At 39.3% G+C, this 71,782-nt stretch overlaps 3 protein-coding genes, 1 long non-coding RNA gene and 1 other non-coding gene across 8 annotated transcripts; 2 read left to right on the plus strand and 3 right to left on the minus strand.

Annotated features, from left to right (window-relative positions):
• Positions 1 to 2,116: 2,116 nt before the first annotated feature.
• TNFSF13B (TNF superfamily member 13b) lies at positions 2,117 to 30,604 on the minus strand. 2 transcript variants are annotated; one of them, XM_061472793.1, is made up of 7 exons: positions 30,509 to 30,604; positions 13,271 to 13,689; positions 13,082 to 13,187; positions 5,347 to 5,403; positions 4,950 to 5,062; positions 4,701 to 4,851; positions 2,117 to 3,001 (listed from the first exon to the last, which is right to left on the minus strand). In XM_061472793.1, the coding sequence occupies exons 2-7, from the start codon at positions 13,589 to 13,591 to the stop codon at positions 2,889 to 2,891; spliced, it is 861 nt and encodes a 286-aa protein (XP_061328777.1). In that variant the 5' UTR covers positions 13,592 to 13,689; positions 30,509 to 30,604; the 3' UTR covers positions 2,117 to 2,888. The 2 variants fall into 2 exon arrangements, with proteins under 2 accessions (XP_061328777.1, XP_061328776.1); XM_061472792.1 differs by lacking the exon at positions 30,509 to 30,604 and adding an exon at positions 18,823 to 20,139.
• Positions 24,711 to 30,818, minus strand: ABHD13 (abhydrolase domain containing 13). 3 transcript variants are annotated; one of them, XM_061472788.1, is made up of 3 exons: positions 30,509 to 30,818; positions 28,824 to 28,855; positions 24,711 to 26,073 (listed from the first exon to the last, which is right to left on the minus strand). In XM_061472788.1, exons 1-3 carry the CDS (start codon positions 30,727 to 30,729, stop codon positions 25,025 to 25,027), a joined length of 1,302 nt encoding a protein of 433 aa, XP_061328772.1. In that variant the 5' UTR covers positions 30,730 to 30,818; the 3' UTR covers positions 24,711 to 25,024. The 3 variants fall into 3 exon arrangements, with proteins under 3 accessions (XP_061328772.1, XP_061328773.1, XP_061328774.1); XM_061472789.1 differs by having other exon boundaries at positions 28,824 to 28,859; positions 30,509 to 30,638; XM_061472790.1 differs by lacking the exon at positions 28,824 to 28,855 and having other exon boundaries at positions 30,509 to 30,641.
• Positions 30,819 to 31,427: 609 nt separating this feature from the next.
• On the plus strand, positions 31,428 to 35,074 carry LIG4 (DNA ligase 4). The gene has a single exon (XM_061472794.1). The coding sequence runs from the start codon at positions 31,484 to 31,486 to the stop codon at positions 34,217 to 34,219; it is 2,736 nt and encodes a 911-aa protein (XP_061328778.1). The 5' UTR covers positions 31,428 to 31,483; the 3' UTR covers positions 34,220 to 35,074.
• A 5,869-nt stretch (positions 35,075 to 40,943) lies between these two features.
• On the plus strand, positions 40,944 to 49,847 carry LOC133279188 (uncharacterized). The gene is made up of 3 exons (XR_009746799.1): positions 40,944 to 41,181; positions 44,380 to 44,624; positions 49,492 to 49,847. It is a non-coding gene; the product is annotated as an uncharacterized LOC133279188 (long non-coding RNA).
• Positions 49,848 to 55,925: 6,078 nt separating this feature from the next.
• Positions 55,926 to 56,044, minus strand: LOC133279286 (5S ribosomal RNA). Its single transcript, XR_009746834.1, has one exon. It is a non-coding gene; the product is annotated as a 5S ribosomal RNA (ribosomal RNA).
• Between the last annotated feature and the right edge of the window lie 15,738 nt (positions 56,045 to 71,782).

Consider the following 71,782-nt stretch of genomic DNA (forward strand, 5'->3'; position numbering starts at 1 on the left):
AAAACGTACTGGAAACAAAATGCTCAAGTCCCTTTCGTTTGCCAAGATGCTGCTTAACTCAACATGAAAAAGAACAAGAGTACTGGCACAGATTGTTGCATTTGCAAAAACATATCTTAAATGCTTGATACCCTTGATAAGAGTGTGAAATATGTTATGAACCAACTTGATACTACTTTTTAGCTATCACACATTTAAATAACATCTATCAAATGCAGAAAGTTTTAGTAACTCCCGCTAACACAAGCACAAGCATCATTGTGGTCTGGATGCACTTTGCTATCTCATGCATCACCAGTTTGTTAGCAGAATTATCAAGAATGAGGTATTCGCCTTTTCTTCCTGCTTTGGTTAGAAACTGCTGATCTGTTAAAAACTCAACTTTGTGCAGAAGCAGATTAATTTTGAGAAGACAAGTTTTCTCAAAAGCCACCAGAAAACTAATCCAGCAACAACAAAATTACCAGCTTTGTCAGTAGAAATATCTGAAGTCTGTTGGCTTCCACTCTCTGCACACTGATGGAGGTTCTCGCAGTTCACATTTTTTGTGAAGAAACTTGAGGTTCAGATTTTCCCTACTAAAGGAAAGGAACGCTTATTGAAATCCTTTGTGCTCCAATGAGAAATGTTTCCTCCAAGCAATACCATACCCCAAACACTTCCCAAACTTCTGCTCTGTCCACATTCACCAGCAGTAGAAGGAAGAAACATGGTGAAGAAGAGGGCAGTGATGACAATTGATTTAGCTTCACATCATTTTTGCTGTGTTCTGTGTGTTTAAAATGTTACACTGTGTCAAAGCTGCACCTAAGAACACAAGCACCTTCAGAACTGCCTTAAGCTAAGCACACACAATTTCACTGAAACCACTGGGGAAAGTTACATAGCAAAAGTAAAATTTGTAAGTTTAGCCATCAAGTCTCTGGGAAACTTCTATTTTCTAATCAGACAACACTAAAATCAACAGGCTTCTGTTAGAGATTCTGGGCATCTCTTTAATGTATGTCAGTAATGACAGACAACTCAAAAATAATTATTTTATCTACATGTAGTGTCACACAACCTTTGGCTAAACTGAGGGTTCCTGTAGAGGATTTTAAATGGGTTTTTTTTGCAAACTTAGCACATCAAAGTTAAATAATAACAATAATAATGATCATCATTAGTAGCAGCAGCTTCAGCTCCAGAACACATAAATAAATGAATTTGTATAAGGAAGACTTGCAGAGATTTTGAAGCTGTAGTTAAGTTACATAAACATCACAGTGTGGTAATCAAATGCACGTATGCTTATTGCTGAAATGTCTTCTTGAAGCCCAGAGAAGCTGAATTAATTGTTTCATTAGTTTACCATGGTCTGTAATTCATAGTTCCAAATCTCTTACTTGCTGTCTATCACTTTGAGAACTCAATCAAATCAGCATGATTTATGAAAACAGACAAGGGGATTGCAATACAGAAAGCTTATTTCTTTACTAAATGAGCTTATATGACATAAGTCTCAACCCCTAAAAATATTTTCAAATTAATTACAGTTCATTACCGTGAGTTTTATTATTTTATCTATTCCAACAGCACTTCAATACTTCTTTGAAGATCAGTGGAATAAGTATCCTATGTTTGCCTTGCAATAGTTCCTAGACCACCGCACTATTACCATGCTATTACCTTGACCATGCAATACACATGAATTATTGGGATAAAAATAGACATAAATCTTACCTACTAAACTAAGCATACAGATAAAAAAAACCAAACACCACTATTTATAGTCTTTCTACAGGTCTGATTTTTTTATAAAACAGAGTTAATCTATTCAAAACTGCAGAAAAAAGCCTATAGTTAACCTAAGGATTAAGCCCAGACTTCTGCATACAACAGTATTTTCTCAGTTACAAGACTGGTTCCAGGTTTATTGGATTTTTCTTTTTAGTATATTGCATAGAATGGATCATATGAAAAAGCAAGAGAAATACAAAAATTTGTATGTAGGATAAGCTATTCAAAAGTATGTGTGCACATACTTTCATATATATACATATATATACACATCTATATATGACTGCAGAAATTGTGAAGCCAGAAATCAAGTTCCACCTACTAATCTCACTGTTTCTATCCTTGCCTTGCTTATGTAAGTTTACGCATACACCTTGATGAGTAGCAATGCTTTGAAGAGTGAACTGTTGAAGCATGTCATGTGTCCTTTTTCCAGTAAAATTAATTCTAATTACTAACTACTAATAGATTTTAGTAATTTATACCCCTTTTGTTCACAGGAAAGCAAGCCATCCAGTGGCTACTATTCCGTATATTTCTGAAGTGTTTGTTTCCATTATCCCATACATTAAGACTTTCCTTACCCAAATCACGGTGTCAAAGAAAAAATGAAGAACCCAGAACCCACTTGACACCTCCATTTTATGATAAGGAATCAACTGTTCGATGTTTCACATACTTCATACTTCAGATATTTTATTAATGAAACAAAGCAAAACTACGATGTACTTGTTTTCCTTTTCAGTTACAGATAATAGTTTAATAGTTAGTGGTCCTGTTTATGCTATACTTTTTGGTCAGCTCCTTCTTTGGTTTGCCTTATGGACAAGATATTGTTTCAAAGCCCAAGACCCACTGTTTTAATTGTTTTTTAGAGTCTCCCATTGCCTAAAATAAATTTTCTTTCTGGTAATCACATGATGGTTATATCTCACAACTGTCTGGTGTGTTTCCTGTTTTGGGTTCTCTTATTAAACCGAAGAAAAGTTCTCAGAAGCTGGTGGTGGATGGGAAGAGTCTGAACTGGCAGCTTTACTACAATATTTCTCTGATAAAGGCATAGGAAAAGAAGAAAACTGCATTAAGCATAATAACAAAACTGAAGGGCTTCAGAGGAGTCTAACTGCACCAAAAAAAGTACCATCTCCATCCAAGGATATTTTGGCCCTTCTCCGTGGTATTGTAAGTTGAAGTTCATCCCCTTCTTCTAATTTTGCAATGCCTGGCAAAAGATTTGGAATATTTTTAAGTTAATATTTCAAATACATTCTTTTCATAAACCATATTCAAAAAGTCATTACACATAATTTAAAAAATATAAACATCTTACTTGTGCCAAGTGCTTTTTCATCTTCTAGGCACAATCTTAGAAACTGTGCCTGTCAGCTACCCAAAACTGACACTTAACATCCTCTGTAGATCTAGACCTGCTTTCCACTCTGCACTCAGCATACCAAAGTTCACTTATGCAGCCACTGCAAAAATTCATAATAGTGGTGTACCCAGATCCCTCACTTTATGTGACGGTCAAGGTCAGCATTGGGTGTTGCTGGTCCTAGACCACTCTGTTCCCACACTTCTGGAGGAGGTCTTATGAGCTTTACCAACCAAATGAAGTTACCAGACATCAGCTGATTGATGCAACTGCAGAGCACAAAAGTTCGCTTCCAGCCAGCTGCACATCAGCTGATGCGATAACTGAAAGCACCTCACCTTCAAGTTGCAGTGACTGAGCTGAAAGCACATCTAACATCTGCTGCGACACATGATTAGCAGCATGAGATATTGCAGTGGGATTTGGTTTTCCAGCTGAAAGCAGAAGGGTGGGAATTTGGGAAGCAGGAACTGTGAAGTGGCAGGATGGAGTAGATATAGTTAAGGTATAGAGAAGTAATACAAGGGTATGATGACAGATGCAATTGAAGATGGTTACGGTTCCAGAATGTGTGGGTAGAGGGATAGGAAATTAAAGAAAATGACTGGACAGCCTCAACTGCCAGGAGGAAGTAGCTAATTTATGTTTATTTGTAAAAAAAAAAAGCTTCCTTCCCGATCCCATTTGTTTAATGCCACTACTTGCCAACAGTCAACTCACCCATTCAATGTCACCCATTTTTTAATAAAGCATTGAAAGAAAAGATTTTTATTTTCCAGCAAGATCTGTGTAAATTGAAAGAGAAAACCCTCAAATCCACCATTAAGGGAGAAAGACAGATGAATAGGAGCAACCAAACAAGGTTTAATAGGCTTTGACAATAATTCCTAAATGCTACTGCAGGAATATACTTATATAGTGAGCACTGAGCTTACTGGACTTGCATTAAATATTTTAATTGGTGTTTCTTGTGGTGTTTCTAATTTGTGCAGTCAGAAAGAGCTCCTTATGGGAATTAACTATTTTTCACCTAACCAAAGAGTAAAACAGCAGCAGCCATTGTAAGGAGAACTAAGCTGATTAGAAATATCTTTTGAAATCCTGGAGTAAGGTAGACAAAAATTGGGTGGCTAAAAGTAATATATGATGTTTTAAGGTAGAACATCACTCCTAAATATTTTATTGATATAACTAAATGTGGGATTCAACATCTAAGTTAAACTTTTCTTCATTAAGGATAGTATGTACTTTTAGATACTTTAGTTAGATGCCTGAAGTAGACAACACTAAAGTATCTAACTACATTATACAGTTAATGGAGAGAGGGGAATTGTTCAGATCACTTAAGTTAGATGCATACCCTCCAACTGCCAATACTTTATATAAAAAGTATTTTTGAAAATAATCTGTAATTTTACAATTAATCAGATCTACAAATGCAGTCTATTTTCTTTACAACTACCACAACACTTAATCACCCAACACTGCAGATTCTATCTGATACAGTTTATTTGCAAACATAGAAAAGGAAAACTTAGATGTTTACCAGCAGTATAGCAAGAATTATTTGGATAAGACTGTGGCATATTTTGGATGCAACGAAACAATGTCACCAAGCTGAGATCATCACCGAACACATGGGCCTTCTTCCTCTGTATAAGGTGTCCCATAGCAAATGTTGTATCCGTATATAAAACCTACAAAATGAAAATATGCAGACTTCAAACATACTGTATGGAGACATAAAAAAATCTTTTAAAAAGTCAAGATGCTGAGGGGAATTGAACTTTCTCACCTGGCCATAAATGAAAAAATATCCTGTTTCTTTGATCACTATTTTATTTCCTTGTTCTTCCAGAGCTGTTCCACGTTTAAAGCTCAGAAGCCAAGGGACAATGCTTGAATCATCTAAAAGAAACAGTAATTTTTGGGTAATCAGAAAGAAAAGTCACTTTCTTCATTTTCATCTGCCAAAAATTAACAAAGCTGACTTCTAGTCAAGGCTTCCAGTCCCACTAACTGGATTTCCCCACTGAAAAGAGGATATTTGCAAGAGCTATCCAGATGGAGGGACTTTTTAATTATTTTTAATTAGGTGACATAACTCAGTCACTGCTTTGAAGTTAGACAAGATCAGATGGAAGAGTTAATACATGGAATAGTTAGCTATGAATCACGGAACATATTCTTACCTTTCTGTTGAATATCACTTTTGCTGTCAGCGATCAGTTGCAAGCAAGCCTGCAGCACTGTGAAGTGAAAGTATTTTGAAATCAAATAAATAGAAACCAGTAGTAGAATAGAATGAGCTTTCGAAACAACTTTAAAAAAAAAAAAAAGCATTAAAAAAATTTCTCATGGTCTCACCACTGATTTGAAAACACAACCTGTTGATTTTAATGCAAATCTTACTCAAATGTACAAAAACAAAATTCATACCACAACATGTATTAGATAACCTTCAGAGACCATGCAGCTAAGTAGGAGTCTTCAGGTAATGACACAAGTAATACTTGCTTGTTTTAATCTCTGGTCCTAATATAATTGAAATATGAAACAATAACTCAAATGAGCTAGGATCATTGCCTTGTGCAAGCAAAAGCTAAAAAAAAAAAACCAAACCCACAACCCAACCCTGACAACTATGACACATATCAGATTTACAAATGATGTTTAGTATATGCTTTAAAGAAATTAGTTTCCAGTCATAGTTGCTGTAAAATATTAGTCATATATACTGGTTACGTGATACTTGCAAAATAAATTCTCATGTCGGTGTACTTCCAGTATGTTTTCAGACACCGACACTCAGTCAACTTGTACTGAGGCTAAGAGGGAAGATACTGAGATGACTGTTAGCTAATTAACGCACACATAACAAATAGCTTAGTATCTGTCAAAACTAATGTGTTGCTCAAAACTATAGAAACCAGTGACGCTAATGAGAAACTAGGAGTTTTATCAAAGAAAAATATGCAGTATGTTAAAACATAGGCTCCAAGTGAAACAAAGACCTTGTGAAAAAAAATCTGCTAAAAGGATAAAAATAATAAAAGGATAGTTGCATTTGCTTAGATCAGATTTTAATAAAAAACATCTGGTTCTAGTGCTACTTTGAAGGGTGAAAAACAGAGTAGGAACACTTACTGCACTTGATAGAGATCAAATGCATTTATCAAGAGTCAAGAGCTATGGACTGCTGAATCCCTCTTTTTGTCTACCTCCCTTTGGGTAAGAAGGCTGTGGGTCAGATTTGGCCACTCTTGCTATAATGGGCAGTGCCCTAACTCGATGTTGTTTCTACATGTACCAGCAGCATTCACATGTGCAAGCAAGTGCTCAGCAGCACAAACCTCTCACTGCACAGCAGGTGGTGAGAGAATTTGACTAGAAAGCAGTCTATCTCTAAGTCTCCTTTCCACAGGGGCCTGCCTGAAATTACCAGAAGGGGGCTGGATGCTCAGCAACACTCAGTGGTACCAGCTGGCATCTGGGAATGCTCCAATGTCACAATAATCACACAACCTGTGAGCCTTCTTACAGTAAGAGGAACCCTATCCTGCAAGCTCCCATCATCTACACTAGAACATTTCCTTGAGTTCTGCCACTTCTCATAAAAAAAATGTGCCAAAATCTATAGATTTTCAAACCAAGAATTTAAAGGCATCTGAATTCCCTGCCTTCTGATAAGGAATAAAAAAACCAAGCCAACACAAAATCAAAAAAGGTATTATACTTCAGACATTTTTCTGTCACACTTGTGAGCAACAGATTTTTCTGAAAAAGAAACTACCAAATAAAATTAAAATGTGGATTTCTGGAATCACACAACAAAGCTCATCAGGTGATTTATTTCACAAGGTACTAATGCACTCTTTTTTGGAGTGAAGTGTCTTCCTACTGAATGGAATTTGCTGATTCCTGGGTATTTCAGTAAGCTAAATAAAAGTTTTGATTCCTGCTTTTAAAAGAACTTACTAATGTGGCCGCTGGATTTTCCACTAACCAAACAAGAGAGGATTGGTTGTGATTCACACCAACCAGCTGCTATCCAGCGGGGTACAAATGAGTAGTGTCTACAGACAGTGAAAGTTATGGCTACTTTAGCAACTCTTGTTAAACCTGCTCTGCAAACTCGATTGACATTATTGAAAGTACCCTCATTTACAGACTGCAAGTCTGGATTCATGTTTCAGTTGTTTGCAGCATTGAAATACTAGTCATCATTGCTGCAAACAGCTACACAGTAATTAAAATCAGCAAGTTCGTACCATCGAAGATATTTTCTGTATTTTTAAAACACATATCAACTCTGCTTTATTCTACAGATAGCAAATCTACGCATATCCTCTAAAAAAAAAAATCTCACTAGCTGTTTTTTTAGTGTATGCAGATAGAAATAAGATCCTATGGAATATAGTAAGCTAGTTTTTCATGGAAAAATATGGACACAACAGTGTCATTTATGCCAATAAAGAGAACAGAAATTGGCACAGTGTCCATTTTATCTAAAGACACAAAGGCCAAATAATATCTAAAGAAGAGTTTGACAAATTGTACAACATGCTTCAAAACTATATTCAGAAGTCAAGACAGACACATAACTATTTCCAGTATATACAAGTACTTCATTTTTACCTCAGTGAAACTACATACATGCTTAAAATTAAGTAATTATTTGAAACAAATTCAAAGTAAACAACACTACTATTAAGGAGAAAATACGCATATACAGAGTATATTTTCTGGATAATTAACATGGATTTCCAGTAAAAAGTTAACATTGAAATGTTAGCAATTCTACTCCAAGAAGAACCCATATCTTACCTGAAGTACAGTATCAAGAATATATGCATTACAAAATATGGGTTGAATAGTTACTATCAGTACTGAGCAGAATAAATCAAAAGCTCAACCTGAATGCCCTTCAGTGCAGTGTAAATCAAACCTGAGCATCAGTTTTGTAGTCTAAAGAATTTGTTAATAATTAATAATGCAAGCAGAAGGCAAGGTTCATAAAATATATTCTTAAAATGCGTAAAAATATCAAGACTGTCACCATAAGGTCTAGCTGTACAAAACTGTGTCAAGAATGATGAAATATGCCCCATCCTCTTTTGACTTTACAGCTTTGCTTTGACGAGCACTTTTTCTTTTCTTGATTTTAACCGCTCTGCAGGCTGTGAGTGGGAAGAACATTTCAGAATCTGTCTTCTTCCATGAACAGAACAGCCAATTCTGAAGAAGTCAGTGACTCTAGATGCCTTTATAAACCACAGACAGCACATGAAGGGATGTGTTCTCTATGTGTTGAGCAATGAAACCACCAGTTAAAAAAAAGGAAAAGTTAGCCTTTACAGCAGGGTAAGAATGCAGCCTTCAGCACATCTGCATGGTATCCGTAAAATCAGATTCATCCTCCCATGCAAGTTTTTGTATTACTTAACTTGCATAATCATTTCAATACTTTGCAATCTAACTTCACAATCCAAACAAACAAAATTTCAAGTTTATTATCTGTGAACTCATGCATAAATTTTAAAGTTTTGCTACCTGAGGCCCATGTTACCTGTCTCAATTTCTGCCAAAATTAAACCAGGCAAAACCTCTGAACTTTAAAATAAAAAAAAACCCTACATGTTTAGGTTCTTTCTTTGGTCTATAACTGTTCTCTGTAGACTTCTGAAAAGATACTTAAACACTAGATAATTCGATGTATAAATGATGTGCATGTTCTTGAACGATTTGCAATTGTTCTTCCCTTAACTTCTTCCTTACCACAAGAGATCTTTTATTTTTTGCTTGGGCATTTTTATAAACTGTTTAATTTGGTGCTTTTTAATAAAAAGTCTTTATATGGCATTAATCATGGATTAAGCCAATCTCTGCACTCAAATGGTTTGGTCATAGCTAAAGGTATGACTCAGATCTAACAAATACCTGCAAAATACTAGTAGCATTATTTTGACCTTAACAGAATTACAAGTAACGTTACAATTAGAATAATAAAATATTTTAACAACAAGAATAATTTTTGTAGCTTCTGTTATACAGTATAAAGCAGAATATTGTTCTTAAAAATCAGAGCCTATTTTGTGTATTTTTGATTGCACAGTTTTCTGCATAATACACAGCACCAATTCATTCATTCAGTAAATGGAATTATCCGTGTAAAATTGCACGCATTTTATCAAGTAATTTTCTATCCTTTGACATAGAAGGGCATAATTCCTTTTGAGTAAGACTGTTGTGAGTAGAAACAAAAAAGAATAACATATATTTTCAAGAAGTAGGCCTTTTTTAAAGTAAGAGAACTCGTATTTCCCCTCTTCAAACAATAAAATAAGAGGTATTTTGAATATTTGGTGAGGGAATTTTATGTGTCGTTTAGACTAGCAACAAAAAGTTAGGTTTCTTGATTTTATGATCACTAAAATCAAATTCTATTTGTGAAAAGTCTTGCTATCTCTCTGTCACAGTGACCTAAACCAATAACCTACAGAGTCAAAACACTTCTAACCAACGAATGTACCAATCTGACAAAGCAAATGTCACCTGATTGGAGTTTAGAGAAGACTTGATGCTCACCTCACTAGTTGGCCACGGGGATCAGAATCCCACAATAATTACCAGAACGAGGCACAAAGAGAGCATGTAAATGTAACCTGATATTCATACACTGAACTGGCTTACATTAATTGAACTGGCTTAGGTAATTGAACCTACATCTTGTTTCTGGACTAAAGTGCACATACAGCTTAGAGACAAACACGCAGACAAGGAAATCAGTAATTGTGAACAGGGTACAAAATTCAGAAGAGGATTTTGTTGTGCAGCAGTTTTCGTCTACAGGCAAAATCTATTTAAAAAAAAAGACAAGTAAGGCTGATTACATCTATTCTTATGTGTCTTGATATGACATTTGCCAGAAGTGGTTAGATCATATATCTGCCTGCATATCAATAATGTGTACCTTTCAAAATCACTCATTAACTCCTACTCATTGCATCAAGAACTCTGGTTCTGACAGCTTTATTTGGAATTGATGTTTGTAACCCATCTCTTCAACTTACTTGAGCTGGAAATTTTCTCAAGACACAAAATGTGCAGCAACTGGTGACTAATAATTGTGTGCATGAACACAGTCAAATATATAGCCTATAAATATATGAAAGAACAACATTATGTTAGATCCAATTTCATTCACTTCACGTTTTAATTAAAATTATTATTTGTGGCCTCTTTGATGTCCACAACATCAAACAAATAAAAAAAAATAAAATATGGGAACTCCATATGTTCAAGAAGCACTCTGCTGGACTTAAAAAGAATCATGAGGCATCTATTTCCGGAATTTAATGATTAAAATTTAAAAGACCCTAACAGAATCAAACCACAACTTTACTTATAATTAAAATAATGGTTCTGTATTTTACTTCTGCTCTCTGTTGAAGCACAAGAGAAGCAATTGTGTATCAATGACACTTTCAAGTATTCACTTTCTAAGGAATCGTCTGTGTTAAAGTGAAATTATGGGTCAACGATTAATTATCAGGCCAAACTCTGAGAGCTTGTTGAAGCAAACAGAAATAGGACAAGAACAAAGCGCCTCACTCAACATCCTAACTTATCTTCCACTGTACCAGAATGAGTGCAGCACATCTGCAGGATTATTTGGAGGCTGCCAGGATTCTGGTACTGAGAAATGCATGCGAGAAGATCAAAATGCAGGGCCAGTAATTCTGCATACCTGACCAAGTAACAGACAGGATTCAGCACCATGAACACCACCATGCTCTCCTATTTCACTCACTCTGATGAAACAAAATTTAACATTGACTAGTAGGTTCATGGTCATCGGTGGAATCTGATCTGAGAAAATGTAACATCTTACTGAACTCTGACAAACTTAATCTGCTGTAATTAGAGCAAGCAGAAAGTTAACACTAACACATGACCTTTCATATCAATACATGACTTTTAACTTTTTTCCTTTTTATATACAAAAATATGATTGCTATGTTAGAAAACAGTTCTGTAGTAGTATGTAGCTTTTCCTCTTTTAAATAAATGTCCACATTCTGTGCTTTCTGTCACCCAATCTGAACAATTTTTAAGCCAGCTGTGTTGTTTGTTTGGTTTTGGGGGTTTTGTTTGGTTGGTTGGGTTTGGTTGTTTTTTTTTTTTTTAGGAAAAAATAAAAACCAGAAAAAACCCTTTACAGAAATAAGTAGCTTATGTAGAATTTTATGTGAATAAAGGTAAATAGGAATAATTAACGGTGGCTACTTCATGAGAAGAATTTTAAGCCTGCCAGAAGCACAGCTAAGGAGCCCATAACCCTCTCCCCCATACACCCTCAAACAGGAATAAGAATAAAGATGAAAGCTGCTGTGAAAGAAATTGGATAACTTGCAGAGTACTGATACTATAACATTAATTTTAAAAAAGACATGCCTCCTTATTTTTGATGATGCTTGTGCTTTAGATCACTATTTTTTATTTGGGAGTTGCTGGAGTGGGGAGAGCAGGGAACCTTCCCATGATAAAAAGCAAGAAATACAATTTAAGCTATCTTGTCCTCAGTCCTGTTTGTGAAATCACTCTTAGCAAGACCCTGAGCCAAAGACTACTTATAGAATAGAATAAAACCCATTTAAACCGATGCATTTTGGGTAATGTCTTAAATGAATATTGTCTTTTGAGAATATTGGAGGTAAGTAGAGTGATTATACACTAGAACTTAAATTTCGTTTAGCTTGCTGAAGATTAAGCAAAATATATTTCACATTGATTAGTCCCTCAAAAACATATTTTAAGCAAAGTTTGGTTTAGTCTTTACCTATAAATGAGTCCATTTCAACTTCATCTATTAATAATTTAACAGCTTTTATCCGTTAAAACAATCTGAAACTATCTGTAAAAGTTCTGAACTGATTTAGCAATACAAGAACATTTTTGATTACTCAGTGCAATTAGAATATGCATGCAAACTGTTTTAATTAAATTCTGTATTTCATCCTATCAGGCCTCATTGTGTTGGGAAAGGAAAAAAAAATTAAAAAAAAATGTAGGCATTTTATCTCCAAAGAAAAATATATTTCATTAATATTCCAACAGAATTAAGACCAACAGAGGTCTTCTATGAAGCACAGTCTTCAATGTTCTCTGCAGCACCTTTTAGAAAGGCCATGACAGAAAAAATCTTACTGGATAGGCATGCCTTTATTAACTTTCTAATTACATTAATAGATTGATTTAATGTAGAAATGATGCTAAACTTCTGATTTTCTTGTAGTCTGCCTTTTTTGACAGGTACAAGTCAGCCTTTCTCTTTGAAAGCTCCTACTTCCCTAAATTAAGGATATTTCTTGTTACTTCTCTCTTTCAAGATGAGCGTGTTTTCCCAGAAAAATGACTTGGCATTTTTAATAATAGCCTTCCCTCCTTATTATTGATCAGAGAGAAACAAGTTAGGCATTACCCTGAGTTGAGACTGATGGACTTAGAACTGAACAATTTACAATCTGAACGATTTGAAGTAGCTTTACTCAACTTTACCACATCATCAAGAAATACCTCCATTACAAAAAGCAGGTTTAGGATTTAATATTCAAAGTTCAACCTGCAGATAGTATGAATATCTGATACCTTAAATAGTTATGTCCCTGCTCATTGCAGGGAACTTGGACTAAATGGCCTTCAAAGGTCCCTTCTAACCCAAACCATTCTGTGATTCTGTATGGAGACCATTAAGAGAATATGCCTACAGTTAACACCATTCATTCAGCAGTAACTGTAGAGACTGTAATGGGTTCTGGGAGCACAGATGGGCTGACAGGAGAAGACACAAGTCAAGCACTGCTGCTTTTCTCAAGACAGAATCAAACTGCGTCATCCCATCCCACTCCACTGGATGCTATTTACCTGTTTCTTCTGCGTGGACAACAGACCTTCTCCACCTGTTTCTGCTCCCAGTCCAGATTTCCTTTTGGAAGCTTTCAGCTGGTCCAGGACCAGGAAGCCTCATCTCCTAATGGGGAGAAGAGACAGGCAGTGAAAGCAGCCTCACATTTGCCCACCCCCTGCAAGCTGAAAACCACCCCTCCAGCTTACCTGCCTGGTGCCAGTTGCAGACACTTGCGGGAAGGAAGAAACAGGGGTACTCGTTTTATTTTCAGCAGGGGACATGGGTGGCAAGTCTAGCGGAGACCTTGCCTCGACCCTGTAGATCAGCTCACTGCGCAGAGCTTCTAGTTCTGTTTTCAGGGTGACAACATGGTAAAGAGACACTGCTGCAAGGCAAGAGGACAGGAGCATTGCAAACCACAGGAATGTGACAGAAAAAAGTACTGTAGTGCCTGAAGCAGCGCCGGGGAGGGCAGAGGAGGCGGTATCCTTCTGTTGGGTGACATGCACACAGTCCATGGATTTCATCGCTGCTCTTTCTCTCACTAAAGCCAGAGGGAGAGTTCAGCTGTCCCCTTCCGAGGTGCATTCCATGTTACCAGTTGCTCTCTGAAACTAAGGGCATCCTGAATAAGTGAACAAAACGCCCAGATCATTTCCTGTCATATGAAGCCGCTGATACAACGATTAAACTTAATGTACAGAGTGAACATCTAAGATTCAGTCTCTGTTTAGTTCTCTTCTTTCTGAGCTGCATTTTGGAAGCGAATACTTTCTCATGAGTTGCTTGTTCAAGCTACCTTCCTCCTTTCACTTTCAACTATTTATGTGGCAGCTTGATATTACCATTTCCCATTATCTTTAAATTTAGGCACAGCCAGGACCACTGGTGATACCTAGAAGTGCAGAAGCAATGTAAAGTTTCCTGGCAGCATATCATCCAGTGTACTTAAGACACACATCTGACAACATGTGTGCCTCTGTGTGTGTGTAGTTATATAGATGTTCATAGTTTATATCATATATATTTTAATATATATTCATATCTAAAGTGCCTGTGTGCCTACAGAGGGGACAACCTATTAAAACTAAAATACTTGTGGTTTCCTAAGCACACAGTGAAAAATATTCACAGGTATGAGTAACAAATTACTGGTCTCTCAGCTGTGTAAAGCTGCAGATTCTGCAGCTCAGTTCATCATGTTAACCTGAAAAGGGATGATTTTTTATTAAACTTATCTAATATATATAGTTTCTCTACAGGATTTGAGGACCTAGGTTAATGCAGATGGGGACACAGAGAAATGGGGAGAGGAAACTTGGGGAAGGGGGGCTCAAAGGGGTGAAAACTAGAGGATGAGAAAGAATAGGAGAGGGGGAAATAAGAAGAGGGGCAGAGGGGTATTGAAGGAAAACAACATTTAGAGAATAAAAAAAAATCCAAACAAAATAAAAAACAGAATCCAAACAACCTTTACACATGCATGCTTTAATTTTTCAGGTGAATCCTAAGTGTGACTTAAGCTCATCTTTTTAATATATTCCTAGTTCCTTCATCTTAAACCTCTGCATTAGGAATGCTTTGCTTTTCTGCAGCAGCAAGGCTACCTAAAGATCCTAAACACGCTCATATGCTTTTTGCATTGTCTTCTCACAGAAAATGAAAGTTTTACTCCTTTTTAAAAAGTTTCAGTGGTCTGGGATGAAAAAAGATCTAAAGCATCATAATTAGGGCTAAAATGAACAGACCAGCCCCCTCCCCCCACTGAAATCAAGATGTTTTGCACCATGTAAGTAAACTTTATGTTTGTAAGAGAGAATTTTACAGGTCAGTCTGAATGCTGTGTAATGAATCCTGATGGCAACACCGATCAGAGTAGTTCAGATCAAGCTGATTCTGTTGGGAAGACAGAGCAACCACAGGCCAACAACTTTCATAGCCTTTCCAACTTCTATCTCTTAAGACTATGAGAAATTGAGAGTTATTATAAAAGCTTTATCATCTTTCACTATGATACAAACTACTCTTTTCCTTACTTTGATGCTTCTAGCAACTGCCCAATATCCTGCACAGACAAGTGACTTCTTGCCTAAATGTAGAGGAAAAAAAAATATACTGCTTATCTTAAGATGCCCCTAGAAGGCACATACATAACTGTGAGAAATGATGCAGAAATCAGTGCAGACTACCATACTGCTTCTTCACCTATTTTCAAGGCTAATTTAAGGTGTAAATGGGGTTGCACTTTGAAGGAAATTTAAAATTAACTTAGGTAAGGGTTTTTTTGGAACAGAATGAGCAATTATTAGAACTAAGCAGACATGACCTGGAGACATGCCATCACTAGATATTAGGACATTACCAGCCCAGTACTGACTGCGTTCCAAAAATAAAATAATATGACATTTGGAAAAAAAGTGCTATTTAAGAAAATGAAGCCAAGTGAGAAAATGAAAGTTGTAACTAGCCATCCAGGAATACTGAGAAACAATTGGCTCATGAGGTCTTTGTGGTCATTAACATATAATAACAGACAGGTATATAATTAGCATCGCTTTAGTCACTTCTGAAGAAAACAGGCTCTTCCCATCCGCTACACCTTCTTTAAATGGGGTTATTATTTGGGCTGACAAAACACTTGTGGTGACACAGAGGACTTCTGTAAGATGCCTGGTTTTATCTTATCATTCTTGCCCTGGTTTTGCTGGGATAGAGTTTTCCTCCTAGTAGCTGGTACAGTGCTACTTTAGTCCGAGAATAAACGCTGGTAACATGCTGATAAAAAAACACCAAAAAAACCCCATACAATTCTGATAAATGAGAATTTCAAAGGGAAAATCAGAACAGCCCACACATGGCAAATTGTTAAATCCAACAGGTATTTCTAGTTGAATATCAAAACGGGATCACTCTGTTTGCAACTTTGTTTTGTTGTATAGTTTCCTAAGTAGTTAAATGAGTTGAAAGAAAATATAATTTCAGTCAATTTTTGTGATGACAAAAACCATAATGAAACAATAACCAATAACAGTGAGAGATCAATCATGAAAAACCACATGAATTGCCCAGAAATATACATAGTTGAATAACTTTCATTTTAACACATTCAAATGAAGCTTTAGTAAATTGCAGGCTATTAATTGCATTAAAATAAAAACTCAGAAAAATTACTTGAACTAATTAAAAACAAAACAAAAAAAACCTTCTGCAAAGCCTAGAGCCAGTGCCTCGATGCTTGCCACTACGTCTTTTCACAACATACTGCCCATATGATTCCTCTTGTCAGCAAAGCTGCAAAGTAGTCCTTAACCTGCTTACAGCAAAATCAGTAAGAGTAACACACAAGCAGGTATCTTTTTTTTTTTGCATTTTAAACTAATGTATGACTCAAGAGGACTAGACAGTGCTCAAATTAGCCTCCTGTTAGCAGACATGGGAAAATGTTGACTCCAAATGAACACAAGCTCTCAGTGTAACATTCTTGTTGAAAACGAAGTGTAACATTTGGATATATACACTGGAGCAGAATATAAAGTAAAAATAAGGGGTAGCAGTAATTGTGCTTTTGTATCGTCAAAACTGTTTACATATAGTTATGGCTGTTTGAACCAAACGGTGAAAAGGGCTCAGAATAAAAAATCCAGAATGAATATAAGAGGCCTGAAGAACTTATCACAAACAAGGTATTCAGATTGTAGTTAGCAGTCTCCTTCTACTGGCCAGCTTCTCTGAAAACTCTTTTGCAAAAGTTTGTACCATGTTAACTGGTTTTGGCTCAAGATGCACATGCTGTGCTACACATGCATGCATGCAGTAAAACCTTAGGGCAACAAGTGGCCACCTTGAGCCCAGTTGAAAGCAGTGTTTTCCAAACTATTTCTAGAAAAGAAAATGCTACTGCATGAAACTGCAGTAAACACCTAGTCCTGGTATCTAACTCTGGAAGCAAATATGTGTAAACCCTAAAGTTTAATAAATACCTAAAGGTGTTCTGAAAATGTGGTCCCATTTTGTATGGACAGCACAGTTGATGTATGCACACACAGTGAATCCAACCATTTAGCAGCTCCTTAACACAAAGTATAACTTATGTTGAACATTCAAGGTGACTGGCTAAGAGACCTCTTTAGTTTAGCCAAGAAAAACTATTAAGACATGCTTTGGCTAGTCTAAGAATGTTACTTAATCATATTTATTTCCATTACCACAAAGACTCTTAATGGTGAGAGTGTTTTGCTAGGGGAAATGGATTCCTGAACAAAATCAAGGCTGGCTAACCTTCCAGGATGTTAGAGCAGAAACAAATCCTGTAATTTTTGAAAGCAAGTAATTGTTTTAATTTCTGTTTGCAGAGTATCAGATTACATGACCACGATGGGCCCTGGTAACTCGTAAATTTATAAGACAGCATCTCTACATCTGTGGGGAACCAAGGCAGAGATAGTAAGCAATCACACAGGAAATTTGTGGTTGAACCAGAAACTGAACTCTTGATTTCCTGAAATCCAGTACTGTCTTTAAACCACAAAAGCATCCTCTTTGAGGGGGAGGAAAATTCCATAATGAAGTTTAATGTACAAAAGAGAAGCAGATGATTCAAATATGAAGACTTGTGTAAAAACCCAAAGTGTAAAGTTTACTTAAGAACAAATGTTCTGTTTTCAAAAGGGAGGTTGTGCAGATGCTACAACCCAGAGATCCACGCAAACAGCCATACTGAAAGTACGCCTCCAGTGGCAAAGGTCCAACTTCACATACTTCTGAAGTAGCCACAAAATCGAACTGGTCCCTGTGGTTATTAGAGACACAAAAAGGCCACAGTAACTTGCCTTAGCACACGAGACAGTGAAGAACAGATAGAGAATCAAAGAATAAATGAAGGCTCCATTTTAAACACACTGAATTTCAAGTCCTTTCTGAAGATGGACAACATGGATGGATGATTACCCTGTATGACAATTTTCTGCTATTACATACATCTGTATTAGAAGTATTCATAGATGTCCCTCTGAAACAGTACACACTCCCCTCAAGGACACTTAATTAGATCTTTCAGCCATTAACTGCAATTTACAAAGTAGCAAAACCAGGTAAGTTCCTGCCTTCCACACGGATCCAAAAATCATTCGATTTGTGGATACTGTGTTCCTGTGGCTGTATATCTTACCATAACCTTAAATTTAAAGCTGTCAAATACTTTGCAAGTAAAGGATGTGTTATACGAACAGTTAAAGCCTTATTTGATATATTACCTTATTAAAAGGAAGAAAAAACAATCCTTCAGATTTTTCTGAAGCAAAAAAAGTATTCTTTTCTCTTTGCCTCCCAATTTCAAAATTGCCTAGGATAACAAAAGTGTCTCTGCACACTGTAGATACACCATGCTTGATTTACTCCTTGCCTAAGACTTTATTTCTCTAGACATCCAGACAACTTTGGACCAAAATTGGCATGTATACTATGCAAAGTAAACATGCAGCTGACTTGCAGTCATCATTACTTTTTATATGATTATTACAGTGCTTTCAAAGAGAATAGAAAATGGCAGAGGAAGGAAAAGCAATTATTATAGGTGTCACTTAAAGTATGCAGCAGGAATATAAAAATACACAGAATATAAAAGAAATACAATTTCAGAAACAAAAATACAAAAAACCACAAGATTTATGTACTACAGCAGTTTAATGCCAGCCTCCTCCCTTTGCCCCCTCTTCCCTCCCCCCACCATGATGTTACACTAGAAGCCATTCCTTCTTACTGCACAGAGGAAAAGGAGCTCTGTCATACAGCTGTAGCTCACTTCTAGTAACAGTCCAGCTACACGGAGTATTCCGCTTTTCCACCTCTTCCACACTATGCAACTTGACAGATTTTGCACAGATGGGCTAAAAGTGTATTTGTATGGTAGCAAAATAAACAAGGAGACATGGCCCTTCGTGGGAGGGGCTACTCTGCTGTTGCTACAGTCTGTGGACCGCAGAGGGCACAGCACAGGGATCCAAGTCTTTTCATATCATAGCATTATTTCTTCATAGCTGTATCTAATTGCTACACTATTAGAAGGGAACAGCCTCTGCCTGATTTTTCCCTTTGAACTTTTATAAATAATTAGCATAACACAAAACAGCTGTAGAACTTCCTTTCTTTCTGTCTTCAAGCAGCAAATCTGTTGCTTAGTTGCTCATCAAAACTAGCAGCAACATCTCTCTGATGACACTTGACATCAGCAACCTTGCAGTTTTGAGTTATTCAGCTCATTGCTTAAGATTATTAAAGATGTACTTTCAACAATTATGAGTGGAACTGTGTTCTGTAACGCATTAAAACCAGGTCTACTCTTAAGCTGTACTGCCTCTTCCAGAGAAAGAAAAATTTCCGCTTTCTCAAGGCATAGGAGAATTATTCTGCCCCCGCCCCAGCTGAAGCATAACAAATTAATCACATTAACATTTTCAAAACATTTCTAGAAAATATTCAGTGTCTGTTCCTTAACTACTTACAGAGACAGAACTAAGACCCTGAATAGGGTCCAACAAAGGATTTTAAGTTCAGAGCAAGTAATTACTGTTTAGCTAATGGTTCAGTATTTTCGCAAAACCTTATCTACCTATACTTGATATTTCTAAAAAGACAGTGAGTCCCCTGCTTTTGGTTTAAGTTTCATTTATATCATTTTAATGTAGATGCTTATATACCCTTATGAATCTACTATGTTTAAGCAGCACTCACTCAGAAATTCAAATACTGTATTTTGTCTACCGAAGGCCTGCACATATCTACTAACAAACTGCATACATCACAAGACATTACAGAACACAATTCCTCTGTAGCCCACAGTTCCTTCATAGCTCAGCTGCTTATCAATTTCCAAACAAGAAAAGGCACATACAAGACTTGTATTCTTCAGTATAGCACTGCACAAGTAAGTTTTTTAGTGACATAATTCACAAGACAGCAAACTGCTTTTCATTCAAGGGCAGTATTCACATGAGGTATCAAATCTGAGCTGCTCCTTTCATGGCTTCCTTTTCACAAATTAGAAATTATTCTTTTTTTCTATTAAAATAATAGAGATGTTGAATAAAGTTATTAAAATGTACCACTCACCCCCTACCTCATTTTCATAGGTACTGGGTTAAAATTGAACTGATAGTTCTATTTTAAAGTAATCCAGGAGAGGACACACATTTTACAGCTTTAGAAAAGCCAGCAGCAAATCGTTATTTTCTGTGTACTGCACATTAACCATGCAGGATGGGAGCAGAGGTGCCTTAAGCTTAGCTATGCATTTTTGTAAAGAAAGTATGAGTTGCTCCAGCTCAAGTAGCCTGCTGCAGCTACATGTCTTAACTATAAACCTGCTAGAGTATCATTACAGCATTTAAAACTGATACTTAAAGTATTACCAGCAATAGATGGCAAAACCAGTCAGAAACACTTAAAAATATTTCCTAATTGACATAATATTTAGGCTATCTCTCAGTCCCCCAGATAACAGAGAAATTTTGAAAAGCAGATTGTGTTCAAAGGGATGGAGAATTACCACATATCAGTCTTATTTATTAAGACTTCCAGAAAGTGAGGATATGTGGTAAAACTCAAAACAGGTATTTGCAATAAAGTTGTTCCCTGCTGTAACAACTTTCCACAAACACTGCACTGAACAATGCAGATGTCTTAATTCACATGCTTTGGTTTTATTAAGTAACTGAAAATGGTACTTTGAGGTTAATCAGTTACCACACACACAAAAATACCCCTGTACATGCACTGAAGACAGGCCACAAACTAGAACAAGGCATTAACAGCAGTTTCAATTTATCAATTTATTGCATATGTCAGTACATAAAAATAGAAAAGTGTTTTTGTAAAATTAATGTTATTGTAAAAACCAGACTCGAATGAGAATGTAAAACTTTGCCACAATTAGCACATATACAGTAACATTGATGCTTTGTCTGCAAAACTTAAGAATAAGACTTTTTTGCTTTACCTATATATTAAAGAAAAAAAACAAACAAATATCTGCATCATATTTTCAATGACTGTTTCTGAATTCAAAACACAAGTGTTATTTAGAACTTCAATATGTTATTGCTATTTACACTTCTGTAGCATTCTACTCTAAATTATACAAGCAGGATGGCATTGTAAATTATTCTGAATGGGATACATCAGGCTGATCCCACTACATGACATGCAAGAGGCACTGATTTTATATTTGGCAGAAGTGCCCCTAGCAAAATCACCTGTCATTAACAAAAATAAAAATGCATTTCAAATTTGAATTATGAAATACAAACAGAGGTATGTCTGCATCTTTTAACCAAGAGACCATACCTTGGACTCTCAATTCAGCCTTGCATTCTTCACTGTGAACATCTGACATGATGCAAATGATTAGTTTAAGAGATGCCGATATGCATATTTTGTGTAAGTACTTAATCCATCTGCCCTTCAACTGAGATTGTCCGTAGCCTACCAAACGTATTTGTGCTCTATTTCTAATTTTACCTGAGAAATGGACATGAGGGCAGCTATACCAGTTAACATTTTTTTGGATGAAAGCATCACTTATCTCTCTGCATTTCACAAACAAGTATTGGGAATGTAAACTTGAGAAGCTGCAAGTATTTCCACTAATTAAAACCACACACATAAACGTGTGCTGGATGCTTCCTTACAAGGACTCTACTGCTACAGCTGTTCAAATCCTGACCCCTATTTCCCCACCCACCTTTTTTTTCTTTAACTTGAATTTCCTCTTATAAAAGAGACAATGCCTTTAATGAGCATATTTAAACCAAGAGGCTTTCTCACAAACACATGAAAATAACTTAACTTCCTCTACCCAAACTAGAAATTTATATATACATGACAAATACTTGGGAAACATCTATACACAAATGGAGAACTGTTAAGAGAAAACAGTATTAAGTGGAATAAATGTAACAGTATCATAATACAGTTTTTGGCAATTTTAAAGTTACTAGTAATAAACTGTTTGCAGTTCACTTTTTAGCAGCAGATAATTGTGGGTTTCCATCACACAGACTATAAAAGAAAAACAAGTCTTCACTTGTCAGAACAAGTTTCTTCCCCCTTATCTCTCCCTTAAAAGAGAGTACATAGAGCAGTAGAATATTTGCATTAGCCATTTGCTTCCTATTTTCTTTCCATGGATTTAATAGCCAATGCAATGAAAACCAGCATGATAACAGACATTCATTCATAAGTGTATGCAGCCAACCCGTTACATGAGAAGTAAAAATGTGCATGTGGAAGGCGGAAGAAACCAGATTAAGTGTAAAGGATACATATATGACAATTGTGTCTTCGCGTACCAAACACCTGCAAAATCCAACAAAGGTTCATCTTTACATTCTCCAGACAACAGAGTGAAAAGATCTGGCTTGATAATCAAAAGTAACATTTAGAAACACTCCACTTTGAACAGCTCCATATTGCCATAATGTAATGCCACACATTTGACTGACTTAGCCAACTGTGTGCCCAAATTAGAATACTTCATTTGTATCTAAGTGCCACATTTCCTTCAATTGGCACAAAGTAGTGTAAAAAATCGTGTTACTTTAGAAATCCGCATTTAATGAAAACAAGGTATTTAATGGCAAATTATGACAACTTCTGAAACCTTTATTTACTTTTTCATTCTATTGCCAACAAGTAATCTAATTATTTTGGCTTTATCAACTTATTCTTAGAAAAGCGGTATTTGCCCACTTATTTTCCTTGACTCCCTCCATCAAAATTCTAAAGCAATGTAGACCAGCTGAAACAACCTATGCAAGCAGCTTACATTTAGACCACATCGGGGAAAGGGACTGCTATGTCCATTAACTCCCTTCTGCTATATAAACACACACACGCACACACACAGCCAAACTTCACCAATAACCTTTCCCACCCTCCTACCCCCCTCAAAAAAAATGCCACCACTGGAAGGCTGAGGAGATAGTTTTGGTTTCACTCAGACTTAAAACTGTGCTTGTCTATGACTGTAGGTCTGTATATCCAAAAAGATCTATACCCTTTTCAACTGACCCTAAGAAAACTTTAATAATAGTATGACAAAATATACTTACCAGAGAAAGCAACAACTTCTGGTATGTGTAAGTTTATATTAAAAAAAAATAAATAAATCAGTTACTTAAAGATGCATCACCCTATCTATAAATTGCTGACAACTCTTACCCACATGTACGTAAGACTTGTAATTTCATGTAACAAATTTTAGGAGGCATAACCATTAAGGCACCAGCTCAGGAAAGCAGTTTTATTCAACCAGAAAACTTAAGCACAAGCTTAAAATACCATCAGGAAACACATTTTAAGTGTGTGCTGAGATGCTTTTCTGAATCAAGACAACCTGCAGAAAAGTTTCCTTAAAATTTTCAATCAGAAGGGGAATTGTACAAATTGTGTCTCCACAACTTGAGTCTCCACAGTTCATTCTTCCCATGAGAAATTTTTTTTGAAGGGGCAAACTATCAGCTGCAGCAAATAACAAACCTGCGGAAGATGTTCAAACAGCCTGATTCCCATACAGATTAAGTTAACAATACAACTTTCATGACTACCTAGGAGGACTCCTAAAAAACAACCAAAACTCCCAACATTGTCAGAATCAAACTCTCTCAAATTAAGTAATGCTGGCTCTGAAATGATGGTATTAGCTCCAAAAGTCCCAGCAGAGCCAAAGAAAACTCACTTCTGGTGATGCTCAGGATACTTACACATGGTATCACAGAACTCTAAGAAATTTTCTGGAAGCAAATGGGTGCAAGTGTCAAAATAAAAGTCATCTCTTTCAGACTAGCTAAGTGTAGGTCTACTAAATTTAATGCACAGCTAACTTTTATTATCTTTACTGTAACAACTGGTATACATTAATCTCTACTCAAGTGATCACTGGTAATTATTTGGATTTGTTTCTTTTGGAGGTATAAATAAAGGGCACAGACATGTGACTACACCAGCAAAAAAAAACAAAACCAAACAAAAAAAACCCACACACTAATAAAGACCCAAACACAAAACCATACTTTTACCTTGTATGACACTCTATCACACCACACACTCTGCCTTGGGAAATCCCACCTGAGTTGCACACCAGACTAAGACCAAGTAGTTTGCCTGTATGTTAGTGAGGAGAGCATGGGTTAGAAAGAAACTTAGATTGCACTGCTCTCTTTTTGAAAGTTACTTCTGTTTCCTATGAAGAAGTTACCTTGGCAAAATCCTGAAGCCATGATGTTTAGGCACATACAACTTTCCGGGCACTATTATAATACAAATAGTAAAATGAAAACAAGGAAAAGTTGTCTTTTCCTTTTCATCTACAGTTTGAAATATTTATGTATGCATAACCATAAAAAACAGTAATAACCCAGGACAGCATACCTGCAAGTATACTCTACCATTAATGTTATATTATTTAGCACAATAAAGACTTCCCACTTTGCATAATAGAAAATCTCAAGCAATAGAACACTAATCTCATGCATAGCACACTTTAAATCAACTCTAAGAGAAGCAACAAATCATTGTGCTGACCATGACTGTCCAAAAAGGTCACACATACAGCAGTGAATACTGAAGAACCTCCCGTTGACCTAAACTAACACATCCCATACTACTTTTGTAGCAAGTTCCTTTAATAGCGTCTGTTGTACATATCAAACAAATGGAATATATGGATAGAGATACCAAAAAAGTATGAGAAAGACATAAAATGGTTCATTTACAATGCTGCAAGTGTAAAAGTTACCTGGAACACCTTAATAAAGCATCATATCTTTCCAAGATTAATTTCACTCTTTAGGCAAGTATAGACATGACATACATTTAAAAATGGACATTTTTTTACCACTTTTCACAAATCAAGGTACAGTGCAGATACTCCCCCCCCCCGCCCCAAACCCACCAAAGAATAGCAGTTATATTATTGTTACATTAGATGATGGTTTCACCATTTCTTCAGGGGAGTGACTCTTTATTACTTCTTTGATGAACTGTTCAAGTGCAGTGAAATAACCCTGGCACTGCCAAGTGTCATTATGAGTTCCATCAGGAAATATTGCCAATCTCTTAGTCCGAGCTGGGGATAATTCATAAAGTTGCTTCATCATAACTGGTGGAATTAACTGATCAGACAACCCAGAGATGAAGAGAGAAGGCATTCTACACTGAGAGATTTTTCTGTAGGACAGAAATTTATTTTTGTAGCACCATAAAGGAAGATACCTCATTGGAAAGAAAGAAAACAAAGTGCTGGCCATGTATGGGATACTAAGAAAGGTGTTCTCCACCACGATAGCAGAAATCCTATGGGAATTTTCAGAAGCTAAGTGAATAGCTACTGCTCCCCCCAAGGAACGGCCAAAAAGAAAAATTTTTGTTTTGTCAAGATCAGATCGAGTCATCACATAGTCTAAAACAGCCTCAGAATCTAAGTACAAACCTTCTTCACTTGCTTCTCCTTCACTTTTTCCATACCCTCTATAATCAACAAGAATTAAGTTTACTTTCAGGTTTACCAGCATCAACAAAGCATTGGGCAACCTGTGGCCAATGTTGCCTGCATTCCCATGGAAGTAAATGATGGTTGGAGAATAAGCTGCATTGTCCCCTGTGTACCTCAGTAGAATAAGATTAAGAAGAACTCCATCTTTGGTTTTGATGAAGATATTTTCATGTGGTATACCAGTAGGCATAGGAACGTAAAGGCGTGATGAAGAGGGCTGTTCAGGAAAGTAAAGCAGCACATCCTGGAATTTATATAATATACCTGCTATTGATACAAATATTAATATAAGCAGTATAATGCCTCCATATAAGTGAAAAGTTACTATCAAGGGTAAGAGACAAATACGGCAGAGACTCCAAGACCAGGAAGCCAAAGCTAGCAGCCATCTTTTAACAAAGGTCCAGAACATCCATGACTTTTCCATTGTAGAAGTCAGTGATCTTTTACTCCAAGTAAATCCTGAAAAAACAAAACCCCAAACATATATGCGTAAATACAGGGGAAAGAAAAAGGAAGCGATTTAAGCATTCATGCTTGCACAAGATAAATGGCAAGTCAATATATTGAAGTATAAACATCAAATTTGGTGGCAAACTCTGAGATTTTGGAAAGCATTCAACTTTAAATAAAGCAGAAAACCAGTTATAATGAAAAAGCCTTTAGAAATCTTCAAAATACCATTTACATTACTTCAGTGAGCAAGTTCCATCAGGAGCACTAGAAAATTGGTTGACTGGGACCATAATAACTTACACTTTCCACCAGTCTTCCCTACCAACCAACAGAACATCCATATAGACTGTATCACCAGTTTCTCAAAGCTTCTCATATAAGTAATTCTAGAATCCAGAAAACACAAACAAAAATACCCCTTTTTTCTAAGTTGCTCGCCAAGAAGAACATTAAATACACCCATGCACTTGACTCTACAAACAGTAGAGGCTCATACTGTGTATCAGGTCTGCTATCGTTTCGTGTCTGCCTTTCAGAATCTAGATCAACTAATGACAAAGGAACAACTGGTCAGAAGAAAGAGATTCCTTTATAGTAAGATACCACATTACAGTTACATTTATGCCAGTTGTTTTGCTAATTTGGATTGGTTCTGATTTATAATGACAGTGTTCCACTATCAGATCAGTAATCCGTACTAAAACTTCAGCTGAAAGATTATATCATCATACAAGACCACTGGAAAGAGTCAGCTATCTACATTATTCTCTGAAAAATGAAAGCACAACTGCTGAAAGTCCAAACACGAGAACAAACTCATGACAAAAACATACACACAGCATAAAATGAGGGTAATGTTAATGACAGTGGATTAAATCTTCTTTCCAGCCATAAGAGGTAAGTTACATCTCACAGCATACACATAATCTCTTCACATTATTCACTGCTGGTTTCAAGTGTAATACGGAAATAGACAAAAACTGCCAAACATATGTGAGAACTAATCACTATATCACTGACTTAAATAAGCACACTGTCTGGAAGTGACAACACAGGTTCACTTGTTTCAGAACACTCTAAGTTATATAGCAGATAATGATTACAGTTTAGGCACACTCGAAGTTGTAACTTCCTAAAATAACAGTGCAGTAAGAAGCTGAATTAAATCTAAAGGAGCCTGACATGCAGAGATGCATCTAAGCATTCAATTAAGTCACAGACCCACACCAAAATAAGCTCTACAGTCTAATGCTACTGGGGAGGGTTGCAACTGCACCAGCCATCTTTGTAGGATCAAGTGATAGAGGGTCACAGCCTCCACACTCCATAAATATGACCAGGGAAAACTGCCATCTCTATTTCACGCAACAATTAGATATAAATTAGAAATAAAACTATTACATCTTAAGATTCATATATTAACCAAAGGCAATGTGAATTTATACAGTGCATCTACTTCAAATACATAAAATTGGTGAAATATAGTCTAAAAAAAGCTTTTTTTCTTTTTTCTTATATTATTTATGAGCTAATATTCAATATCCACATCCAAGTATGCACAAATATTTTCTATATGAAAATTTAATTCCTGTATCCATTTCTTTAGTAAAGAAGTCACGGTAACCAGGAGGCCCATAAAGTCTAATTTGTATACAAAGTCTGTATTAGGAGACCCATAGTCTAATTACTCTAATTTGTAAGAGAATTTCCTAATGAAGTTGACAAACATTTCCTGCATAGAAAAATTTATAACAAAACAATAAAAACACTCTCATTATCTATGCTATTCAAAATTTTGCTGTTTTGCAAAATGAAAAGACTCCAAAACTTCTTTCTCAACAAGACATTTACAAAAAGGAGACTCCCTCATTAAAAAGAAATACTGAAAGGCAAAGCAGTAATAAAAATCTTACTTAAGGTGATTAAGCTTTGCAGATGGCTATTCCATATATGCTAAAGATTGCTATTTGAAGACTAATGCAGCTGATTTTATAAGCCATGCTAGTTTCATTTGTGCACTGCTTTTATTTTAATTTCACAGAATCCTAGAATAGTTTGGGTTGAAAAGGAACTTAAAGATCATTTAGTTCTAATCCCCATGCTGTGACAGGGACACCTCCCAATAAACCAGGTTGCTCAAAGCCCTGTCCAACCAGGGCTTAAACACTTTCCAGGGATGGGGCATTCACAGCTTCTCTGGGCAACCTGCTCCACAGCCTCACAGTAAAGAGCTTCTTGCTTGTATCTAATCTAAATCCACCCTCTTCCACTTTAAACCCATTCCCCCTTGTCCTGTCACTACATGCCCTTCTCAAAAGCCCTTCTCCAGATTTCTTGTAAGCCCCCTTTAGGTACTGGAAGGCTGCTCTAAAGTCTCCCCAAAACCTTCTCTTCTCCAGGCTGAACAAGCCCACCTCTCTCAGCCTATCTTCACAAAGTTGCGCCAGTCCTCCGATCATCTTCATGGCCCTCCTCTGGACTCACTCAAGCAGCTCCACATCCCTCTTGTGTGGGGGGGATAGATAAGCTACAAAACCCATAATTTTAATAGCAGTGTCCTAATGCTAGTCTTAAATGGTAAATGGCATTATCAACTAAAGATCACAAACTCAAGTGCATACTTACAGCACTTGGGATAATTTTTCTTTCTTTTTGAATGGCAGTTGCCACAAATTCTGTTGTATTTTTTGTCTGCCTGTATTTTTAATAATTAGAAGTGCTATTTCCATACACTAATCACAATATAAAACATTTACCTTTGGATGTGATGATTTCCCAGGCTTCATCTCTGCCTGAAAGACAATTCCATTTATGAACTTTGAGTAAAATTACTTTTGAATTACACACATAATTACTGTTTGTCTTCAGTTACCTGACAGAAAATTAAGAAGTGCAAACAGCCAATAATCCTAGAAGCTACATTTGCTTTATGAATGAAACCATGCATATCATGTTCATGCTCCTGTCAAGCTCAGCTCTTGTCTGGAACATCTGATAAACTTGAAAACAACATCTTATAATGAATTTACAGAATCACGTCAAAGTGGTCTGGACGATACATACAACATACAGTATAAAACATTCATAGTGCATAACAACAAAGTTATACTAGATTTACATTGCCTCCTCAAAGCTAACTCTTAGAGTATGAGCACCATCAAAATTAGCCCTAAGAGGAGCGTTCAGGTGTTTACAGCAGCCTTCTCATTAAAGAACTGAAAAAAAAAAGTAGTTAGCTTTAACACTCCTTACAATCCTTTCCACTTCAAGGTTTCAAAACAAAGGTATTCCTTAAGAACATAGCAATATCTGAGGACATCCATTTCTTTCTACTGTACACCCCTCCCCTACACTCCGCCTCATCCACACACAGACAAGACTTACACAAGCTTCATCTTTACTCATATTTATTCATAAGACTCCCGTAAGTAGAAATATTAAGTCATTGTAAGTAGAAACATAAGTAGCCTGGAAGAAAATACAGTTTCTTAGTACTAAAATCATTAAAATCTTACAAATTCACATTGAAAAAAAAAACCAAAACAATCAAAACCCACTTAAACCAGCAGAGTAGCTACTCCTAACCAAGGAATAAGCACAGAAAGAACAACTAAGTATCAGACATTTAAGGGCTCTGGCTTTTAAAACTGGCAAGCCACCTCTCCTACTTAATTCAAACAGAAAACTTCCACAGCTCGGCATCAAGTGGTACACATTTATAACTGAAAGTGGTTTTCCCTTAACTCTTTAATAACTTTCCCTCCCAACTGTCAGATCTTGATTAACCTTACTTGATTTATGCTGGTACTGTGTAAAAAAAAAGCCCCAAATAACAACAAGCCACGGACAGTTACCATATTAGAGCCTTAGTTTTCTAGTGAGTGTGGGCTCCTGAAACATATTACTTCTCCAATCACGTTAAATTATTTCCGATTTTACCTAAAAGAAATATTCCCCTCAGGCTTTTCAACATATTCACTTAGCAACATTTAAGTTTTCACCATTTACCCCATCTTCGACAAGCACCCCGTTTGCACAGGCCGCTCCACATGGGCAAACGCAACACCAGAGTAAGACCATGCTGCGAGGATGCAACAGGTCTCCCGAGGCTCCACAGGAAAGCACCTGAAGGAACTTCTAATGGCGTTGTCAACGCAGCAGCTCCCCAGGAGACACGTCCCGGAAGGCCGGCGCCACGGCACGGCACCCCACCCGCCACACACTCCGGCCCGGTGAGGAGCAGCATTTAGTCACGGCGAGACCCCAGACATCACACCAAAACCACACTAAAACCATCCCGGCCGCTGCCCTCCTCCCCCCCACCGACACCGGCTCACTTCAGTTCCCGCCCGCCCCACCACGGCCAGACGGGAACAGGCCGGGCCCATCACCCCACCTCCTGCCAGGGGAGCGACCTGAAGCAGGACGAAATAAGACCCACCCGCCGCATCCTTCCGCGCTGCCTCTGGCAGTGCCCCAGGCCGGTACAGATCCGACGCACAACTTCCACCACCACTCCTTACGATACGGGAAATCGCACCCCCAAGACTTCCGCTTCCGGGCCCAGGCTCCTCCGCTCGCCTTTCTCTTCCCGCCCCGAGCTCCGCCAACGTTTCCCCGCCGCAGCTGTAACTGCGCAGGCGCGGCCGCTGCCACCGCCATAGCCGGAACCACTGCGCCCGGGGGAGGAGCACAAGCGGGGCGCTTCTCGTCTTCCGGGGCGAAGGGCGGTCGGTGTGACCCGGGTTATGCAACTACCCCTGGCTTCGTGCGTATCCCCGGTTCCGCGTAAGTCTTGGGGGTGGCTGTTCCTCCACCGTCCCGATAGTCCGCCCCGGGGAGGAGGTGGCGAGAGGAGGGTGTCCCCGGGGTGGTGTCCGTTCTTCCCCTCCCCGTGGCTATGGCAACGTCGTAGCAGTGAGGGGCGGGGCGTGAGCGCCGCCGCCGCCGCTGCTTCCAGCGAGAACTGCATCCGCCCTTTCAGGACTCCGCTACCTCAGGGCGGGCCCGGCGAGTCCCCTCAGCCCCCTGGCTGCGGAGCTGAGGGCGGGCGGTGTCAGGGATGCGCTGCGAGGAGGGAGAGTAGCGAAGGGAACGGGTCTCAGCGGTGAAGGCTGCCGCTGCAGCGGGAAGGGGGCGCGGTGCTTTCTCCAGACGTGCGGTCCTGTTATCTGGGTGATGCCATGTGCAGCGCCGTAGCTTAGCTGCTGAGTTTCACCCGTGAGGACGGACAGCGGTACCCGCTGATGAGCTCTATGTAAAGATACTGTTAAATCCTAATTAGCAAAATGAGAAAATCGGTAAATCCTAACTATACATATATACCTATATTTTATTCAAGACAGAATAACACTCTGGCTCTTCCTCTACAAATATATTTTTGTTGTAGCTGTTCTTAGTGAAAAACAGTCTCTTGATGGCTTCTGCGACTGCTTCACAGCCCTCTCGTAAAAGAACGGTGGCCTCTCACGTGCCTTTCGCAGATCTGTGTTCTACTCTGGAGCGGATACAGACATGTAAATCTCGTCCAGACAAAACCAAGTATTTCAAGGAGTTTCTGGATTCCTGGAGGAAATTCCACAATGCTCTTCATCAAAAAGAGAAAGATGTCACAGATTCTTTTTATCCAGCTATGCGACTTATTCTTCCACAGTTGGAAAGAGAGAGGATGGCTTATGGAATTAAAGAAACTATGCTTGCAAAGCTGTATATTGAACTGCTTCATTTACCAAAAGATGGAAAAGATGCTGCAAAGCTTTTAAATTACAGAACACCTGCTGGCTCACGTGGGGATGCTGGAGATTTTGCAATGATAGCATACTTCGTGTTAAAACCCAGAAGCCCAAAACGGGGCAGACTGACAATAGAGCAAGTCAATGAACACTTAGATGCAATAGCTAACAATAATGTTGCTAAAAACAAGGGTCTCTTAAAGAAAAGTCTACTTCAGTTAATTACCCAGAGCACAGCACTGGAACAAAAGTGGCTTATCCGGATGATTATAAAGGATCTAAAGCTTGGTGTCAGTCAACAAACCATATTTTCCATTTTTCATCCTGATGCTGTTGAACTGCACAATGTCACAACTGATTTGGAAAAAGTTTGCAGACAGTTGCATGATCCCTCTGTCTCACTTAGCGATGTTTCTATCATGTTGTTTTCTGCCTTTAAGCCAATGCTTGCTGCTATTGCTGATGTCCAGCAAATTGAGAAACAAATGAATAACCAGACATTCTACATAGAAACTAAGCTGGACGGTGAACGTATGCAGATGCACAAAGATGGAGATGTATATAAATATTTTTCCCGAAATGGGTTTGACTATACTCAGCAGTTTGGTGCTTCTCCCCTTGATGGTTCATTAACACCATTTATTCATAATGCATTTCAGAGCAATATACAAAATTGCATTCTCGATGGCGAAATGATGGCTTACAATCCTGAGACGCAAACCTTTATGCAAAAAGGAAACAGGTTTGACATAAAAAGAATGATGGAGGACTCTGATCTGCAGACTTGCTTCTGTGTATTCGATGTGTTGATGGTTAATGATCAGAAGTTGGGGCATGAAGTACTAAGCAAAAGGTATGAAATCTTAAGTAGTGTATTTACGCCAGTAACAGGCAGGATACATGTTGTCCACAAAAGAAATGCCAGAACAAGAAAGGAAGTAATTCATGCTTTGAACGAAGCAATAGATGACAGAGAGGAAGGGATTATGGTGAAAGATCCCATGTCCACCTACAAGCCTGACAAACGTGGGGAAGGCTGGTTAAAAATCAAGCCAGAATATGTCGATGGGCTGATGGATGAACTGGACCTGTTAATTGTTGGTGGCTACTGGGGGAAGGGGTCACGTGGTGGGATGATGTCTCATTTTCTGTGTGCTATTGCAGAGACGCCCCGTCCGAATGAAAAACCTACTGTTTTCCACTCTATTTGTCGTGTTGGCTCTGGCTACACTATGAAGGAATTGTATGACCTAGGTTTGAAGCTGGCTAAACACTGGAAGCCCTACCATAGGAAGGACCCTCCCTGTAACATTTTGTGTGGAACTGAAAAACCTGAAATGTACATTGAACCTTGCAACTCTGTCATAGTTCAAATCAAGGCAGCTGAGATTGTTAACAGTGATATGTACAAAACTGACTGTACTTTGAGATTCCCTCGAATTGAGAAGATAAGAGAGGATAAAGAATGGTATGAGTGCATGACTTCAGACATGTTAGAGGATCTCAGGAGCAAAGCAGAAGGGAAGCTGGCATCCAAGCACCTTTATATAGATGATTATGAGCCACAAGAGAAAAAAAGGAAAACTGTATCAAAGGTGAAAAAGATAATCGGAATAGCTGAGCAATTTAAAGCTCCTGATCTTTCTAGTGTAAACAAGATTTCAAATGTATTTGAAGATGTTGAGTTTTGTGTTATGACTGGAACAGAAAGCCACTCAAAGCCTAAACTGGAAAGCAGAATAGCTGAATGGGGTGGCAGCGTGGTACAGAACCCAGGGCCAGAGACTTACTGTGTCATTGTAGGAGCTGAGAATGTCAGAGTGAAAAACATCATTGCTTCCAACAAATACGATGTGGTGAGGGCAGAGTGGCTTCTGCAGTGTTTTCAAGCCAAAATGCTGGTGCCTTGGCAGCCAGCGGTTATGATTCACATGTCACCTGACACAAAAGAACACTTTGCTCGTGAGTATGATTGTTATGGAGACAGCTACACAGCAGACACAGATGTTACACAACTCAAGGAAGTGTTCTCACGAATGAAAGACAATAAGATTATTCCTTTAGACATGATTGCAGAGTTAGAAGAACGTTACTCATGGAACAGCTGTCAGCTCAGTATTTTCAGGGGAAGCATTATTTATGTGGATTGCTACGCTGTTGTTAATGAGCCCAGAACCAAAATCCATGGAACACCACTATCAGTTAGAGCTCTGGAGCTGCGTTTCTATGGTGCAACAGTAGTCTCTCACCTTGAAGAGGGTGTCTCTCATGTTGTTATAGGAGAAGATCATTCCCGGGTAAAAGAAATTAAGACACTCAGGAGAAGATTTAGGAAAAAATTTAAAATTGTATCTGAGCTGTGGGTAACAGAGTCAGTGGAGGAGGAAGTCCCAAAGAATGAAAGTCAGTACTTAATATAAAGCAGTTTTTAACCTTGGAGCAAAAGCATTCTTGCTGGCATGACTGGATTCTAATATTATGATGTTGTCTTAAATCTGTTGTGTATTTTCATGCCTGTTTAGAGTTGGCCCTGGCTAAATAATGACACTGTATTGTTGAAACCAGAGGAAGGCTTTTAATTAAACTGTTGCAGAAGCAAAAGAATGCCAAGCTATGCTGGAGGAGAAAAAAATGACCACAAGATAAATAATGTAAGCCTTTTACTTCACAAACTGGTCTCAGAAGAGATCTAGTATTTTATATAAGAGAATTCTTAGGTATTAATAGTGCTTGCCTCCGTTATTCAAAATGGAGACAATCATTTACTATTTTATGGATTTCTACTATTTAACATACTGTTTATTTATCAGTTTACAGTAACATTCATGTTTTTGTGGAGTTTTGTGTGTTATATATGCTATAGAATTCATTAATTTATAAACCTTGTCTGTACTTATTTTAATTTGTTTACATTGGTTTTAGCATTGAGTCTCATACAAGCCTTTAGTTTTAAGCTATTGCATTGATCCCATGTTTCTTTGTGTAAATAACCACTGTTAAATAGAACATGAACTTTTGACTGAGGTGCTAATTAATAATAATCTATATGTTTATAAAGTGCAAATCAATTACATAAAACTGTAGTGACTTATGCTCATTACAGGTAAAGTTTAACCCTGAAGTGTGGCAGAGCTAGGCTTTTATACTTAATTATAAATTTATTTTTCAAATAATGTTTCATAAGCTATTTTAGTAATGGGGGATTAATTTCCAAATATCCTGTTCAATGTATTGGCTTTTTTTCAACTATTAAATAAAAATCTATTTTAAAGTCTGCCTGGTATTAAACAAAACTGCTCTTAGGCTGATTACACAGAACCAGTTTCAGTGGGGTTTTTTTGGTTCTAGTCATATAAAAAAGTACTGTAAAAAGAATTGGGAAATGGTATATGAAAGGCTAACTGGAAGGAAGTTTAATCTCATTTTCTTACAGTTAGTGCAAACATTAGGGGAGTCATTGTTTTAAATATACTAAACACTTAAGTTTTAATAACCACTTAACCACTCAAGTTATAATACAGTTAAAAAGCAGAATATCTTTTGTATATATGAAATAGTATATGCTGAAAGGCAGTGCATTATTTTTTCTCAGATAATTCAAGTTAGAAAATGGTATATGTGAAGTATAGTACTTCAGTGTTAACTTACTGGGCTGCTTCTGTGTAATGTCATATATTCTGATTTATAATGACAAGAGAGTTAGTCTTCATACCCACACAGATTTCTCTTAAATGGGTTTTAGTAAAATATGTATTTTAGGTGATCTTGGTTAGGAAAGTTAAGAGAAACAAAGACAAATATGAATTATAGCTGACTCTTGAGACATTGTCAAATATCTTGCATTGAGATCTAAATGCTATTTATGGAGAAGTATTTTAAAAGTATTGATTCCACGTTGTCTTTGTGTTCTCTCAAAGATATGTCAGGCTGGGGAATCTAGAACTATTAACTTACCAGCAAAATTGTTACTGTTTTTACTGGCTCCTCAGTACACAGTGTACTTAAGGGTTTTTTTTTATATTTATTTAAACTGAAGGTTTACTTTTTCACAAAAAAAAAAACAACAAACAAAAAACCACCAGAAAACCCAAACCCTTGCAGACGCAGTATGCTGGCTTAGCTTGTTTTATTTTGTATTTTGCCTCAGTTCTATTTAGAATTATAATTTAATTGTTAATCATGCATATTTGTACGTGACATTATAATTAGCATACTGGAGAATGTCAAGCAACTTAGGTGTGTATTTATTCTTTGGTTACTGTTTGGCAAATTTCCATTTACTTTAAAATGTTGAATAGGAAATGCTGTACTTGATAACATTAGCATAAAAAGAGAATCTTGCTACAACACTGTGAAAATACAGGCATTATAGGTCGGGTTTTCTTTTGAAATGTTTCTTTTACATGGTGACTTGGATGGATTGAATGTTTCTATGGATGAAACTGGACCCAGCTGTTATTAAAGTAAGTATCTAGAATGGAAGCCATGGGACAGGAGAATCCCTGGATCCTCTAAGAAAAGATAGTCTCATGGAAGAAAGCAGTGATGGAAAAATAGGAGAAGTGGGGAAGAAGTTTGTGGAAATTTTGATTTGTACTGAAGGAACAAAATTATTTCAAAAGTAAGAATATGTTGTCCAGACACAAAAGTTTTTCTTAAAAAGCCAAATTAATTAGTGAGGTGTGCAGAGAATTTCAGGCATGATGTCTGAAGATGAATGTAAGACTTGACTTGTAGGTAGCAGTAAAAGCAGATGTGGACCAAGGAAGTGAGAACAAAAAGTTGCCTTTGTTTTGGTCAGTCTAATGAAAAAAAAAATAAAACTAGCTTTTATTATTAGTCAGTCATCATCCATTAAAACAGTGTTTGAGAAAGAGGAAAAGCTGGAGTCAAAATGCTGAATTATTCACCTCATGTTTTAACTTCAAGAGGACCTCCTCTGATGACAGTATCAGCTTATTGTATTTTTTATTGCTGTAAATACTCCTGTTTATTATGTTTAGAACTTTGACAGTAAGTGTTTTGTTGAAGATTTCTTAGGTTATTCACATTTTGTGCAAAGCTGTCTTGGGGTTTTTTGTGTGGTTTTTAATAGGCATTTGGCTTGAGAGCAAGCCTTTCAATTTCCATTTTAATATAAAGTTTTACATTTATTTAAAGATTATGTTCCTGAAGAAGTGGGAAATGAAGAGAAAAAGGGACTGTAGGCCTTGCAGTTTTGGGGAAATAGAGAAAAGTTTTGATAGTGTTCCTACTGACTAGCTTTTAAGTGGCACTTTTCAAGAATGCTGCCAGTGATGGAGAAGAGTGCAACTGTCAGGACCTGCTGCAGCAGGACATCTAGGGAAGTCACAGTTTCTTGATCCTTTCCTTCTAGAGGCCACCCTTCCCTTTTGGTACCAACTCAAGACACTAGTTTCTTGATCCTTTCCTTCTAGAGGCCACCCTTCCCTTTTGGTACCAACTCAAGACACTCTTGGATTGGAATCAAGCTGACCCTTCACAGCTTCTCCTGTTTCCAGCCTTCAGTTATGACAGCTTTTGCAACAGCATTGCTGCTGCAGTTCCCTCCAGCTTGTCTCCCTTTGCCTTGGCTGCAGCTCTGATGTTTCAAACTGGTGTCCTCAGCATGCACCCTCCATTGCACTTACCAGTACTGCTGTGCTGTGAGGATTTATTTGCACTAACCAGGGAAGACAGAGACAGAGAGAGAGATGTAGATAGAGATGTAGAGACATAGAGATGATATAGCTATAGATACAGAAGAGTGCGTTTCTGTTTGTATGTGTTGTTTTTAACTTCTCGTTTCCAAGAGATGATTGTGCTCACTTTCTACCTGATCTGGGCAGAGGCAGTAGCATTTTCTACTTTTGTATGTGAAAAACAGATGTTTTGCCTGAAATAAGTTTGTTCAGACAGCCACAAAACTTTCTCATTTCAGACAGGAATGCAGCTGGGGCTGTCTTCTGCAGCGTACAGCAACATCTCCAGTAACAAACTCGGTGACTTTCCCCTTCCCCCCCTCAATAGACACCTCAGGAAATAAGCCCATGGCAGAGAGACCAGCAGTCATTCTGCATTTCAAGGATTTGAACAAATGTGCTGGGGGGATTTATTGCCAATCTCTAAATCTCTGTCCTCTCTACAGTACCCTTACGTGATACTTAGCTGAGGTTTTTTAAGCTGTTCTACACAACTAAGTCAGTTACTTGTTTTTCCTGAGTTTTGCAGGGAAAAGCTGCTCACTCCACGCGGTTAAACTGAACTGGGATTAAAACACTTGAGCTATCGAGAACATGGAACTAGGCAGCAGTCAGTGAAGTGTTGCATTCAAGTAGTACTACAAGAGGTAAATCCCCAAAGTAGACACATGAATGTTAATAAACACAAGCAAATATCTAAACACCCTGTGTAACAAATGCAGAAGAGATTTCTGAAATAATTCTTTCCAAGAAGACTTCACCATAAGCAGCGTAGCAGCAAATGCCACTTGGTGTATTGATAAGGAATGGTGAGGAAATCCTGCTGTCTACGTTTCTGCAAAGTTCATGTAGAGGGAACCAAAACCCATTTCTTTCACCTCTGGGATCACCACACTCAAGTGACTGTACGTGATATAAACACCTTTATTGATACAGCCTGAACACACAAATTAATTTACAGGGACACCCAGCAGAGGTGCCAAGTGTGTGGCCTCCATGGGCAGACACATCCCCCTGGGCACAGGCACTGCCTCAGGGCCAGCACCCCAAAGGCCTTTCTCCAAGGGATGCTGGGCAAAGGGGCAGCAGCAGGGCTGCAGAGGGCAGGGCTGTGGGGGCCCTGTCACCCCTGTGTCATAGTGCCACCATTCACCAACGCAGCATCACAGTGCTCTGGGGCAGTATAAGGCAGCGTCCTCCTGTGCCGGAGTGCCCAGCTTTGCCACCAGGGCAGAGCTGGCAGCCTGAAGGCCCCCGATAGGAATTCCTCGAGGTACCAGTGGAATTACTTGGAGGGGCAGAGGGGGGAAGACTGCCCGAAGCTGCTGGAGGTGCTCTGCAATTCCAGCCCCTGGAGGGGCCACACACACAGCTCATTGGACAGGTGGAAATTCTGCTTCAGTCTTTGGGGAACTCGCCATCCTCATCTTCTCGGGTGATAGTGGCAGCAGCCATAAGAAATAGGATCGACAGATGGCCCAGTGCCCTCCCCCGGTGCTTTGGAGCTCCCGCTGCCAGGCACAGGAAAGATTCTTGCCCCTAGGGTTGATCAGGGCAAGGGCATTTTGCTGTTGCTGGAAGCCCCTGAGATGGCTCCAGGTGGAGGCAGAAAAGGCAGTGCCAATGTCCCCTTAGAGGCATAACCAGCCCATGGTTATGCTGCAGGCTATGCATGTGCATCGTGTTAATGCTTGTGGGCATCAGCTCTGAGAGTTTTAATCTAAACTAGATTAAATATTAAATTTAGATAAAATAGAATCTAAACTAGACTAACTAAACTAAGATAAATAACTTTATTTATAAATAAATAATGTACTCTTTCCTCCTGTAACCTGTCCGATTTGTGTCTTTGAGTGTTTTTGGTGCTGAAAACCCCTTGGCATTTCAGTTAAATAATGGTCTCATCATTACACAACTCATTGTGAGTGCAGGGAATGGAATGGAGCAGAATAGAACAGCTATGTTATGTTACGCACACAGTCCTGGCATGACAAGCTCTGACGCAGGTCAGAGAGGCTATCTGCAGTGCAGGTCCCAAGGGACGCCGGTCCCAGGCATTGAGGCCTATGAACACCCTCTGGACCCTGACAGAAATAGAAGCTTGTGACCCGTTGCACAGTTTGGGCCTGGAGCAAGCAGTGCTGCGCCCTCTCTTCTGACATCTTTTCGCTACTGACAGCGTCCGGCAGCTCAGCCCCTGCTGCAGGAGCACCTCCACCAGGGAGCACCGAGTGCAGCCCTGCCCGTTGTGTACGCTCGCCTCAGGAGACCAGTGCAGGCACTTTCTATACCTCGAGCTCTGCGCGGCAGCCTCGCCTCTCATCAGCTCTGTCTGGTGCCAACGTGGCCACCGCCGGGGCAGCCAGAACAGAGCTCCCACACTGGGCCCTGGCCCTGAGACGAGTCCCGCAGCCCGCAGCCCGCAGCCCGCAGCCCGCAGCCCGCAGCCCGCAGCCCGCAGCCCGCAGCCCGCAGCCCGCAGCCCGCAGCCCGCAGCCCGCAGCCCGCAGCCCGCAGCCCGCAGCCCGCAGCCAACCCCAACTGCCGCCCAATCCCACGCGCTGCTCCCGCTCTCCCCCGGGGCGGGTTTTCCCCGCTCAGGGCGGGACCGTCCCTCCTGGCTCCACCCCCCTGTGAGTCCTTGCTCGCCTCCGCGGAGCTCCAGGCTCCTGGGCAAGGGGCGGCGAGGCGTCGAGGTTCTCTCGGTGGCTCTCGCCGCTCAGAACTGAGGCTCCTGGACGGGGGGTTTCCCCTCGCTCCTAGGTTGAAGGCTCGTCTCTGGGGTTGCTCACCTTGGCAAATCGTTTAGGAAATTTAGGTTAGATACAAGGAAGAAATTCTTTACTGTAAAGGTGGTGAGGCACTGGAACAATTTGTCCAGAGAAGTTGTGGCTGTTCCATCTCTGAAAGTGTTCCAGGTTGGATGAGGCTTTGAGCAACCTGGTATAGTGGTAGGTTGCTTATGGTAGGGGTTTGGAACTATGTGATCTTAAGGTCCTTCCAGCCAACTATGCTATGATTCTATGTTGCATCTATGAAGCGCAGTTTTCAGAGCTGAAGTTGCCAGAAATAAGATACCAGGGAAGAAAGGATTGTTACATACAGAATGAGTGTATGGTATAATGGGTTGTGTATTCCACTCCCTTCCTCAGACTTGCTCGGGATAGAACAAATATACATAGTCCATTTCAGTGGAGAATTGTCCTATTTGGAAAGGTTAACTACGATAGTACAATCAGTGTTTAGAAAGTTCAAATTAGCCTTTTGAGGTAGATTTAGGTAGAAGGGATTTGGTATTGGTGGGGTTTTTTTTGTTTGGTTTTTGTTTGTTCTTCTGTGTGTGTGTGTTGGTTTGTTTTTTTCGTTTTTTTTTTGTTTGTTTGTTTGGTTTGTTTTTTGATAGAAGCACTTGTGATTCTGATTTATTTCCTTTGGTTTTGTTTTTTTTTTTTTGTCCAGCATTATGATTTCTTGTAGGTTATATAATGTAGTTTCTTACAGGGCTAGCTTGGTGGACAAGGGGAGAACACTAGATATGGTTTATCTCAACTTTAGGAAGGCTTTTGACACTGTCTACTCTAATATTCTCATAGCTGATGACGTATGGGCTAGAAAATTGAACAAGGAGGTGGACTGAAAACTGAACTGCCAGGCTTGAAGAGCTGCCATCAGCAGCCCAGGTACAGGACAAGAGGCAATGGGCACAAAATGAAATGGGGGAAATTTTGTTTAGGAAAACATTTAACCTTCCTTCATCCAGAGGTGCTTAAGAAACAGCTTCTTTCTTGCAGTGGTAGACTTTGCAAACATAAACGCTACTCCAGAACAGTCTGAATCTCTGTGGGCAAGGGGTCTCTAAAGAGGAGGTAGGATTTCTCCGCACTCTTGCACATGGCAGCTTCCTCGTGCAGCCCATACATTACAGCCTGCCTTTCCTCTGCAGGCTTTGCTACAGCAGCAACCAGGGGAACATGTTCTTTCAAATACATGTTCTCAGCCTTCGCAGCTTATACTGCAGTTAATGAGCCAACAGTCTGGTCACAGGCAGGTGTATAAATGGGTCGTGTGTGTGTGTGTGTGTGCGTCTGTGCATAGATACATGTATTCAAGTAAAAGTAACAGATGTGTAACGGGTAGTTTCGGTTTACTTTTTGTGGTTGTTTTTTTTCCTCCCTGTGCTCCCGCAGCTTCTCCCCAGCCTCAGCTTCTTTTGAGTAGTGTATTATAGATTTTGAGTACCAGATCTTGTGCTGCCAAAGCAGAATGATTTTATTCATCCAGTTTAAAGCTGGTTTGTGTACCTCTGTTATGCTTCAGTCTATTCTATGAACATGCTCATATATGATTATACCACACATAATTATGTCTTTTTTTAATAATAATGAAATAATAAGAAATTAAATATTATCCAAGACAAAAATTAATATGAAGGTGACAGGTGTCACATTGTTCAAGTCTCTAAACATGGTTGTATGAACAAAATAGTAATAAACAGGATAGCCAGTTTTGCTGATTCCATCTAGCTGTAACTGAAATATAGCAGGTGCTGTGGATAGACTGCCTGACACAGCAACCAGGGCAGAGCAGTGGGATCACATGCGTTAACAGCATCAACAAAGTTAATAAATAAAAGACAGATAAGAGAAAGAAAAAATAAAATTTTACTCCTTTTTTTTTTTTCTGACTTACGTGGTAACTCTAGAAGCTTTTTTTTTTTTTCTGTGTTGATATATCTAAATTCTTATGCTTGATGAAGAGCTTTTGAAGCACACTAACTACTGTATGCAGATCTCATATGAATTCCTGGCAGATACTCCATAAATGCCGTATGAGGTGTGGTACAGGTAATAGTAAAAAATTTAACACCAAAATATTTAACTTTTTTTTTTTTTTAGTGATTGGGGGATATAAAGGAACATGTTGTCACTAGGAAGAGACCTGAGTCTTAATAAATAATCGGAAAAATATTCTGCTGTGCATGTTTTGGATTACTTGCCTTCCTGATCTGTATTTTTGGCAGACACAGCCAATTCAACCTTTCCAAAATCATGATTACATTTTCTCCCATAGTGCACTATCTTTTAGTGTAAAGTGCATTTAGGTTTACATGGTATTTGTCTCTACATGCATGAATGCACATGCTTTACGGTGGGTCATCTTTGTTTACTAATTCTGGTCGGACTTACACAATTCCATGGTTATGTTGGGGTGCTGAATGCCTGAGCTACTGCCCAGGCATGGACTGTGGCTCCTTATGAGTTGTTCACTTCCACTTCCATCTTCTTCCTTTAAGTTTTTTTTTTTCTTTTCCACATTGGTGGCTTTTCCTCCTGAATCCTTGAGCAGCCACAGTTTCAATAATCCTACCTCTGTGGGAAATTTTACTTTCCTTATATCTCATGGCTCCACTCTATGGATATTGTCACAGCTCTTTCTCACACCTTAGCAATTTCCTGAGAAGTCTGAGCCAGGTTTCCCTACCAGAGCTAAGCCTTGGATTCTTGAAACACAGGCATCAGTAATCCTACAAGGAGGGAGCAGAAGCTGTAAGAAGAAGATAAAAAGTGGCTACATTCATAAAGCATATATATATATATATATTTTATATATATATTTAACGGCACTTGAAAGGCAACAATTTTTTTTTTTTTATTCAGGGAAAAGCTACATGCATTAAGTGCTGTGTGTAGTAAAATCAGTTTACTGGAGATTTCCTTTTTTCCTTCAGTAGAAGAATATTAAGTTAAAGGGAGAAATCAGGTGGAAATTGAACGGAGCTGCAACTTATTAAGAGTCAAACCTTTTCACACAGAAAGCAGGTTATTCACTTGCTGCCTCTGCCTCCCTTCACATTTTTAATCAAGTTGCCTGAAAAGAATGAGCATTGAGCAATCAAAGTGTGAATGTCTGTGTCTGTGTCTATTCATATCTAATAATTTATGAACCAACCATCCAGGTCTAAACAAATTTCACAAAGGAATAGTGATATCCCTCTCTCTCCCCACTCATCTGCCCAAGCTCCAGTATGGTAGGGTCTGAGCAGAAGAGAAGGCATTAATGACCTCTGTGAGAGAAACGGCTTGTTAACCCATCCTGGAAAGAAATGATACAGATTTTTCAGATGCTGAAAGAACTCCCCCCTGTTTTTTCGTTTTCTCATGAAGGCGGTCCACCCAAGGCTCAGCAATACAGAAACAAGTTTCTTTGGTTGTGACACTGACTCCCCTGCTCCAGTCTGCTGCTAAGTGTTCACATGAAGAAAGAACTACGAATGCCCAGCCACAGGAAAAATCTCATACTTCATTAAGCATCAAAGTATCTAATCAGTAATCCACAAAACTCTTTGAAATCACTTTTATCTGGTCCTGTTGCTTAGAGAACTATGTGTGCTCAGCATTGCTGCAGTGTGTGATGCATCCTGATGCGCACCGCTCTCACAAATGCTATAATTCTTATTTACTCTGTTTATGCAGGGTCTCAGAACCTGGCAGACTCCTTCTAGGTAATGATCTGCTGTAACCTGGTGCTGTTTGTCATTTTTATTTAGTAAGAAAGATACTAAAAATGCAGTGCTCTCACATCCTTTTTATGAATATTCAGTGAATTCAAATCCTGTGGAAATAAAAGAAGAGTACTCATATCAGAAGGCAATTTCCACCTGGATAGAAAGAGACAAGGATGAGAGAAGTAGACTGATAGACCAAAAACCGTTCCACCGGTTGTTCCTTTTAGTTTAATAAATCAAATAATTGCCAAACTCACAGCATAGGAAGGATGATTTTATCAACAGACATCCCCAGCGAAATTGTATGATTCAGTTATATTTTCGTTTAGATGGTATTCCAGTGCTTCACTAAAGTTACTGGATATTTTAGCAGGATGAAGAGCTGCTGCAGCATTCAATCCTGCAGGAGAACTATTTTATATTTTTGTTGGTGATGCAGTTTCAGAGTATTCATTTTTCTCAGGACAATGCAGTTTCTTCCATATAAACTTTAGGGCATGGGATTCAGCCCAAGACTTTGGTGTTGCTGTACTTTTCTTGAAATGGTCATAATAATATGTCACTGAAAAGCAATTTTTTACAAATCGGTCTTCAAGATCCAAACTTATGTAAAAGCAGGTATGATAATTCCTTCTTTACCTTGTTCCTGCATGATTTTGATAATGTCACAGTGTCGTACTGCCAGCTCTGATATTCCTGTGTTCAAGAGGTATATCTGTGTTCTCCATGGTTCACAGTGTAATGTTTTTTTACACTAATAATGGCAGCTTTTGTTTAAGGAATAGTTAAAAGAGCTATAGGGCATAGATTTGAGAATGCAAAAGTAAAAATAAAAAGGTATATTCCTATGGATAAAGAGCAGTTCCCAAACTCATCTCCTGATAAAAGAATGCCCACTTTACTGTGCAAAACTTGGTGATGTGATCCATAGAATAAGCTAAAATTTATTGATGGTATTGGAAACAGATGTAGTAGCTAATACCAAAATTAATTGTCCCAGGAGAAGCAAACTCAAGAGGAAACACCCTTGTGCTGCGAATGATTTAAACATTAATGAGTACATGTTCATTAACAGTGATGATTGTCAGCACTTAAAACAGAATAAAACATCAATGTCTTTTTTTAAAGACACTCATAAAGCAAATTCTACAGCAATCAGAGTTGCATGAAAGTACTTAAAAATGAATAACAATCAAATCAAACAATGACTGGGGTTGCTTTTTTCTTTTTTGACTGGGTGTTCTTGTGCTCTGTAATCCAGTATCACTGACAGCAGCTGGCTCTGAATGCAGACAAAAGATTCCTTATGAATACAGAGTTGACTAAGTCTTCTGATAAATCAACTTAGGGAATACATTTGTACATGAAAATTTAGCTGACATATAACAGAATGCACTGGAGTAACATAACTTTAACTTCCTGAGCACAAAAATAAAGCAAAATTGCTACTCTTTATGTTTTTGAAATTATGATGATTACTTAGGATCTGTAAAGATTAAATGAATGAAGTACGTAATCCATGGTTCTTGAGTCATCAGTCAGCATTCCCAAGTGCAGCACTGAACAAGACCAGGGTATGAACTAAAGCACTACAGGAGTGAAACATTTAATCAGAAAATCCATGTTTAAAAGACACTGATCAGCTTGTACAGGCTGGCCTCTAGCTCCGAATTTGTAGTAGGTCTAATGCTCTGTGAGTTTGCATGTTATATCATTGGTTGGAAATGTGACGCTCCAGGGTAGCCTTGGTTGCGGCGATCACGAGATGGTCAAATTCGAGATCCTCAGGACAGTGAGAAGAGCGTGCAGCAAGCTCACTGCCCTGGACTTTGAGAGAGCAGACTATGGCCTCTTCAGGAACCTGCTTAGTAAGGTTCCATGGGATATAGCCCTAGAGGGCAGGGGGGCCCAAGGCTGTTGGTTGATATTCAAGGATCAACTACTACAAGCTCAGAAGTGCTGCATCCCAACTAGAAGGAAGTGCAGCAGGAGGGTCAGGAGACCTCCTTGGATGGATAAGGACCTGCTGAGGAAAATTCAAAGGAAAAAAGAGCCTTATAAAAGGTGGAAGCAAGGACAGGCAGCCTGGGAAGAATATGGGGATGTTGTCTGGGAAGCTAGGGACCAGGTCAGGAAAGCTAAGGCCCAGTTCGAATTAAATCCGGCAAGGGATGTGAAAGATAAAAGGAAGGCATTCTATGGATACATTGCAAATAAAAGACAGACTAGGGACCATGTAGGCCCCCTCCAGAAGCTATCAGGAGAACTGGCTACCCTGGATTTGGAGAAGGCTGAGGTTCTCAATGACTTCTTTGCCGCAGTCTTCGCTGGCAAATGCTCTGACTAGACCACCCAAGTCTTGGAAAGCAGATGCAGGGACTGTGAGAATGAAGACCTTAGGCCCATTGTAGGAGAGGATCTGGTTCGAGACCATCTTAAGAGCCTGAGCGTACAAAAGTCCATGGGAACAGATGAAATCCATCCATGGGTCCTGAAGGAGCTGGCAAATGAAGTTGCTAAGCCATTGTTCATCATGAAGTTCCTGATGACTGGAAAAAGGGTAATATAATCCCCATTTTCAAGAAGGGGAAAATGGATGACCTGGGGAATTACAGACCAGTCAGTGTCACCACTGTGCCTGGCAAAATCTTGGAGCAGATTCTCCTGGATGGCATGCTAAGGCACATGAAAATCAACAAGGTGCTTGGTGACAGCCAGCATGACTTCACTAAGGGAAATCCTGCCTGACCAATTTAGTAGCCTTCTATGATGGGGCTGCGGAACTGATGGACAGGGGTAGAGCAGTTAATGTCATCTACCTGGACTTGTGCAAAACGTTTAACACTGTCCCACAAGACATCCTTGTCTCTAAATTGGAGAGACATCAATTTGATAGGTGGACCACTCGGTGGATAAAGAAGTGGCTGGATGGCCACACACAAAGGGTTGTGGTCAATAGCTCAATGTCCAGCTGGAGAACAGTAACGAGTGGCGTCCCTCAGGGATCGGTGTTGGGATCGGTCTTGTTCAACATTTTTGTCGCTGACATGGACAGTGGGATTGAGTGCGCCCTCAGCAAGTTTGCCAATGACACCAAGCTGTGTGGTTCGGTTGATGTGCTGGAGGGAAGGGATGCCATCCAGAGGGACCCTGACACACTTGGGAGGTGGGCCAATGCCAACCTCATGAAGTTTAACCATGGGAAGTGCAAGGTCCTACACCTGAGTCAGAGCAATCCCAGGCACAGCTACAGGTTGGGCAGAGAAGAGATTCAGAGCAGCCCTGTGGAGAAGGACTTGGGGGTGTTGGTTGATGAGAAAATAAACACGAGCCAGCAGTGTGAGCTCGCAGCCCAGAAAGCCAACCGTATCTTGGGCTGCATTGAAAGGAGCATGACCAGCAGGTAGAAGGAGGTGATCCTGCCCCTCTATTCTGCTCTCGTGAGACCTCACTTGGAGTATTGTGTGCAGTTCTGGTGTCCTAAACATAAAAAGGACATGGAACTGTTGGAACAAGTCCAGAGGAGGGCCACGAGGATGATCAGGGGACTGGAGCACCTCCCATATGAAGTCAGGCTGAGGAGGTTGGGGCTGTTCAGGCTGGAGAAGGCTGAGTGGAGACCTCATAGCAGCCTTCCAGTATCTGAAAGGGGCCTATAGGGATGCTGGGAAGGGACTATACATTAGGGACTGTAGTGATAGGACAGGGGGTAATGTGTTAAACAAGGGAAGTTTAGATTGGATTTAAGAAAGAAGTTCATTACTGTGAGGGTGGTGAGGCACTGGAATGGGTTGCCCAAGAAATTTGTGAATGCTCCATCTCTGGCAGTGTTCAACGCCAGGTTGGACAGAGCCTTGGGTGAGATGGTTTAGTGTGAGGTGTCCATGCCCATGGCAAGGGGGTTGAAACTGGATATCTTAAGTTCCTTTCCAACCCTAACTATTCTATGATTCTATGATTCTATCATTCATATTTTCTAAGTCCTTTGACATTATTATCCTCATTTTGTTAAAGTTGCAAAATGGGGTTCAGCTATTATAAGCTCACTTCAAGGCTAATTAGCCCTGCAAACCTGAGAGACCTGTTTAATTGCTACCAAAAGCTACTAAAGCTTTGTGAGTTCCTTGGTACATGATCTTAAAAAGCATTTTGTCTCCTGCTACTGAATATGGACTTCAGCATCTCAGTTTTCACAGCACTGAGTACTGCTAATGAAGGCTGATAAGAATCTATAAATGCTATACCCATCTCTCTGCAATGGCTCAACCCAGTTAGTGCTTCACAGTGAGTGTACTGGTGTGAGTTCAGCCTGACATGGAATGAAATTCACTGTTTCTTTAAAGTGAGGCTGGTTCTTGTCAAAACATTGGCATGCAGGATATGGGTGACCTGTGTTGTATATCCTGTGGTTGAGAGGCTGCAGGCTCACTTGTTCCAGCTTTCCAAGGAAACACAGATTGTGCAAGGGGCCACGTGTTATTGTAGGCATTCCTCCTTCTTCCTACCTGAAGAAGTTGTTCAGGACCACTGTGTTGCCAGCTCTGCTTCAAGAGCTGTTTATGCATTTCATGCATTAACAGCTTAATGCAGAATGTATAAATAAGCCTTCACAAATGGATTCAAATGCAGAGCTTCTGCATTCTAAACCATCACAAATCTAATGGATTAAATTGCCACTGTGCATATATTTTTGTTTAGAAATATTATATATATATATAACATGCATATATGTATATACATATTGTACACATATATACATGTTGTATATATATGTATAGATGTATGCAATACATCTATATATGTATATATATGTAAATATATATATACATCTATTTGTATGTATGTATGTACACACATATGTCCTCCTACAGAAGAGGTCCTAGCTGTAGTTTTTAAGTTTTTAACTAGATGGAAATGCCTCTGGATAGCCTAGAGTCCTGTGTCTAAGCCCTGGAGGTAGGTGACCTCTCAGGCACACTTACGTCCTTGCTTACTTGGTGATGCCTCCTTAGTAGTCAAAGCAGAAAAAGCAATCCTTTGTCTGCATGCACCTGTGTACAGTTTTGTTTCTTTATGCCTTTATAAATACTAAGAAAAGCATTAAAGATTCTCAGAGCTTCCAAGAGGTATTCAGAGACAAGTCACTTCTGACTAATGTATAGAAAGAATTGCAAAATATTCGTGATATAAATCAAGAGTTAAAATCTAAATTGACCTTGCTGTCATATAGAAAAAAAAAACAAGTTATTGCGTTTATAGAATTCACATATTAATAAAAGGAAAATAAAAAATAAGAGAAACACATCTGTATACTCATCTTTATGTTTTGTACATCTGTATAAGTATTGCTTTTAAATTAGAAAGATGTTGGTTTACATCAGAATGCTGACTTTTGAGAAGAGCATCACATATTCTGATGGTATCATCAGTGAAGAAGCGGTGCATCTGCAATAATAATTGACCTTTTCTATTTTCTGCATTTCAGAGAGCTTGAAGATATATTGCTCTTTCATTGCTGAAAATGCCTTTTCTGATTTTGCTAAGTCAAATCAACACAAGCAAATAACCCCATGTTAGTTAGTGCATTGAGAGCAAACAATTTCATATATGTGTCATCCTTGTAATAGACAAAAAATCAGAAGCTGTCAAAAAAGGCAAAGGAATTCAGTGCTTTGGCTTGTAGCATTTTTGTTGCTCTCATCCTGCCAACTGCTTAAGCGTGTGGCCAATTTTTAGAGTGGGAGCAGTTCTACTGATTCATGTATTTTCAAATTTATTTTTAAAAAACATGTTATTAAGCATGTGTAATATTGGATTAAAATTTTAAATTTTGCTTTCACATCTGTTATGAACATATTATTCTGGACATCCATACGCACACACGATATTTAAACCAAGCCTTTAACTTACAGCAGTCAAGCTTGCCCGGCTATTGACTTTGATTGAATGGTACTGTCTCACACTAGCTGTGATCAAACTATTTAGTTTAGAGCACAGTCAAATTTGGGTGGATTTGGTTGACAGATCCTTGTGGGTAAAAGCAGAAAGCAGTGTGGAAACAATTTCCTTGTCAGACAGTATTTTTGGAGACAACCTGCAGAGTTCAGCAGAACAGAAACAGCAGCAGTAAAACTGAAAGGCAAGTAATCTATTCTCCTCTCTGTTTTGACTAAACCAAAGCAAAATAAAAGGAAAAGTAGAAAGATTTTAACTAAAAGAGATCCTCTTGACTAATATTTGTCTGACAATGAAAGAAGATGTACTTGCTTTAAAAGAATATGTACTGCCACAGAGGTGCTATCAAACACATGTACTCATAAATATTAAAATATTTAATTTATGAGGCATCTATGTAAACCTGCTTCATAAATTGTAAGACACCTATAGAGAGAATAGAAGGGGAAGGAAAATGCTTCAAGATGAGGCATGTCTCAACAAACATTATGGTTATTAAGTGATAACAAGATGACAGAAAATGGCCTAGATATTTCAGAGATATGGCATCTATCCAAAGAGTAAGACAGTAAGACAGAGGCAATTACAAAAGTAGAACTAAAGTAGAAGTGAAGTTTGCTTAACTTCCATCTCCCAAAGAAAATATTGGTATTTCTGGGCCATTGTTTTACAGTCATTCTTCCTTTTTTCTTTCTTTTCTTTTCTTTTCTTTTCTTTTCTTTTCTTTTCTTTTCTTTTCTTTTCTTTTCTTTTCTTTTCTTTTCTTTTCTTTTCTTTTCTTTTCTTTTCTTTTCTTTTCTTTTCTTTTCTTTTCTTTTCTTTCTTTTCTTTTTTCTTCTTTTCTTTTCTTTTCTTTTCTTTTCTTTTCTTTTCTTTTCTTTTCTTTTCTTTTCTTTTCTTTTCTTTTCTTTTCTTTTCTTTCTTTTCTCTTTTCTTTTCTTTTCTTTTCTTTTCTTTTCTTTTCTTTTCTTTTCTTTTCTTTTCTTTTCTTTTCTCTTCTCTTTCCTTTTCTTTCCTTTTCCTTCCTTTTCTTTCCTTTTCCTTTTCCTTTTCCTTTTCCTTTTCCTTTTCCTTTCCTTTTCCTTTTCTTTTGAAAAAGAAGCATCTTACACCAAAATAGGTGGATATTTCTTTTTCATGTTCAAAAGGAGTGAATAACTAATTGTTGTGTTTGTTCTTAGTGCAGTGCAGTTTCTAGCATTGCGCATCATGGAACAACACAGTATTCCCAAAAATATATAGTAGTCAAAATATAGGACAGGTATTTAAGGGAACAGACAGTATTAGGGTTCATGTTTAAGATAAGAAGGATCACTGTTTTAAAAATAGATATGGAAGACAGAGTGGACAAAGAAAGGAACTCAATTTAGGGACAAAACCAGTAGAACCAACAGATTGAGAAGAGACAGATCAATAATGAAATGGGGAAAGACTGCGCAAAAAGATCAGAAAAAACTGAGGTAAGAATTACTGTAATTAATGGCTAGGGAAAGGAGGCATGGCCAACAGCTCCATTACATTGTATGCTACAAAGAAGTTTCTTTTACTCAGTTTGGTAACCTAAAGTTTTCAGCCATAATTTCTTCTCTCATAGAAAAGTCTTACTGTCAGAAGTATCTCAGAGAATGACAAAGAGCACAAATCACTTGAGTCCCCCAGCAACCTCTTTGCTTGTAGTCTTTCTTGAATCTCTCTTTACTTCAGTTTATTAAGCTAATTCTGACTCAAAGGTGACTCACAGTGTGACACTGAAGGAATCCTGACTAAGGAGGGTATGCAAGTAAATCCAACAGATAGCCTTTCCTTTCCTCATTCACCAACAGATGAAAGGAGAGAGCTCCAGATTTCCTGGTGCGGTGAATCCCAGGCAGCACATACCATTTCCTACAATGTTCAGGACAGACAAGTCCTAAGTGAGTTGTGTACCAGCATCTTTCCAGGGATGACACCTGCTGGCACTGCCACTGGTGGTGGTAATGCTCAGACAAAAATGCTTGGGATGCTCTGCTCTAAGGAGGAAGGCAATGGAGCTTTTGAAAGAATGCATGAACATATGGCAAAATGTTTTGACATTGTAACAAGTAGAAAAGGGGAGCTTTGAGAGTTACTAAACCATAAGGAAATCAATCAAGTCTAGCAAGATAATGATTATGAATGAAAGATTTGGTCTATAAATACAGTGGGAGAAAAAAGAAAAAACGAAGAGAGACATTAGAGGAGAAAAAGAAAAGGCATTCCATTCTGGAAAGGCTATGCCTGAAATGACACCTGAAGTCACCAAGAAAAAATATGTCCAGAGGCTGCCTTAAATGTTGGCCTGGACAAATGGAGAAAAGAATGAGAGGAGTAGTTTTGATGGGTTAGTGGGTAAAACAGTGTGAGCAACTGAAGTTGCTAAAGAAAAGAAAAAGTAAAGTGGCAAGACCAGTGTCATAAATAACAAAGAAAATGAATAATTTTATGATTTATTTATTTATTGTTGTTGTGGATAATAGCATTTAGAACTAAACACATTTTTCCTGTTGTTTGCATGGATAGGTTGTGAAAAAGCACACAGTGGCCTGAGTGATTGGTTGCAATAGGGTGGTAAAGCCTTTTCATGTTTTTGGCCAAATGCTAGCTGTGCCTTAGCTACACTCTAACAAGTGTTAACATCCTATCAGGATACCTGTATGGGCTTGTGAGGGAACTGGTGTCCTAGTCCTGCTGTGTGGGGCTGCCTTATTGATGAGATGAAGATGTAGGGAAGTACCCAGCCCTGGCACTACTGTTAAAATCATATTTCCCTTGTGGATATGCTCAGACTATCCTTGGAGTGGAAGAACCATTTCCCTGCTGCCTGGCCTACAATGAAACCTCAGTGAAACGTATGGTGCAAGGCCAGCAGCACAGGAGAAAGTAGCTGGATCTTCACTTCATAGGCTCCTCTGTTCCTACCAATCTTCAGCTGTGGTTATGTCACCAAAAACATCATCTGTTAGGAAAAAGTTTTCCTTGCTGGGCTTTACTCTGCTGCTGCCATGGGCAGGAGGAGAAGGGAGTCTAGAGAGAGCTGCTATTGCCTTCTCTTGTTCTTATACTCTGCTAGCTCCTGCTGCACCACAGCAGTTTCCTACACTGTGGAAACACCAGAAATGTGTTTTCTCAGCTCCAGACATCAGAGTAAAATAAGCCTTCAGCCAGGTCCAGCTCAGCAAGGGGATAACTCTGTTCTTCATCACTGCCTGGCAGCCCACGTCCGGTGTGAAGTTAGGCTCCCTGCATGGACTGAGAAGACGGAAAATTGACGCTGCAAGACAGCCATGTACTGGAAAGATTGCAGCAGGGACAAGATGTTTGGGATGGTTTCTTGATGAAAAGCAACCTGTATAAACTAGAACAGAAACTGGATTTGCTGCAGGACAATGAGCTTACCTTTTCATATTAGCTCCTTTTGTCCTTTTATTCTCTAATGCAGTGGTAAGTACTACATATACACAAGCATACTTATTAATACAACGTAAATCTCTTCCTGCTTTATTTCTCTTCTCCCCTAAACTCAATCCCCTTTTTTACCTTCAAAATCTTGCGTATACATAAGGACCATTTTCCAGATTGTGAGAAACAGTCTAAGCCACTGACTTGATAGCACTTGCATGAATTTATGCCTGCTGAGGATTTGGCAGAAGAGTTGTTTACACATAATTCAGCTTCTTAATTGGAGGCAGACAAACATACCAGGAAGAAAACAAAGAAGCACACATTAAAATAGCCAAGTAGAACATTTCCCTTGCCCCTACAGTATTCTTGTTCTACAAGTCTGTCGTGGTTTAAACCCAGTCAGGTAACTTGTTCACTCACTCCCAGTGAGTGGTGCCGAGCTGACAACAATCGAGGTCCGTGTCCCCCCCCCACCAGGGTTCTCCCCCACTCCCGGGGGAACGGGGAGGAGGATCGAAAGAGTGCAACTCCCACGGGTTGAGACAAGAACAGTCCAGCAATTAATGTACACAAATCACCACCGCTACTATCAACTACAACAATGATAAGGGAAAATAACAAGGGAAGAGAATACGATACCACCGGCCAAGAAGACGAGTTCCACCCCGAAAGCCCGTGTCCTTCCAGGTAACTCCCAGTCACCCCCCACCCCGGCCATGACGTGCTGTGGTATGGAATACCTCCCTGGCTAGCCCGAGTCAGGCGCCCCATCTCTGCTTCCTCCTGGCTTCCCCTCCTCCCTGGCAGAGCATGAGCCTCACAAAGTCCTTGGTCAGGGTAAACATCACTTAGCAACAACTGAAAACACCAGCTTCACCAACACTGTTCTCAGGCTGGAAGTCAAAACACAGCACTGCACCAGCTACCACAAAGGAAAAAACATGACTGCTACTGCTGAACCCAGGACATTGTCCACCCCTTATTCCATACCATTCACGTCGTGCTCAGATCCCACATTTTCAATACACCATCGCTCTCCCATTTATATACATCCATATACATACAGACCAAGAGAAAAAGATCATTTTCTTAGTGCATGGACCAATCCCTATAATGCTGCCGAGTCCATTCGGTCCATGATGTTCAAAGTTCATTTTCTGTTGGGATGATGGCTGGAGGGAAGTCAGGGCCAGTCGCTGGTGACCTGGAGACATCTAGTTGATGGGCTATAAAAGCATTACACAGCAGGCAACGGCATACAATTGAGTTCACTGGCTGTTTTCCCCTAAAATCAAATCCCCTTGAGGTATACATCGGACTTCCCCATCTTCCTGCATTACCCACCAAGTATATCCAGGTCCCTGAGCAAAAGCAATCCCACGAGTGGGTTTGCCTTTACCTGAAGCAGGAACAACCCAGACTGTCTTCCCCAGCAAATTCTTCATATGCACCATGGGAACTTTGTCCCCCTCTACAATATGTAAAAGTTCTGACTGGGCTGGACCATCCCTGTTGGCAGATCCTCTGGTGTTGACCAACCAGGTGGCCTTTGGTAAGTGTGTATCCCAGTGCTTGAAAGTTCCCCCACCCATTGCTCTCAGTGTAGTTTTTAACAGCCCATTGTACCGTTCGATTTTCCCAGAGGCTGGTGCATGGTAGGGGATGTGATATACCCACTCAATGCCATGCTCTTTGGCCCAAATATCTATAAGGTTATTTCGGAAATGAGTCCCATTGTCTGACTCAATTCTCTCTGGGGTGCCGTGTCGCCACAAAATCTGTTTTTCAAGGCCCAGGATAGTGTTCCGGGCAGTGGCATGGGGCACAGAGTATGTTTCCAGCCACCCGGTGGTTGCTTCCACCATGGTAAGCACATGGCGCTTGCCTTGGCGGGTTGGTGGCAGTGTGATATAGTCAATCTGCCAGGCCTCCCCATATTTATACTTCAACCATCGTCCTCCATACCAAAGAGGCTTTAACCGCTTGGCTTGTTTAATTGCAGCACATGTTTCACACTCATGAATAACCTGGGCAATAGTGTCCATTGTTAAGTCCACCCCTCGATCACGGGCCCACCTGTATGTTGCATCTCTGCCCTGATGGCCTGAAGTGTCATGGGCCCACCAGGCCAAAAATAATTCACCTTTATGTTGCCAATCTAAGTCCATCTGAACCACTTCGATCTTAGCCGCTTTATCCACTTGTTGGTTGTTCTGGTGTTCCTCAGTGGCCCGACTCTTGGGTACATGGGCATCTACATGACGTACCTTCACCACCAGGTTCTGCACCCTGGCAGCAATATCTTTCCACAGTGCAGCAGCCCAGATGGGTTTACCTCTGCGTTGCCAGTTGCTCTGCTTCCATTGCTTCAACCACCCTCACAGGGCATTTGCCACCATCCATGAGTCAGTATAGAGATAAAGTACTGGCCACTTTTCTCGTTCAGCAATGTCCAGGGCCAGCTGGATGGAGTCCTGGATGACAAGTTGCAGAAACTGCTGAAGGAGAGGGTGAATCGAGTCAGTTTGCCGAGGTGAAAGAAAAAAACTACAGCACCCGGGATTCCCAGGCGGTCTCCCATCCAAGTACTAACCGAGCCCGACCCGGCTTAGCTTCCGAGATCAGACGAGATCGGGCGTTTTCAGGGTGGTGTGGCCGTAGGCCACAGTAAAAAAAAAAACATGACTGCTACTGCTGAACCCAGGACAAAGTCATGAAGAGATGCCTAGATTTCCCATTTCTTACCTTTCCTTTGCATCAAATGGGCAACTGATTAAAAGAATAATTATTTTAATAATTGATATAAGGAAGAAGTTCTTTACTGTGAGGGTGTTGGGGCACTGGCACAGGTTGCCCAAGGAATTTGTGAATGCTCCATCCCTCACAGTGTTCAAGGCCGAGTTGAATGGAGTCTTGGGTGACATGGTTTAGTGTGTGGTGTCCCTGCCTATGGCAGGGGGAGTGGAATTGATGATCTTAAGGTCCTTTCCAACCCTAACCATTCTATGAGTTTATGATTGTATATTCTGATATTTTATCCCTCATGGCTTGACTTATTTAAAAAACTTCTGCTCACCTTGGAGCAATTGTTAATTTCTTAAATGATTTTTTTTTGTATTTGAAAATAATTAAATTTTCATCATACTATCAATTTCATATCTACAACAAAACTGTTTCCTAAAATTCCATGCATCTTAGAGACAGTCAAGCTCTAGCTCTTACAAATCATATATAATTAATGAACTACTAAGGTAAGAAAGTATTTGAATTACTATATAATTAAACTAGCATCAGAGAGAGAGATCAACAATCTAGCTGTATATCTAAGGCTGGCTATCTTTTGCAGCTTTAAAAGCTTGGAAACTGCAATGGCAATTTCAGTTGCTTACAGCAGGTGGTAGTATGTGCTATTAAAATAAAATATTTACTTCCAAGACTGCTGCTTAGTTAATAAGAACATGAGTAGAATGGGCAAGAAAATTACTGCTATAAATGTGTTGAAAGCCTGTAGATTAGAAAATTGAGTATGTATTACTTCTTTATTTTTAAAGCTTCCTATTTCTATGCCATATGACTAAAGCACTAACATCTTCAGGGACAGTTATAGACAAGACACAGACGTGTTACCCAAAATAACTTAAATAATCCTAACTCTTACAGAGTGGTTTTCAGCCATAAATCTCACAGCCTTTTATAAAAGACAGACATGAAGCACTTTAGAACAAGATGTAAATGGAATTTGGGTAGGTAAAAACAAACTAGTGATTCTGATAATCCTCTTTCCATTGCTGCCTGAGACTGGGGTGAGCTGAATCTCAGGAGTCTCTGTTGCAGAGGCCTGAGAGTGATGTTTCTGCACACATGGAGCTGTGCCTTAACCTTGCCCAAAGCTGAAATTCAAAAATTACTGGGCCTATTAAATGTTCCTACAGAAATATCCCTAAACCATTGTGTGTGTGTGTGTGTACACATAATTCATACAGCCAACAAGATGAAAATATTTACAAAGGAAACTGTATGGATACTGAGTAGAAAAGATACCTTCCTGTGGTGTTTGGGGATGGATTCACTGTATGTCTCCACTTTCACTTTACATATACTCTGCATCCAGAATATACCAACTTCAGACAGATTTGGGTTTTTCTCTCCCTACACCTTAAGAAGGAAACCACCACAGGACTGCAAATTCCTGTCATGGGGACTATATATGAAAAACAGGGACCAAAATACCCACTTTCATTGTCAGACCTAGTTTTGTATAGTTTTGCACATGGGTGTCCGTGTGCACTGTGCAACTACTCTATATTCCATTGGGCAGGTGAATTCTGACAGAGTCTTCCATACTGGATTCTAGAGGTAAGATGGGGGGCAGTATGGTTAAGGACTAATTAGAATCAGCAAGATGTCTAGCAGCTTCCAGGTTGCAATTGATTCAGGGTGAAGCTAGCAGCAGATATGTAGGGTAAGTTTAGCCATAAAATTTTAGTTACCATGGCATTTCGGATGCCTACAAGAGTCATTAAGCAATAAAGATAGTTGTTGAGCAGCTCAAAGACACAGCTGAAAACCTGAGTTATTTTGTGAGATTTTGTAGGTCAGTTTTCAGTCTCTAAAGCCTTTTGCCCTCTCTTACTACCTTACCACCTACAAGAGTCATTAAGCAATAAAGATAGTTGTCGAGCAGCTCAAACACACAGCTGAAAACCTGAGTTGTTTTGTGAAATTCTGTGGGTTAGTTTTCAGTCTGTAAAGGCCTTTTGCCCTCTCTTACTACCTTAGTACAATATGTCTAAAGGTTGTTCCCTTTGTGATATTAGTGCAGCACAGCAGGGTCTTTAACTGAGCCACCTTCTTGGAGTCCACATAGTCATTGCAAATACACAAAACAATCAGTTAATTTAAGAAAGTTTTGGTTGTGGGTTGTTTTGTTGTTTTTTTTTTAACAGAAACATCTAATTAAGATTTTTAGAATTCTCAAAATGATCTTTGGCTACTAGTTTTGCTCAAACATGGCAAAGGTAGGACTCATAGGGCCTCTTGGTTGAGTTAATGTCAGAGTACCAACTAGCAAGAGCTGCAGAGGCATCTGAGTTGTGGGGGCACCTGAGAGCAAAGGTTCTTCATAAGCCATCTCCATCCTTATGTGCCATTAATTTTGTACAACTGAAACTTTCTTCCCCAGACAATGTGCTTCCATTGCAAAGTGGAGAAACATTTTTGTCTTCTTTGCCTTTGAAGGCTAACCTTTTAAACCAAACCAATACAAACCAAACCTCTGCAAACTGCAATCCCCAAAAGAGCAAGATTTTCCTTCACTGAACAACATCTTAAGAGTCAGTGTCAGCTTAGGCTGAAGCTGGGCTGTTTCTCTGACATCCTTTCATTTTATACTGACCTACAATAACCCCATCGTTCCCATACTCCCTTGAGCAAAAGTTAGCATTTGTATCAAGCCATGTTGTGGTATCTCGATTGCAAATACCCACTAGAAATTTAGCTGAAACACTCTTGGCTTGTGCATTACATAAAATTTCAGTCGTGGAGCACTGTCAGATAAAATAAACTATAATTGACTGTGAATTATCTGTGGGTTGTTTATCCAGTTGCTGATTAATCACTCCATTAATCCTTTCAAAGACAGTGAGCTAACTCAGTGCAGACCCAATTTCCGTAAGCTGGGCTTCTAAACTCAAGTGCAGTCCCCTATGAATCTGGATATATTTGCCCAGAAGTAGTCACTTCTGCACAGTTTGGCTCTTGAGTCAGTAAATGTGTCATTTAAGAGCTCTTGAACTGCCGCATGCAAACCCATCCCAGATTTCCCCACACTCATTCCCATTACTGGCAGCTCGGAGGATAGTGACACAGAGCCCCAAAGTGATAATGCATAAAGCCAGTGCAGATCCAGTATGGTCAGGATGAATAAGTCCCAGGTATCTGAGGAAAATTCTGAAGAAACACTTTTCAGCAGTAAAGTATGGCTCTACCAGTCTTGGTAAAAGAATTTTCCATTTCAGGAGCAGAATGAGGAAAATGGATAGAGCCCAGCAGAGATGCACTGCTGTATTTGACCTAGTAAACCTGTGTGAATCCTGAAGCCTGATGCAAGAAAGCCACTGTGAGAGTAATTTCATTTCCAGTCAGTGATTCAGTGATTATTGTGAATTGAGTTATTTAATTTATAAAACAGAGTTATTTGGAAGCTTCTGTACAGTGTTGCCTGGCATCCTTATGATCTGGGGTGGTTCACCTGCTTGCTTACATGTCTGTCCTACTCCATTCCATTACCCTGTATGGAAAAGCTGTATGGTTCTCAGGTGCATCATCTATTTGTCCAAACTCAATGTGAGTTTCACCTACAGCAGGATGATAACAAGCCTTCGAAAGAGCTCTCAAGGCTGCAAAGTGAAACTAGGAAAACTGATGCAAAAATATCACAATAAAGCTTACACTTCAGTTATTTGCCACTTTTTGAAGCTTTAACTTCAAGCTGGATCATTTTTGTGAAAGACATGCCAGGGTCTGTCTGAAGGTACAGGTCTGAAAGAAACAGTAGACACCAAAGGACAAACTAGATAGTCATATTTGTTCTTTTCAGTTTAAAAAGTCAACATGGTGATGCCAGCAATAGAGATAAAGCATGTGGTAAGTTCTGCAAGTCAGATCTATGTATTTACAGGACTGATGAGTCTCAAGTTTAAGGTTTAAACTTCTGATTTGTATGTCTAGCTATTTATTATGAAGAAACAATTGTAAGGAAGGTGAAAGGCTTTCCAAGCTCTCCCTTCCTAGCCAAAACACGCTGGTATGACAAAGGCAGGTAGGCAGGCAGTAACAAGTGACTAATACCCTGCTGGATAATTACATCTGCCACAGGCTTATCTCTTAGTACCAAATGCCTTAAAATTAAAAGCAGGGAGTGCAAGACAAATGCTAGAGATACTGAATTAAACGGGGGGGGTGGGGGGCTGTAGCCTGTAGAAAGTCAAAAAACTCAGATGGGTTTCAGATGGGTAATGAAGATTGTAATGCTGACAGAGACATCTTTAGTGTGAAAGCTGTCTGAGGGAAAATGTTCAAGATCAGAATCTGTGAACATATTTTGGGCCCCTAAAGCAAGGGTGGCAATGGACTGAAGGTAAGGCTCTTCGCCATAACAAGATAAGTCAAGGTGAAGTGCCTAGGCTTTCAAAACAGTGGGGAGAGAGGGAAAACTGCTTTCACATGTCTGGGCAAGGCACTTGTTCTTCACTGTGTAAAGAGTAAAGGATTTCTGTAAAAGGGTTCAGTATTTCTTATACAGAAACCTACGTCCCTGATTCAGAACTTCACAGTAGGCATCTTCATTTCATAAAACTGATTCTTTATCTAAATATAAACAAAACTGAGAGGAAATCTCCTTTTTGGCACAATTTGTGTATTTGCACCATATGAATAAGCAGGTAATTTGAGATACAAAATCTCCATAGCTTGACACCTTTTGAAGTATCTACTGTCATTTTTAAAAAGTGAACCAGAAGACTAGGTGGTATTCCAGGAGGAGGGTCGCTGTGCATCTCTCCTGTTGAAGGAAGACCATTTTACTGTGCTGAATGCTAAATTTCTGGCCTGCTTTTGTGACCATGGCTATTCTCTCAAAATAGATACCCACTTTCAAAAGGGCATTCCTCACAGTAGATATCAAGTGGGTGAAGATATAGCACTGTAGCCCAAGAAAAACATGCTGGGGGTGGGCCTCATCTCCAAAAGTTTTAGCACATTTTTCAGTCTTTTGCCTTTTAACCATGAATAACAAATGCATCTTATAAGAAATGCAATAACAGCTTCTCCTCATCTTAGGGAAAAAAAAAATAAAGAAAATAATGGAAGGGTACAGCAAATTCCCCACCTGCTCTTGTCAGTCTTTACTACCCAGAAGATATGGTTAATAAGTGAAAAGTACAGCCTGTTCTGGAGACAACTGATTTAAACATGTTTCTAAATAAAAATACCCTGGAAAGTTCTAAAACTGAAGTAAGTAACTTGCTGATGTCTAAATATTGTATTTTTTAAACAGGGATCTAACTTAGTGCCTTTGCTGACCAGTCACAGGGGTAAGATACATAGAAAAGCTTTGCCTTGACACAGGTACTCCCACTGCAGCTGTGTCTTACTAAATCAAACCTAAATCTTAAATTCCATTTGGGAATTGCTTTAACTTGCTCTCATGGGATTCAATACTCAATACTCCACATCAGCATTAACAGGGTTAAGAAGCCAGATTTCCATCTCAGCTGAACCTGTTTAGCATATTGAGAAGGCTTCCTTTGCTGTTGAGGTTTTAAACAACCGATAAGGACAAGCAGACATACCTGGAGTTTCCTGACCACACTCACACATTTGGGTTTCCTGATAAAATGCTTGCTTTCCATGTTAAGACCTGTCTCATAAAAAAAAAACAAAAAAAAAAACAAAAACCCCAACAACAAACAACAAAACAATAACAACAAAAAAACAAAAGCAAAACCAACCCAAACATACTAAAACAACCACACTGGTGATTTCAGTCATGTTAAGGTAGGCACTATTTGGAAAATAATTCAGACAAAGTGGTTGATGAACTGTGGCTGGGTGCAACCTGGCACGGAACACATTTGAACTGTAGCAAATAGCTTTTCAGACAATGAGGATAGAAATATCATAATCTAGGGAGGAATTTGAGCTATGGACTTGAACTGGGAGATCTTTCAGTCAGAAATTAATGTAGAATGAGGCTGTTAGCGTGGGAACAAACACATAACCACTGGAATGGTTATATGAGGTACTTTATTGCAGCGCTGGGAAACCAGGGGTATGCACCCAAATCTGATTCCAACCTCGTCACATCGCATTTGCAATTTATACACATTTAGCACGGATTACAACATTGGCTAATGCATATGCATTAAGGATTGCCACATCAGGAATGTTACGACATCAGCCTCTTCTACGCTTGCACAGCCTCCTCTGGTGGTCGTTCCGATGAAGTAAGGAGTCTTCCTCAGATGAAGTAAGAAGTCTTCCTCAGGTTGTCCTCTTCACCTTTGCCTTACTTGGATATATCCCAACCCTTGTGTGGACGCTCGCATTTTATTATCAGCTTCTGGTAATCTCTTCTGTCTACCTTATGCATAGGTTCTACTTGGGTATAGTCTCCAGTACATACCTTTCTAATCCACCCATACGCATAGGCTCTACTTGGGTATAGTCTCCAGTACATACCTTTCTAAATCCACCCATACGCATAGGTTTTTGCTACTAAGACTATCATTGCAACACTGGTTACAGAATAGCCGTGATACAAAATTGCAAAGTTACAACATTTTCTAATATACAAAACTCCACTATTGATTTATAAATTTCTCAATCATTTCTACTATTTTATATAATTGTTTTATCATAAAGGCTTTGCCCTTTTCCAACAAGGCCGTACTTGAGTGACAGTAACTTGAGCTAACCTGTGTCTTGCAGGCTTGTCTCCTGTGCCAGAGTAGCATACATATATGATTCCTGAGGAAATTGTGTTTGTGCATGCTTACCTCCAAGCCCTGTCCAAACCCCTGAAGATTCAGTACTGGAACAGTGTTGTCCATTCATGCAGTTCACGTACAGAAAAAAGCAATGGTGCTGTTCATCTGCCTTTGAAATGTGGTCAGTTTCAGAAAGTCAAAAGGCAAGACAGGAACTGAAAAGAATAATATAGGGAGTGACCACAGCTGTTGTAAAGAAAGCTGAACTTAACACAAAGGGAATGGAAAGTGGCCTCTGTTTTGGATAAATGTGGGGGTCAGCTGAGTGGATCAGCTGGTTGTGTACATCACCTTCCCTGAGTTAATCAAAACGGGTGAGTGCCTTCCTGAGCCAGCCAGACCAGCAATGCCTGCACTTTGATTCAAACACACATAAGAAACTAGTATAAAGAAACCTAGTTTTCACAAGGGTATTCTATTCATGCTTGCATGGCATATTTTTCTTCCAGGTTCATATTGAAATTCTTTTAAGTTTTCATTTGTTGTTAAGCTTGTCAGTCTAATTTTTTTTTTCCCTCTCCCCAGCTTGCATGCAAAGTTTCTTGTATGTATACTATAGTGTGGGAAGTAAATTAGACCTTAATCATATCTAGTAAGACTGTGTTCTTGCCAAGAAATAAACAAGATATATTGATCACAATTTAACTGTGCACAGTTATACATACATTGAAATGTCTGCAGTTATTATTCTGTCAGCATTGTCCTACTGCAGTTGCAGAACTATCCATCACATAAAATTCAACACAAGAAGTCAAATTGAATCAGTCAATCTGTCAATCATTTCCAATCAAGTGAAGAATGTTCATAACATAATTTCAAAGATCTTGCTACCATTCCTGCCCTGGCAGAAATAATAATTCATCTTTCACCTTTAGGTACAATGCCAATTGTGAAAAAGAATTGTTCATAGGCTATCAACGATGCTTGAAAGACTGATCTGGTTCTAAGCTTGTATGACAGTGAAGGAGACCGAGTGGTTGTCCTTGTGCTATGTCTTAATATTTATGTAAGATTAGTCAGTAGTACTCAAGACATGTAAAGATGTAGAATTTAGTTAAACTTATACAGATGTATGCTGTTTTACTAGCTTAGTTTCAGAGGTAGCTAAGCAATCATATTTGTTTAGCGTCATTGAAAGGACTACCTTATATTAGTGGGGATCTTTGCAAGAATAATAGTTAATAATATTCAACAAATTTTGAAGAATAGGAACCAGGAACACACGCATTTACTACAGGTTTCTGACCTTGTTTCCTTTCCTTTAAAGCAAAAGCGGTTTGTCAGCTTTATATAATAAGCCGCTTTCAAGATTAACATGTCCTTCAGGTGAACACTGAAGGTAAAAGAAATTATTCTTTCAGTGGAAAACTGGATATGACAATTGCTTACACAGCTAGCTAATTTTTCAATAAAACAGCTAATATCAATAGATATTACATATAATGTATAATGATACTAAATTCTAAATGGTAAGTAGAGGAAAATGTATGATTTTACAAGCTGAATAGGAAATGCAGATGACAAATAACATTTGTCTGGATGGTTACATTCTGATTTTCCAAAATATCATGATACTGCAGAAAGTTTATTGTGGCTGTAAGTTCTAGTGAACCATAATTCACTTTCTATATTGATTTTGGTCTGAAGAGGTCTTTTCAGTTTTGTTTCAAAAAGGCTTTTATGTCAGAAAATTAATATTTTTCAAAGTAAAACCTTTTTTTTTCTGGAATGTTTTATTTTTCACAAGGGAAAATCAAATTCAGAGGCAGAAATGCCTTTACTACCCAGGAAATTAATGGCTGTGGAACACCTCCAGAGGTTGACAAACAGTCCCAGGTCTCTGTTTTTTTTCCAAGCTATGGGCCAGTGGCTGTTTTGATGTCAGAGTCACTTTTTTTCTTGTTTTCTCCTTGTAGGAGCTTTTTGAATTCTAGGATTTTTCTCGTCATGGAATGTGAATGATCTTTTGCAAGGTGTGTCAAAACATATCACAAGATAGGAAAGCCATTTTCTGCTTTATTTTCTCTGATGACACAAACAGCAAGTAATTGTGATTCCCCTTGGCATGCAGGGCACCTTATGTGTAAGCCTGGGTTCTAGGATAAGTGACTCTGGTATAAATCAAAAATGCATTTGCTGACAAAGTCTTTATTGAAATTCATTGGCTTTTAAAGAGGTGCAATAAAGTCTTGATGGTCCTTTTCTTCATGATCCAAAGACCATGTCTCCATTCACACACACATGCTGCAGATCTGTTACTCAGCTGAGCTGTGGGCATATTGCCAAGAGATCTGGACCAGACACTTCTCACCAAAGGGTTATAAAGTCATTTGTTTTTATTCTTGTAGAAAAGCAGTTCCTCACATTTGAAAAAAATATGTCCTTGTTATAGAGGGAAGCATGAAAGGCAACATTTTTGTCTCCTTTTGCTGTATCAAATCCTCTGAGGCATTATAAGCAGAAAATGTATGTACTTCATCAGATACAGCTCTAGAAGGTGCCTTTCAACCTTCAGGCAGAAAGAGGAAATGAGTGGTTATTTACATGCCACTGTTTGGTTGAGGAACAAGATTTGGTCAACAGGCAGAACCTCTGAGGAGCTGTAGTTTGCAAGAGATTACTTAGGAACCACACTAAATCAGTTCATTTCCTTTATGCCATATGTGCATATGCTATCATAAATTTTTCTGACGACTAGCACTTTCTTATGGGGACTATACTTCGGGAACTCTGGGCGAATAGAGAAAGCAATAATGGAGCCACTAGCCTGGTGGCTCTGTTCAGGGTAAGGGAGATGAACCTTTGTGAGGAGCACAGTCATCGTTACCGCCTTGCTTTTCTGTTGAGGTTTGATGTGAATGCATGCTACATACTGTCTTTCACCTATTATTTCTCTGAGGCTGAGTGCTGCTGCTAACAATAAAATTTTACAGGCTTACTTTAGCAGAATATTAATGAAAACCTTTGAAATCTTCACACATACACATGCAAGGCAGCAGCTGCTTTTGGTATGCTGAGAAAGATTTCAAACATTTACTTACTGTCGAGCTGTATGCATATATGTGCATGTGAAAGGTCAGAGATGGTCCTTCTATCATTTGGGATGAACACAGCTGAATTGAAATGTCACAGCAGTTGTACCTAGCAATTTAAAAGCTTTGGAGTGTTGCATGCCTGTGGATTCTTCTGCCAAGCAAATAAAAATCAACTCTCTGACTGTACAAATTTACATGATTACAGATAATATACTTTGCATCATGCTTGCAGTTTCTGAGCACCAGTAGAGCACAGGCAGCTTTTGGAGTTGATTGGAGTTGAGAAGCTTGCTGTGCAGCTCAGGAGCAGAGAAGCAGGCTGTTCATTGCACCATGGAGGGCATCAGTCAACCTGATGTGCAGCTGTTAGATGTTAGCCCTTTTAGACCTCTCAGACATTACAAAGTAACTCTGCAGAAGAAGTCAGGGGATATCATGGTGTAATAAAAGAGCAGGAAGGAAATTAATTTTAAATAATTAATTAAAGACAGTAAGAAGAGCTAACCTAAAAAGAGATCATAATCCCTTTGTCAAAAGGTGTATCTGGTTGTTTCAGCGTTTTCCTTGTCAGGAACAAATACTGTGTAAACAGAGTGCAGGAACTTGTTGTCTCAGGAGCAGAGAGGACTGCTGGAATATTTATAGATGCTCCTTGCCTCAGGAAGCACTTTGCTGAAGAGCGTGATGACTGGTTCAAATGGGGATGGGGTGGGTGGCGGTGGACACCTTATCAATGAAAATGGGAAAGTGCCCATTAAAAACTTAAAACCAAATGTAAAAACACTCCACAAGATGAAGTGTGTTCTAATTTTGTGATTGTGTAAGAAAAATGAAATCAAACGGGTAAGAACAAGCACCTTGGATTCCATCTTTTCATCTAAGATTCATCCTGAGAAGGAAAAGAATTGAGGTTATTTTTTTTAGAGACTGGAGTGAGGGCAAACCATAAGGAAACTTATCTCCATGTGGAATTGCAATCTGTACTGCTGATTGTTTGTGTAGTCATTAGGTATTTTACTCAAACAGTCCTTTAGAAAACATGATAGCAATAAAGGTCTGTGTAAGTTATGTAAAAATTGTTTTGTAACCTATGGAATTTAATAAAAACTGTGATAATGCTTATAAGATTTTAAATGAAGCTATGGGTTTACAAGGCAGAAAAGCTTATCCATCTAATTTGCTATAGTTATTTTGTGATTGTTCTATTAAATTCTACAAATAATTTCTTAAAGTTTGTATATCTTCTTCTCTAGTGAAGGCGATATTATGTGATTAGGGAAAAACAACTATTATTAAAAAACAGGCTGTTGTTCACCACCCCACTCTTAGCATACATTCTGCTTAAAAAGTATAAAAATTAGATTTGTACATCATCCATTAAGTCGATGCTTCATGGCATCAGTGAATCTCAACATGTTGTTTAATGACCTGTAGCTCTCCTGATTTCTGACATAACTATCTTTTATATTTACATTTGAAAGCAGTATCTAGCTGAGAATAAGCACAAAACAGCCATAAAAACTCAGAAGGGGTAGTCAGACTCTCACAGATCTAATATCTGTTAATACATTGGTCCTAAACTGTTCCTCTCTCTTATTTCTTTGTGTAATTATTTAGGACAAGAATTAATTCTTCCTCTTTCCTTGCATAGCGAAGCTCTGATTTTAGCCAAAGACATCGTGGTGATAATTTTGTTGTTTCTAGTAAATAAATGATGCTTTGGAAAAAGATAATTTCTATTTACCGTGATTATTTTCAGAGGCAGGGGACATAATCTCCCAGCACATAGATTAAATATCCTTCAAGGAAACAGATATCAAGCTATTCATCCACTCTGAGCAGCCCTCTCAGGCAGAGAAAGACCATTTCAGAGCTCTCAGACATTGCTAATATCCCAGCATCCCGGCTGCTATTAGAACTAATCAAACCTTCAGAGAAGATGGGAAGGATTTTGAAGTTGCTAATTTCAGGAGTGAATGAAGTGAAGAAACTTACAGATCATTTGGAAATACTGAATAAAGACAGCTAGCTGAAGAAAGTTGGGGATAAAAATGTGGATGTCCCACCTGGGTAGGGGTAATCCTAGGCACAGCTACAGGTTGGGCAAAGAAGAGATTCAGAGCAGCCCTGCGGAGAAGGACTTGGGGGTGTCGGTTGATGAAAAAATGAACATGAGCCAGCAGTGTGAGCTTGCAGCCCAGAAAGCCAACTGTATCCTGGCCTGCATCAAAAGGAGCGTGACCCGCAGGTAGAAGGAGGTGATCCTGCCCCTCTAGTCTGCTCTCGTGAGACCTCACTTAGAGTATTGTGTGCAGTTCTGGTGTCCTCAACATAAAAAGGACATGGAACTGTTGGAACAAGTCCAGAGGAGGGCCATGAGGATGATCAGGGGACTGGAGCACCTCCCATATGAAGACAGGCTGAGGAGGTTGGGGCAGTTCAGCCTGGAGAAGAGAAGGCTGCGTGGAGACCTCATAAGCAGCCTTCCAGTATCTGAAGGGAGCCTATAAGGATGCTGTGTAGGGACTCTTTATCAGGGACTGTAGCAACAGGACAAGGGCTAACAGGTTTAAACTTAAACAAGGGAAGTTTAGATTGGATATAAGAAAGAAGTTCATTACTGTGAGGGTGGTGAGGCACTGGAATGGGTTGCCCAAGAAATTTGTGAATGCTCCATCCCTGGCAGTGTTCAACGCCAGGTTGGACAGAGCCTTGGGTGAGATGGTTTAGTGTGAGGTGTCCCTGCCCATGACAGGAGGGTTGGAACTAAATGTTCTTAAGGTCCTTTCCAGCCCTAACTATTCTATTGTTCTATGATTCTTTTAATAATAGTAATGAAGCAACAGAAAAAAAGCCTTCTCAGTATGGCCCATTAGACACCAGAGGCACCTTGGAGGAAAGATTTGGAAAATCTAAGAAAAGCCCCTCTTGCCTGGAAAGCTCTGGCTGCAATTAACTGCATTCCTGTGGCTGTAGATAAGAGCAGATGGGGAAAAAAAAGTAACAAAGCTTTTGTGGGGTAGCCCACTAAATGCAGTAGTAATGTTTTACAGAGAGGGAGGGATGAGGTGCAATATGGCCCATCTCCACCAGCTAGTCTGATCTTGATGTGTTTGATACTGTTGATGGCTTAAGTATCCTTGTTGCACCTAATGCCTGTACAGATGAGGGAATAGAGGTGAAGCAAAACATGATAGTATTTAGCCCATTATCGTTATATATATGCACCACAGCAGAAAGGTAAATGATGCTCTGGGACAGTTGACCTACTCTTACAGGAAAGTGAGAAGTTTAGATGCTGTCAGGTTGAAAAGGAGCCATGTATGTACAAACTGTTAGACAGATATGAATTTATGCTCAGAAAGGAGAGCTAAGGGAAGGATTGCCCTGTAAATTTGGTAAGGAAAACCATGAGGATTTTTGCTGCTCTGAGTCCTACTTTAAGAAGAGAAGGTATACCCTTAGATTTGGATGTAATTTTTACAACATCTGTCATAGAACCCAGAATTAAACAAGACAACTGGTTGTTCTATTAAGCATCAGAAAGCAGGAAGTAGTAAGGTTGCTGACGGGCAGTCAAGCACCTGCTGGGTAGTGTGGGGGAACTGAACCAGTGGGTGTTTTCTTCTCTCCTCCACTTTGAGTGTACTGTGACAGATGGCAATTAGAATTGATTGGCATATGTTACAGGGTCTGTGTCAATTTAATTTATCTTTCATTTATCGTATAAAACACTGGTCAACTGTGTGACTGGGTGAATCAACTCACTGAGAAAGAAAGAAAACCCACTTTGAAAAAATCCCCAAATCTGCAAGCACAGAGTCTAAATGGGGGGAGTGGAGGGAGAGGAGATTTATCTGAAGACAAGTGCACTACAGCTTGTGGATGAGTTGTGTAGCATTGTCATTTTGCAGACTTACCAGGTGACTGCATCAAGTCATTGAGATTGCTATCAAAGACAAATGGTCTCTTTCTTATTCAGAAAGAAGAGAGTGTATACAGTATACAGAGCTGTTTCTTTGTGATCAAAATTTGTTGTATGCCTGAAATGAATTGGCTTAAATAAACCACTTACAAGGAAGAGGATTGGGTAGCATTCCCATCATCTATTTGTATTAAGTCTTAATTTTTCTGGGATGAATATTTTGCATAACATTCTGCACTGCTATTTTATTGCCATTTTGTTTCACGTTCAAACAGGTGCTGTAGATTTGCTCTTGCTGCTGGCTTATTGGAAAGAATTGCCCACTTGCCACCATTTGAAAAGTCAGGGAGAAGGAATCAGGATGAAACCTTATGAGAGCTGGTAATTAGAAGCTGTGACAGCAGCGCAAAGCTGTTTTACTCTGTTGGCTTCTAAACTTCGTCAAGGACTACACTTGAGAGAATAAAATGTAAGTGCTTGTCAGGGATATCAGTGAAGTTGCCCCATTCCTGCAGAGGTCTTGCAATGCAGAGCCAGAGCTGTCCCAGCAAGCCTCCTGGCAGCATCCCAGCCCTGCTGCTGGCATCCCTCCCCTGCTGTCAGTGCTGCAAGGCAGGTCATTGCCTTCCCTCCTCCTGCTCTCAGCTGCCAGCAGCAAAGGGACAATATTGGTTGGCCCAGCGCCAGTTGCCTAGTGTGATGGCTTTGGATCAGCTCCTCACCTGAAATAAGCCAGACAGAAGGAAAGTAGACAATGTTCTGAAAGGTGAGAAGAAGCAAGAAGAAGGTGACAGTAGCCTGGCTAGGTGTCCAGGAAGGAGGGGAGAGAGAGAGAGAGAGAGGGGTAAACATAGGAGGGTCACCTTGAGGGAAAGCACCCACTTCTCACAGCGCAGTGAGAGGTGGTTATTTGTCTCTTGTGAAGACAGCACTTGGCCCAGAGAAAGGAAGAGAGAGGTTGGTTTTTAAAATATGTAATTTTCTGGTGATTAAACACTTCATGAAGCAAATATTGACACTTTAAAGTAGATTCCACATTCACAAGAAAACAAGGTATATGATTTTATCAACACTATAACATCTTTGTTGCAAACATATTCCTAAAGCCACAGAGATGATCCTGAACTGAACTCTCTACTTGGCACTTTCATCTTTTAGGATCTTCTTGACAGACAGACTGCCAGTTGTCAGAGTGTCTGTCAACTGTGAAAGCTAGCAGCATATGCTGAGACAAGCTGGGAAGGTCAGGGTAAGAGAGATGACTTCTCTGTTTATGTAACAGGAGCTCAGCAGAGTATCTACAGCAACCCTTGGGAGGAGCCGGCGCATCTGAAGGTATGAAAACCAGACACTCAGAATTACTGCAGAGAAGTTCATTTAATGCCCAAAGTAAATTGTCCTAATTAATCTCCAAAACTAAATAATGCTCTGTTTTCTTTCTGGTGATTCACTGTTATAATGTATATTATTGTTTACTGCTACGATCACTTAGCCTATCACTTTGTCAGGTCTCTCCTCTGCAGGTCATGTTATCAGTGCTTAATGGGCATTACTGATCAGAAGGGAGATTTATCCTTCAACTATTTTCAGCCTTGTATGTTAGAAAACAAGGTGAAGCTACCTCAGTGTTACTGAAGAGACCTGTAAATCTAATGAGCTACCTAATGTACTTTGGAACAGGAAATTTCTCTGTCTAAACCCTTGAAGTCTTTGTAGTCCTTCCTGCACATCTCTCTTCAGCACTTGAACTCTTCAACGGATACTTTGTCTAAGTATAGAAGTTGTCTTCCTAAAGGTGGGGAAGATCAAAAGAATTAAGACCTGTGGTCTGCTCTCCCCATCAAATACCTTTGGCAAACAGGTTACCAACTCTGTCTCTTGCAATATCTGGAG

The sequence above is a fragment of the Pezoporus flaviventris genome, unplaced genomic scaffold (assembly GCF_033815535.1).
Source record: "Pezoporus flaviventris isolate CSIRO_AGI_PZ_B2104156 unplaced genomic scaffold, CSIRO_AGI_Pfla_v1 ptg000072l, whole genome shotgun sequence".
In the NCBI taxonomy this organism is placed as follows: domain Eukaryota; kingdom Metazoa; phylum Chordata; class Aves; order Psittaciformes; family Psittacidae; genus Pezoporus; species Pezoporus flaviventris.

Coding starts and splice junctions, on each gene's coding strand:
- TNFSF13B (XM_061472793.1), bottom strand. CDS start 13,591: ATGAAATCCATGGACTGTGTGCATGTCACCCAACAGAAGGATACCGCC. Junction 4,852..4,949: donor ATTTTTTCATTTATGGCCAG/GTGAGAAAGTTC, acceptor TTCATTTTGTAG/GTTTTATATACGGATACAAC. Junction 3,002..4,700: donor TAATTCTTGCTATACTGCTG/GTAAACATCTAA, acceptor ATCTTTTGCCAG/GCATTGCAAAATTAGAAGAA.
- ABHD13 (XM_061472788.1), bottom strand. CDS start 30,729: ATGGCGGTGGCAGCGGCCGCGCCTGCGCAGTTACAGCTGCGGCGGGGA. Junction 28,856..30,508: donor AGCGCGGAAGGATGCGGCGG/GTGGGTCTTATT, acceptor TCTTTCAGGCAG/AGATGAAGCCTGGGAAATCA. Junction 26,074..28,823: donor GGAAATCATCACATCCAAAG/GTAAATGTTTTA, acceptor TTGTTTTTTCAG/GATTTACTTGGAGTAAAAGA.
- LIG4 (XM_061472794.1), top strand. CDS start 31,484: ATGGCTTCTGCGACTGCTTCACAGCCCTCTCGTAAAAGAACGGTGGCC.